Raw genomic sequence first — 72,089 nt, 5'->3', positions numbered from 1 at the left:
GAGACCTACCCGGAGACATGATTGATGAAATCTAGTCTAGAGTCGGTCAGAATTCTTCGGCACAACTATTTAAGGCGAGATCAGTTTGTAAGACATTCGAAGAACGTTCCAAGAATGCCTTGGTTTATAAAAGGATTTCGTTCGAAAGATGGGGGATATCACATTGGGAAATCCATAAGTTACGATGTGTTTACTTTGACGCATATATTGCGGGGAACCCAAATGCTATTTTACGCAATGGGTTAAGAAATTATTTTGACTCAATATATCCGAATATTGGACTTCGTGATTTAGAAAAAGCGGCTAACATGCAACATAAAGAAGCATGTTATGCTTACGGATTAGTAATGTTCGCTTCTCACCAAAGTGAGAACAAGAACATCGGGCTACAACTATTAAACAAAACGTTTCCACAAGTGACGGAGTCGGTAATTGGGGTAAGAAATGAGGTTTTTAGATTGTTACGGGACTGTTGGACATTACGTAACCCTCGTCCCTTTGACGATGTTACAACACGCTGTCTTATCAACGGCCATAACGGTTATGTTCCACAAGACCAAGGATGGGAAGTAATCCTAGTAAAACCAGAATGCATGACTTGTTTCTGCACGTATGAATTACGTGTCTTTATTGCCTTTGTTGAACGACTTGTGTACTAGCTAGAATTATCTTCACAACCATCTTGTATCAAATTTATTGTGTGCTATATTTCATGCTATATGTAAAATAAGCGGTATTGTAAGTTTGTAAAATATTGTGTAAAAGTTTGAACGCGAAATATTATTATAATCAGTTTTTCATATAGAATTGTAGTAGTTGAATTGTATATTAGCTACTAAGTATGAACTTAACGGGTAGGTACTACCCGAATTTAAACTTATAAAACGCTAATATGAAGAAAAACCTTTTATAAATGAGTTCATATTATGCTACGAAATACTATTAACTACTCTTAATATTCTGTATGATTAACTTGTTCTATTTGACTATTTTGAAGGAAATGGCACCGAGTACTCGACACACCGTGAATATGAATGAAGAGGAATTCCGTACTTTTCTAGCTTCAAACATAGCCGCAGTACAGGCAGCGCTACATACCAACAATAACCTTGGATCTAGCAGTACAGGAAATCGTGTAGGATGCACCTACAAAGAATTCACTGCCTGCAAACCTTTGGAATTTGATGGAACCGAAGGACTGATCGGATTGAAACGGTGGACCGAGAAGGTCGAATCGGTGTTTGCCATAAGTAAGTGTAGTGAAGAGGACAAAGTGAAGTACGCTACGCATACCTTCACAGGTTCTGCGTTAACATGGTGGAATACCTATCTAGAGCAAGTGGGACAAGACGATGCGTACGTACTACCGTGGTCAGCATTCAAGCACTTGATGAACGAGAAGTACCGTCCCAGAACCGAGGTCAATAAGCTCAAGACAGAACTTAGAGGGTTACGAACCCAAGGAATTGATATTACCACGTACGAAAGACGATTCACAGAATTGTGCCTATTGTGTCCGGGAGCATTCGAAGATGAGGAAGAGAAGATCGACGCGTTTGTGAAAGGATTACTGATGTCGTAGGGGGTGTATACAAAATAGTATTATTTTAGTGCGAAATACTATTAAATATGCTACAATTTTACACAAGTTATTTATTTATTTATCGAGTGGGATATACTTAAACCTTGCTACAACACTTATAGGCAGTGTACCTAATCGTATTATAGTATAGTTTTTAGTAAGTCCGGTTCGTTCCACAGGGAGCTCGTGAAGTTTAACGCTATATTTTTTACACACAATATTTGTAAAAATACAAAAATATATATGTACTAGTAGTATTATTATTATAAAAGGGGTTTTTACCGTTTAATGACCGGTTTGTCGATTTTAAAACTTTAGTCGCAGTTAAAACTAAATGTAAAATAATAACTAAATACAAGACTTAATTTTAAGCGTAAAGTAAATAACGATAATGAAATTGCGAATAATAAAAGTGCGATAAAATAAACTTGCGATAATTAAAAAGTACGATAATTAAAAGTGCAATTAAATACAATAACAAAAAATGCGATAATTAGAAGTGCAATTAAATATAAAATAAATTAAATTAAATATGAAATAAAAGAATTATGCTTATTTAAACTTCCGTAATCATGATGTTTGACGTGTTGATTTTAGTTTTATGCCCATGGGTTAATTGTCCTTTGTCCTGGATTATTTAATATGTCCGTCTGGTTTTTGTCCATAACAGTCCATCAGTCATAAATATAAAGTGCGAGTGTCCTCGTCAAATTATTCTTATACCCGAAGTTAAATATTCCAACTAATTGGGGACTTAAACTGTAACAAGATTTTAATACTTTGTTTAATAATTACACCAGGATGTCGACTGAGTGTAACCCAAGGTTTTAATATTTTGTTATCAATTATACCAAGTGTCCTTTGTACATAATTTCACCCCTGTTTTAATTATTCTAGTGACTATTAATCCATTCCCGTGTCCGGTTAGATGAACGATTATTCGTACATATAAATACCCCGCCCATCGTGTCAGATCGAGTGTATATGGTAATTTATAGGGACGCCCAATTGTAAATCTTTATATTAACATTAACAAATTATCATTTAGTTAAACAAATATAAAGCCCATTAATAGCCCATAGTCTAATTTCCACAAGTGTCGTTCTTTTGTCCAAACCCCAATTATGGTACAAAGCCCAATTACCCAATTTTAGTAATTAGCCCAACATCATGATTACTTCGGATTAAATAAGCATAATAATAACTTAGCTACGAGACATTAATGTAAAAAGGTTGAACATAACTTACAATGATTAAAAATAGCGTAGCGTTACACGGACAGAATTTCGACTTATACACTCAAAACATTCTCTATCATAATCTTATTATTATTATAATTTAAGATTAAAATTAAAATTATTATTATAATATTTATATTAATATTACGATAGAGAAAGATATAAGAAAAGAAAAAGATTTAAAAGGTGTCCATAAAATTGATCGAATACACTGCCTTTTATAGGCGAATTTTGAAATTGAATTTTCATTTACGACCCCTGAACTATGCTCAATTAACAACTTTTTATTATTTAATATTATTCTTATTATGAATTATTTAAATATTATATTTTATTCTTGTGCATAGTTGACTCGTAATTTTTACACCGTTGCGTCGAGCGTTGAGAGTTGACTCATGTCCTGGTTCCGGATTTTCGAACGTCCTTTCGTACAATTTTATATCGTGTACTTTGCGTTTTGTAACTTATACTCTTGTCATTTTTAGACGTTCTTCATCAATAATTTGAACCTTTTTGATTGTATCTTGTACTTTTGAGCTTTTTGGACCTTTGTGTCTTCAATTCGTCGTTTTCGCCTTTTGTCTTCGCACTTATTTAATATAAACGAATATTACTTGAAAATGGAACAATTGCAACTAAAATCTTGTCTTTCTTGGGGGATAATGCTATGAAATATATGTTCCTTTTTAGCCTTATCAATATTCCCACACTTAAGCGTTGCTTGTCCTCAAGCAATATAGTCTTGAAAAACACTTGAATCACTTCTTTATTCTTCACACTTTGTACATCAGTGACTTCAATACGGCGGTATAAACAATGGTAGTAACGATGTGGTTAAAGGTGGGTGTGTCATTCACAGTTGCCTTGGGTTTAGGTCAACGACACTTGCAATCAAATAGCCGATTTACTTTCGGTTTCCAAAGCAAAGTGCACATTTGAAAGGCGGTTTACAGTCCCACATGACTATAAAAATTTAGATCCTTTAGGAAATTGGATCTTTATGAAAACAAATGATCTTTTGAAAATTCAAGCTAGATTTTACCCTAGACAAGTTTTCTAATTTGATCCACCATCGGTGTTGCAAAATATGTGTGTGGATCAATATTTTGGCTAAAAACTTTTAGGTTCATGTAATCCACTGCTATCCCGGTATCGGAAAGCACACATCCAGTTTACTTGTTCCGTATATTACCTTTCGGTAAACTACCATCCGGTTGTAAAGGAAAGCGATGAACAAGAAACTGTTAAGGCAATGTCCCGTGACATGCAGATGATTATTGTCTTTTAACGTGTCGGATGCTAGAACTATCCTTGGTAGGAGCGATAGTAAAGATCATCCTATAATTTTTCGGTCTGGCACAAGGTCCTGTCTCCAACCATGCTATGCAACCACCGTTCTTACGGTTGACACCCGATTTTGTTCAGGTGACCTAATGAATTCCAGGTGAATTCCTAGGATTTTACGTTCAATGGTAATGAACGCATTGAAAATGGATTTTCAGAAAACAAATCGGTTTGTATTTTTGATCAAAATCTTTTCTCGTTCAAGCTCGAGTTTAGATATCATTGAATTCCATGAGTTTGAATTCTCAATCTTTAAGGTCAATCTCAAGGATTGAGTAATATCAGTCTTAAAAGCTGATTTTTAATCTTTAAGGAGATTATCCTTTCTGGGGATCTGATTCATTAGTCTTATCAAGCTAATTTGCACGGTGCCCCCCCCCCATTGTACGAGATAAATCCTTCTCATGGTTAGGATAAATCTGACCACTTGGCGACCCTGTTTGATGCTGAGGTCCGTGGATTTTCTGCTGATTTTAGTGATGACTTTTCTAGATTTTTCGTCAACCTACAGCTGGTCTGGACGACAACTTCATGACCTAAATCAAGAAGCGCGTGTCTTTTTCGGAAGACTTTACTTCCTTTTAATGATGGAATTGATTCATCGTGTAGATCCATCTATTCTTTTAAATATATTACAGTAAATTGGGTAAAACTGATTAGTATTGTCCAAAGCAAAAGTACCTGCAATAATCTTGTACAAAAATATGTGATATATGTTTTAAAGAACTTGGTAAATTCTTCCCACACTTGGCTTTTATTTATGTTTTTCTTTGCCTTTTTCTCCTCTATTCCATTCTTAAATGAATTCTAACATTTTGGTTGTTTCTCAATTTATGTCCTTTCCGAGGTAACGATAATTTCGGCTCAATGACCTAGTTTTAATCGTTCATAAATATATATAAACATGATTTTGAATTCATTTTGTTGAAAATTTTGAAAAATTTACTAGAAGTGGGTAGTCAGTATATAAGACTAGGGCTGTTCCTTGTTATCGGAGAGCACTAGATTCTAATACAACTACTGCGTTACTAGTATTTTTATTGGTAACCAAGTGTTTAAATCAAAAATTTTTTAAAATCCGAAAGAATTTAACCCCTTCCCACACTTAAGATCTTGCAATGCCCTCATTTGCAAGAAATCAGTAACAATTTAAATTATTGAGGGTGATTTGCGTAGAAAAATGATTAAATTTTACCAAAGTTTCCAAACATATTGGATTTTTTTTTTTTTTTAGAAATCTTTAACTTATAAAAAAAATATTAATTAATTTTAAAAATTTGTTTCTCTTGTTATTTAGGACGAGGTCGTTTCGGATCGATGTCCTAGTCCGTCCTTCGACAAAATTTTAAAATTTGTCTTTTTGTAGCGATTGTTTTAAAAGCTAAGATTTTTAGGGGTTTTTTTTTTTTTTTTTTATGTTTTTGGCATACTTTAATTCAATAAGATTAAAAATAATGATAATAAAAGTTCTCGTCCCTCCCTCGGGTAAAGCAATTTCGGTTCAATGACCTAGTCTTCAACTTACGACGAATTTTAAAAATCATATTTTTAACTTAATGAGATAAAGTAAATTTTTGTTTTTAAATTCACACAATTTAAATATAAAATTCAAAATTAATATTAAAAATTTACACCAAACTTAAAATTTAAAATGCATAAAATTAAAAAATTCATATTTTAAAAATTAAAAATTCACACCAAACTTAATTTAAAAATTCATATTATAAATTCACACCAAACTTATATTAATTTTTCAAATATTTACAATTTTAAATATATTGTTTTTACAAAGTTTACAATATTAATTTAAGATTTATATATTAATTTTAAAAATATGGTAAAAATAAAATTAAAAATCTTTTTGGCTTTTTATCCCACTTTAATCAATCAAATATTATCAAAAATATGCGCCCCTCTTTTCGGTAAAGTAATTTCGGTTCCAAGACCTAATTTAACTCATGACGAATTTTTGAAATATTTTGGGTTGATTGATTAAAGATATTTATACCTTAAGAATAAACGTTAAATTTCGCAGTGATGTAATAAATTTTTGAATGATATCAATAATTTCGGTCGCCAAACCTAATTTTATTCAATACCAATTTAATACTTTATAGCGAACAAATTAGCGTTTATTATCAAAAGGTTAAAAATAAAAAAAAATAAAAATAAAAACTGTACAGACATACCTGTGAAATAGATTTCTTAGTTATATGATCTATCCCATTCATAAGATAGTCGGTTTAATTGGTTTTCCATGGCTACATAGGCGTAACCTCGAGCATTCAGTGTCTTTTCTTCTAAACATATGAACGGTCCGTCTCTGCATAAAGTAACAAATTCGGTATTTGAATAGGTTTGATTATTTGAACATTTACCTCCATGTGACCATTTTCCGCATTTGTGACATCTTTCTAGGTGTCGTGCTCTTCTTTTTGCTGCGGATTTTGATTTTCCTTTACCAAATTGTAACTTATTATCTTCGCATCTGGATTCTTTTCTAACTCCGTCCATTCTTTCTCTGATTACTGATACTAATTCACTCGGGAGTATGTCATTATTACGTTTAGTGATCAAAGCGTGTAGCATTAGACCATGGTTTAGTTCACCGGCAGTCTTCATTTCGTAAAAACCTAAAAAAAAATAAAAATTCAGAATGAGGGGAGAAGACTAGTTCTTTAGGGTCTGCTAGGAAAAGACCATTCGGGTTCCATTTTCGAGAACTACAAGAAAACAGACAATCTAACTCTAACAGAAATACATATTATCCTTTAAAGACTTGATTCTCCCCACACTTAGTTAGCTGTGGTGTCGAAATTGTGATTAACTTCGTTGTCGACTTCCATCGGACCATGTATGTAATGTTTAACTCTGTGACCATTAACTTTAAATTCCATCCCATTTGAATTTATTAATTCTATCGTTCCGTATGGGAAAACTCTTTTGACTATGAATGGTCCAGACCATCTTGATTTCAATTTTCCAGGAAATAGCTTGAATCGTGAATTGAAAAGAAGAACTCTGTCTCCTTCTTTAAATTCTTTTGAACTTCTGATTCTTTTATCATGCCATTTCTTCGTTCTTTCTTTATAGATTAACGAATTTTCGTATGCTTCATGTCTTAATTCTTCTAATTCGTTTAGTTGAATTAATCGTAGACGTCCAGCTTCATGTAAATCAAGATTACATGTTTTCAAAGCCCAAAATGCTTTGTGTTTTCAATTTCTACGGGAAGATGACATGCTTTTCCATAAACAAGTCTAAAAGGTGTGGTTCCAATTGGAGTTTTGTAGGCTGTTCTAAAAGCCCAGAGTGCATCCTCCAATTTAATGGACCATTCCTTCGGATTTGATCCTACGGTTTTCTCTAGAATACGTTTTAAGGCTCGGTTGGTATTTTCAACTTGTCCACTTGTTTGTGGATGATATGCGGTGGAGATTTTATGAGTTACTCCAAATCTTTTAAGAACTTTCTCAAGTTGATTATTACAAAAATGAGTTCCCCGATCACTTATTAAAGCTTTCGGTGCTCCAAACCTTGCAAAAAGACGTTTTAAGAAGTTGACTACAACTCGTGCATCGTTAGTTGGGAGAGCTTGTGCTTCCGCCCATTTAGATACATAATCAATGGCTACGAGTATATATAGATTATTATGAGATTTTGGAAATGGACCCATAAAGTCAATACCCCAAATGTCAAATACTTCACATACTTGGATGACATTTTGTGGCATTTCATCACGTTGACTTATTTTTCCGGCCCTTTGACATGCATCACAGGATTTGCAAAGAAGGTGTGCGTCTTTGTAAATTGTAGGCCAATAGAATCCAGCATCATAAACTTTTCTTGCTGTTAGTTGAGGCCCATAATGCCCTCCTGTTGGTCCTGTGTGACAATGGTTTAATATTTTACTAGCTTCATCTCCAAATACACATCGGCGTATTATTCCATCTGGACAACTTTTAAACAAATGTGGATCTTCCCAGAAATAGTGTTTTATATCACTGAAGAATTTCTTTCGTTTTTGGTACGATAATCCCTTTTCAAGGAATTCACATACTAAATAATTTGCATAGTCTGCAAACCATGGGATTTTTTTACAATCTATCTTCAATAGATATTCATCAGGAAAGTTGTCTTGTATGGCTGATTCATTTAGAACTTCTAATTCGGGATTTTCAAGACGAGAAAGATGATCAGCGGCGAGATTTTCTGCTCCTCTTTTATCTCGGATTTCAATATCAAACTCTTGTAAGAGTAAGATCCAACGGATTAATCTTGGTTTAGCATCTTGTTTTGAAAATAGGTATCTAAGAGCAGAATGGTCGGTATAGACCACCGTTTTTGCTAGAACGAGATATGATCGAAATTTGTCAAAAGCAAAGACAATAGCAAGGAGTTCTTTTTCAGTAGTTGTATAGTTCGTTTGTGCTCCTTGTAATGTCTTACTAGCATAATATATAGGTTGAAATCGTTTTTCAATCCTTTGTCCTAAAACGGCTCCCATTGCAAAATCACTTGCATCGCACATTAGTTCAAATGGTAGATTCCAATTTGGTGTTATCATGATCGGCGCATTAGTGAGTTTCTCTTTAAGAATATTAAAAGATTTGATACACTCATCTGAAAAGATGAATGCCGCATCCTTTTCTAGGAGTTTATTCATAGGAGTGGCAATTTTAGAAAAATCTTTTATGAAACGTCGGTAAAAACCGGCATGCCCTAGAAAACTCCTAACTCCTCTAACATTGGTGGGATGTGGAAGTTTAGCAATTACATCTACTTTAGCTCTATCCACTTCAATTCCTTCTTTTGAAATTTTATGTCCAAGAACGATGCCTTCTTTAACCATGAAATGGCATTTCTCCCAATTTAGTACTAGATTGGATTGTTCGCATCTAAGAAGCATTCGTTCCAGATTAACTAGACATGATTCAAATGTATCACCGAAGACTGAAAAGTCATCCATAAAAACTTCCATGCATTCTTCTATCATGTCGTGAAAAATCGCCATCATGCACCTTTGAAAGGTTGCAGGGGCGTTGCAAAGTCCTAATGGCATGCGTTTGTAAGCAAAAGTACCATAAGGGCATGTGAACGTGGTTTTCTCTTGATCTTCGGGTGCTATTGGAATTTGAAAATATCCGGAAAATCCATCTAGAAAACAATAGTAACTATTTCCGGCTAATCTTTCCAACATTTGATCAATGAAAGGTAAGGGAAAGTGATCTTTTCTGGTGGCGTCATTTAATTTTCTATAATCAATACACACACGCTATCCTGTTACAGTCCTAGTAGGAATAAGCTCATTTTTCTCATTTGTAATGACAGTCATGCCACCCTTCTTAGGCACGCATTGAACTGGGCTTACCCATGGACTATCAGAAATTGGATAAATTAAACCTGCATCTAGCAGTTTAATAATCTCTTTCTTAACTACATCTTGCATATTAGGATTTAGTCTTCGTTGGCGTTGCACATACGTTTTATGACCTTCTTCCATAAGGATTTTATGTGTGCAATACGAAGGACTTATTCCTTTAATATCATGAATCTTCCATGCAATGGCTGGTTTATGAGCTTTCAACACAGAAATGAGTTGTGATTTCTCATTTTCAGTAAGAGAAGACGATATTATTACAGGTAATTCAGATTCACCATGTAAATAAGCGTATTCCAAATGGTTTGGAAGTGGCTTTAACTCTAATTTCGGAGGTTCTTTAATCGATGATTTGTATCGATATCTGTCTTCTTCTTTTAGCATTTGAATTTCTTCTGTTGTTGGTTCATATCCATTAGCTATTAGTGTATCTAACATTTCAGCTTCATCAATTGGTTCATTACCTTCTCCTAAAGAACATTCTCCTGTTCCTTGTAATTCTGGAAATTCTTCTAATAATTCTGCATGTGCATCTATAGTTTGAATATAATAACATGTATCATCTGCAGATTGTGGTTGTTGCATTGCTCTATCAACTGAAAAGGTAACACTCTCATCCTCTATACTTAGGGTCAGTTTCTTACCGAACACGTCTATCATTGCTTTAGCCGTGTTTAAGAATGGTCTTCCTAATATGAGAGGAACTTGAGAATCTTCTTCCATGTCCAAAACAACAAAATCTACTGGAAATACTAAAGTACCAACTTTAACTAGAATGTTCTCCATTATCCCTCTAGGATATTTTATTGATCTATCGGCTAGTTGTATGCTTATTCTGGTTGGTTTCAATTCTCCAAGGTCAAGTTTAGCGTATAGTGAATACGGCATTAGATTTATACTAGCACCTAAGTCTGCCAATGCTTCTATTGAACTAAGACTACCCAGAAAACATGGAATTGTGAAACTTCATGGATCAGATAGTTTTACTGGTATCTTATTCAACAGTACTGCTGAACAATTAGCATTCATAGTAACAGCCGAGAGTTCTTCCATTTTCTTTCTATTTGAGATTAGATCTTTCAAGAATTTAGTATATCTAGGCATTCCTGAAATCACATCAATGAAAGGAAGATTTACATTTATCTGTTTAAACATATCCAAGAATTTGGATTGCTCGGCTTCAAGTTTCTCTTTCTTCATTTTACTCGGGTAAGGAAGTGGTGGTTGGTATGGTTTAACATAAGGTTTATCCTTAACTTTGTTATCTTCATTAACCTTCTCAACTACCAGTTCTTTTTCCTTATCTTGATCAGGTTGTGGTTCTTGTGGAGTAGGAATAGCTTCATCAGAAATTACAGGTATTTCAGGTGGTTTAAGTGTTGTACCACTTCTTGTGGTAATGGCTTTAGCTGTTTCATTTCGGGGGTTAGCATTTGTATCACTAGGTAGACTTCCTGGTTTTCTTTCACCTATTAACCTTGCTAGGTTACTTACTTCTTGTTCCAGATTTTGAATAGAAGCTTGTTGATTTCTAAATGCTTGAGCATTTTGTTCATTGGTTTGTTTCTGAGATGTGAAAAACTGCGTTTGAGTTTCAACTAGCTTCGTCATCATATCTTCTAAATTTGGCTTTTTATCATCGGTTTGTTGTGGTGGTTTGTTTTGAAAATTAGGTCTTTGCTGGTTGTAAGTATTATTGGATACTTGTTGATTGCTAGGACCTTGTTGGTTGTTGTATGGAATATTTCTGTTATAGTTCTGATTTTGATTGTAAATAGGTCTTGGCGGTTGATAATTATTCTGATAATTATTTCCAGGCCTTTGGTTTATGTATGAAATATTCTCTCTTTGTTTCATTGTTAATTCAATACTGAGACAATCTTTTGTCAAATGTGGTCCTCCACACTGCTCACAACTAATTCGTATTGAGTGAATATCCTTAGTCATCTTTTCCATTCGTCTCTCCACAGCATCTATCTTTGCGGAAATGGAATCTAAGTCATGGCTAGAATCGGCTCTAGCTGCTTTAGATGATCTAATGATATCTTTTTCTTGGTGCCACTCATGTGAGTGGGAAGCAGTGTTATCAATAATTTTGTAAGCATCAGTTTCGGTTTTTTTCATAATCGAACCACCAGCTGCTATATCTATGTCTTTTCTTGTAGTGATGTCGCATCCTTGGTAGAATATTTGTACTATTTGACAGGTGTCTAAACCATGTTGCGGACATCCTCTTAACAACTTTCCATATCTAGTCCACGCCTCATATAGAGTTTCATTTGGTTTCTGTGTGAACGTAACAATTTCTGCTTGAAGTCTTACGGCTTTAGATGCAGGAAAGAATTGTTTAAGAAATTTGTCAACTAAAACGTCCCATGTATCGATCGCCCCTTCAGGTAACGATTCCAACCAATCTTTGGCTTCTCCCTTTAAAGTCCAGGGAAATAACATGAGATATATCTGTTCATCCTCCACTTCTCGGATTTTAAATAGTGTGCAGATCCTATTAAAGGTACGTAGATGTTCATTTGGATCTTCCTTCGGCGCACCACTAAATTGGCATTGATTAGTCACCATGTGTAGAATTTGTCCTTTGATTTCATAATCTGGCGCATTAATGTCTGGATGAGTAATTGCGTGACCTTGGCCAGTGCGTTTAGCTCTCATTTGGTCTTCCATACTTAAAGGTTCCAGATTCTCCATAATTGAATTTGTTGAATCGGTATCACTAGATGATTCTGATTTAATGGTTCGTTCCTCAACAATCTCTGTTTGAATAATTGGTGGCTCCGGAGGAAAGTTTAATGGTTCAGGATCTACGAACCGTTCCTGAATATTTTCCGGATTCTCAATTGTGAGGTCGGGTTCAAAAAATGGATTATCGGAAATTTGAACTGAAGTACTTGGTCTACTGGAAGACGATTCTAAAGAAAAATCAACGGCGGTTATATTTGCTAAATGTCTTGATCTAGTTACAGGTGGTGAACGTACAAAAGGTGGTGAACGTCTTGCTCGGTGCATTCACTGAATATCCTATTAGTTTTTAAAAAGGAAAGAAAAATTATATAAGTTATCCAATCAATAGACTTTTCTGATTTTGCCCACGTTTCGAATAGCCAAAAGATGCAGCAGAGGGGCAGGATTCGTTTGGTCTCAATATAATTGAGTACTGTTTGGCTCCAATAACCCGGTCCACGTACAAATCCAACTATTACTACGAACCAGAAAATTTTGATGTCTATCAATTTAACCACTTAAAATAAATTTTCGTAATTTTAAGAAATTTAGAGAAGAAGTAGAAAAAAATCTAAGTCCTAAAAACTAGAATGGCGAGAAATAAGAGAGAAAAAGAGTGCGCGTCGAAAAGTGTCGAAAAATGAAAAAGACGAAGAGTGGTTTGTAAATACGCGGTTAATCCAACCTTATAACTATCACTATCTTAAAATTAAAACTACAAATAGAGATCACTAATTGGAATTGTAATTGATACATAGGTAAACGGCGTCGAAAGATAAATAAAAATAAGAAAGTAGCACGAAAAATGGCGTCGCAAAATTCTAAAGCGCCTAAAACTTAGTTTAAGGAATAAGCACTTAAGGGATTTTACGGCAATCCTAAAAAAATCTAGAAATAAAAATAACTATGGCAAAACTAATCTTAATACTTAAAATTGTAACTAGAGTGTTATTAAAAAAAAATACTTTAATAATTAGGTAGCAAAATTACATATTTCATTGGTCATGTCGTTATAAATATAAATGTGCCCGTTTTTTTTTTACTACGAAATAACTTTGTGTAATTAGTAAATTTGAGTGTGGGAAGACTTATTTACAATAAATAAAATAACTTGTATAAGGTTATTAGTAAAAATAACGACATGGTCATAATTATAAATGCGTTTATCCACTTCCTTTATTAATTTAGCAAAATTACACTTGGCGGACTCATATCGTTTTTTTTTCTTTTAAAAAAAACACGATTTTTTTACACAATTTTTTTTTTTACGTTTTTGTTTTTTTTATTTTTTTTTACGTTTTTTTTTTTTACGCTTTTTTTTTACTAATATAAATTAAAAATATAGTGTTTCGCCGAGTCCCCGGCAGCGGCGCCAAAAATACTTGATGTCGTAGGGGGTGTATACAAAATAGTATTATTTTAGTGCGAAATACTATTAAATATGCTACAATTTTACACAAGTTATTTATTTATTTATCGAGTGGGATATACTTAAACCTTGCTACAACACTTATAGGCAGTGTACCTAATCGTATTATAGTATAGTTTTTAGTAAGTCCGGTTCGTTCCACAGGGAGCTCGTGAAGTTTAACGCTATATTTTTTACACACAATATTTGTAAAAATACAAAAATATATATGTACTAGTAGTATTATTATTATAAAAGGGGTTTTTACCGTTTAATGACCGGTTTGTCGATTTTAAAACTTTAGTCGCAGTTAAAACCAAATGTAAAATAATAACTAAATACAAGACTTAATTTTAAGCGTAAAGTAAATAACGATAATGAAATTGCGAATAATAAAAGTGCGATAAAATAAACTTGCGATAATTAAAAAGTACGATAATTAAAAGTGCAATTAAATACAATAACAAAAAATGCGATAATTAGAAGTGCAATTAAATATAAAATAAAGGAAATTAAATATGAAATAAAAGAATTATGCTTATTTAAACTTCCGTAATCATGATGTTTGACGTGTTGATTTTAATTTTATGCCCATGGGTTAATTGTCCTTTGTCCTGGATTATTTAATATGTCCGTCTGGTTTTTGTCCATAACAGTCCATCAGTCATAAATATAAAGTGCGAGTGTCCTCGTCAAATTATTCTTATACCCGAAGTTAAATATTCCAACTAATTGGGGACTTAAACTGTAACAAGATTTTAATACTTTGTTTAATAATTACACCAGGATGTCGACTGAGTGTAACCCAAGGTTTTAATATTTTGTTATCAATTATATCAAGTGTCCTTTGTACATAATTTCACCTCTGTTTTAATTATTCTAGTGACTATTAATCCATTCCCGTGTCCGGTTAGATGAACGATTATTTGTACATATAAATACCCCGCCCATCGTGTCCGATCGAGTGTATATGGTAATTTATAGGGACGCCCAATTGTAAATCTTTATATTAACATTAACAAACTATCATTTAGTTAAACAAATATAAAGCCCATTAATAGTCCATAGTCTAATTTCCACAAGTGTCGTTCTTTTGTCCAAACCCCAATTATGGTACAAAGCCCAATTACCCAATTTTAGTAATTAGCCCAACATCATGATTACTTCTGATTAAATAAGTATAATAATAACTTAGCTACGAGACATTAATGTAAAAAGGTTGAACATAACTTACAATGATTAAAAATAGCGTAGCGTTACACGGACAGAATTTCGACTTATACACTCAAAACATTCTCTATCATAATCTTATTATTATTATAATTTAAGATTAAAATTAAAATTATTATTATAATATTTATATTAATATTACGATAGAGAAAGATATAAGAAAAGAAAAAGATGTAAAAGGTGTCCATAAAATTGATCGAATACACTGCCTTTTAAAGGCGAATTTTGAAATTGAATTTTCATTTACGACCCCTGAACTATGCTCAATTAACAACTTTTTATTATTTAATATTATTCTTATTATGAATTATTTAAATATTATATTTTATTCTTGTACATAGTTGACTCGTAATTTTTACACCGTTGCGTCGAGCGTTGAGAGTTGACTCATGTCCTGGTTCCGGATTTTCGAACGTCCTTTCGTACAATTTTATATCGTGTACTTTGCGTTTTGTAACTTATACTCTTGTCATTTTTAGACGTTCTTCATCAATAATTTGAACCTTTTTGATTGTATCTTGTACTTTTGAGCTTTTTGGACCTTTGTGTCTTCAATTCGTCGTTTTCGCCTTTTGTCTTCGCATTTATTTAATATAAACGAATATTACTTGAAAATGGAACAATTGCAACTAAAATCTTGTCTTTCTTGGGGGATAATGCTATGATATATATGTTCCTTTTTAGCCTTATCAATTACCGGAAAGAATCCAAGAAGATATAAGTTCACACGAGCCCGCCTCCATACAACAGGCATGTAGAATGGCTCACAAACTAGTGAACCAGATTGAAGAAAGAATTAAAGAACAGACTGCTGAAGAGGCCAATGTGAAGCAAGTTAAAAGAAAGTGGGAGGAAAATGGTGATAAGAATCACCAATACAACAACAACAGCAATTACAACAATAATCGCAACAATTATCCCAACAATCGCAACATCACTCGCAACAACAACAACAACAACAACAACAACAACAACAACAACAACAACAACAACAACAACAACAACAACAACAACAACAACAACAACAACAACAACAACAACAACAACAACAACAACAACAACAACAACAACAACAACAACAACAACAACAACAACAACAACAACAACAACAACAACAACAACAACAACAACAACAACAACAACAACAACAACAACAACAACAACAACAACAACAACAACAACAACAACAACAACAACAACAACAACAACAACAACAACAACAACAACAACAACAACAACAACAACAACAACAACAACAACAATAATAACCGCAACAACAACAACAACAACAATCAGAAGCAGCTATGCCAAAGGTGTGAAAAGTATCACTCGGGGTTCTGCACCAAATTTTGCAACAAGTGTAAAATAAATGGTCATAGCGCGGCGAAGTGTGAGGTCTACGGACCAGGGGTTAATAGAACGAAAGGAACAAATGGTGTCGGAACGAGTAATGGCGGAGCAAGTAGTGTCGGAGCAAGTTATGCCAATGTATTTTGTTATAAATGTGGAAAACCGGGCCACATTATTAGAAATTGCCCGAACCAGGAGAACACGAATGGACAAGGCCGCGGAAGAGTTTTCAATATTAATGTGGCAGAGGCACAGGAAGACCCGGAGCTTGTTACGGGTACGTTTCTTATTGACAATAAATCTGCTTACGTTTTATTTGATTCGGGTGCGGATAGAAGCTATATGAGTAGAGATTTTTGTGCTAAATTAAGTTGTCCATTGACGCCTTTGGATAGTAAATTTTTACTCGAATTAGCAAATGGTAAATTAATTTCAGCAGATAATATATGTCGGAATCGAGAAATTAAACTGGTTAGCGAAACATTTAAGATTGATTTGATACCAGTAGAGTTAGGGAGTTTTGATATGATAATCGGTATGGACTGGTTGAAAGAAGTGAAAGCAGAGATCGTTTGTTACAAAAATGCAATTCGCATTATAAGTGAAAAAGGAAAACCCTTAATGGTGTACGGAGAAAAGGGCAACACGAAGCTACATCTTATTAGTAATTTGAAGGCACAAAAACTAATAAGAAAAGGTTGCTATGCTGTTCTAGCACACGCCGAGAAAGTACAAACTGAAGAATAGAGCATCAATGATGTTCCCATTGCAAAAGAATTTCCCGATGTATTTCCGAAAGAATTACCGGGATTACCCCCACATCGAACCGTTGAATTTCAAATAGATCTTGTACCAGGAGCTGCACCAATTGCTCGTGCTCCTTACAGACTCGCACCCAGCGAGATGAAAGAACTGCAAAGCCAATTACAAGAACTTTTAGAGTGTGGTTTCATTCGACCAAGCACATCACCGTGGGGAGCTCCTGTTTTGTTTGTCAAGAAGAAAGATGGTACATTCAGGTTGTGTATCGACTACCGAGAGTTGAACAAACTTACCATCAAGAACCGCTACCCACTACCGAGAATCGACGACTTATTTGATCAACTACAAGGCTCGTCTGTTTATTCAAAGATTGACTTACGTTCCGGGTATCATCAAATGCGGGTGAAAGAAGATGATATTCCAAAGACTGCTTTCAGAACACGTTACGGTCATTACGAGTTTATGGTCATGCCGTTTAGTTTAACTAATGCACCAGCTGTGTTCATGGACCTTATGAACCGAGTGTGTGGACCATACCTTGACAATTTTGTCATTGTTTTCATTGATGACATACTTATTTACTCAAAGAATGACCAAGAACACGGTGAACATTTGAGAAAGGTGTTAGAAGTATTGAGGAAGGAAGAATTGTACGCTAAGTTTTCAAAGTGTGCATTTTGGTTGGAAGAAGTTCAATTCCTCGGTCACATAGTGAACAAAGAAGGTATTAAGGTGGATCCGGCAAAGATAGAAACTGTTGAAAAGTGGGAAACCCCGAAAACTCCGAAACACATACGCCAGTTTTTAGGACTAGCTAGTTACTACAGAAGTTTCATCTAAGACTTTTCCATAATAGCAAAACCCTTGACTGCATTAACGCATAAAGGGAAGAAATTTAAATGGAATGATGAACAAGAGAAAGCGTTTCAGTTATTGAAGAAAAAGCTAACTACGGCACCTATATTGTCATTTCCTGAAGGGAATGATGATTTTGTGATTTATTGTGGCGCATCAAAGCAAGGTCTCGGTTGTGTATTAATGCAACGAACGAAGGTGATTGCTTATGCGTCTATACAATTGAAGATTCACGAACAAAATTATACGACGCATGATTTGGAATTAGGCGCGGTTGTTTTTGCATTAAAGACTTGGAGGCACTACTTATATGGGGTCAAAAGTATTATATATACCGACCACAAAAGTCTTCAACACATATTTAATCAGAAACAACTGAATATGAGGCAGCGTAGATGGATTGAATTATTGAATGATTATGACTTTGAGATTCGTTACCACCCGGGGAAGGCAAATGTGGTAGCCGATGCCTTGAGCAGGAAGGACAGAGAACCCATTCGAGTAAAATCTATGAATATAATGATTCATAATAACCTTACTACTCAAATAAAGGAGGCGCAACAAGGAGTTTTAAAAAAGGGAAATTTAAAGGATGAAATACCCAAAGGATCGGAGAAGCATCTTAATATTCGGGAAGACGGAACCCGGTATAGGGCTGAAAGGATTTGGGTACCAAAATTTGGAGATATGAGAGAAATGGTACTTAGAGAAGCTCATAAAACCAGATACTCAATACATCCTGGAACGGGGAAGATGTACAAGGATCTCAAGAAACATTTTTGGTGGCCGGGTATGAAAGCCGATGTTTCTAAATACGTAGGAGAATGTTTGACGTGTTCTAAGGTCAAAGCTGAGCATCAGAAACCATCAGGTCTACTTCAACAACCCGAAATCCCGGAATGGAAATGGGAAAACATTACCATGGATTTCATCACTAAATTGCCAAGGACTGCAAGTGGTTTTGATACTATTTGGGTAATAGTTGATCGTCTCACCAAATCAGCACACTTCCTACCAATAAGAGAAGATGACAAGATGGAGAAGTTAGCACGACTGTATTTGAAGGAAGTCGTCTCCAGACATGGAATACCAATCTCTATTATCTCTGATGGGGATGGCAGATTTATTTCAAGATTCTGGCAGACATTACAGCAAGCATTAGGAACTCGTCTAGACATGAGTACTGCCTATCATCCACAAACTGATGGGCAGAGCGAAAGGACGATACAAACGCTTGAAGACATGCTACGAGCATGTGTTATTGATTTCGGAAACAGTTGGGATCGACATCTACCGTTAGCAGAATTTTCCTACAACAACAGCTACCATTCAAGCATTGAGATAGCGCCGTTTGAAGCACTTTATGGTAGAAAGTGCAGGTCTCCGATTTGTTGGAGTGAAGTGGGGGATAGACAGATTACGGGTCCGGATATTATACAAGAAACTACCGAGAAGATCATCCAAATTCAACAACGGTTGAAAACCGCCCAAAGTCGACAAAAGAGCTACGCTGACATTAAAAGAAAAGATATAGAATTTGAAATTGGAGAGATGGTCATGCTTAAAGTTGCACCTTGGAAAGGCGTTGTTCGATTTGGTAAACGAGGGAAATTAAATCCAAGGTATATTGGACCATTCAAGATTATTGATCGTGTCGGACCAGTAGCTTACCGACTTGAGTTACCTCAACAACTCGCGGCTGTACATAACACCTTCCACGTCTCGAATTTGAAGAAATGTTTTGCTAAAGAAGATCTCACTATTCCGTTAGATGAAATCCAAATCAACAAAAAACTTCAATTCATCGAAGAACCCGTCGAAATAATGGATCGTGAGGTTAAAAGACTTAAGCAAAACAAGATACCAATTGTTAAGGTTCGATGGAATGCTCGTAGAGGACCCGAGTTCACCTGGGAGCGTGAAGATCAGATGAAGAAGAAATACCCGCATCTATTTCCAGAAGATTCGTCAACACCTTCAACAGCTTAAAATTTCGGGACGAAATTTATTTAACGGGTAGGTACTGTAGTGACCCGAAATTTTCCATGTTTATATATATTAATTGAGATTGATATTTACATGATTAAATGTTTCCAACATGTTAAGCAATCAAACTTGTTAAGACTTGATTAATTGAAATATGTTTCATATAGACAATTGACCACCCAAGTTGACCGGTGATTCACGAACGTTAAAACTTGTAAAAACTATATGATGACATATATATGGATATATATATATATATATATATAGTTAACATGATACTATGATAAGTAAACATATCATTAAGTATATTAACAATGAACTTCATATGTAAAAAAAGACTACTCACTTAATGATTTTTAAACGAGACATATATGTAACGATTATCGTTGTAAAGACATTTAATGTATATATATCATATTAAGAGATATTCATACATGATAATATCATGATAATATAATAATTTAAAATCTCATTTGATATTATAAACATTGGGTTAACAACATTTAACAAGATCGTTAACCTAAAGGGTTTCAAAACAACACTTACATGTAACGACTAACGATGACTTAACGACTCAGTTAAAATGTATATACATGTAGTGTTTTAATATGTATTTATACACTTTTGAAAGACTTCAATACACTTATCAAAATACTTCTACTTAACAAAAATGCTTAGAATTACATCCTCATTCAGTTTCATCAACAATTCTACTCGTATGCACCCGTATTCGTACTCGTACAATACACAGCTTTTAGATGTATGTACTATTGGTATATACACTCCAATGATTAGCTCTTAGCAGCCCATTTGAGTCACCTAACACATGTAGGAACCATCATTTGGCAACTAGCATGAAATATCTCATAAAATTATAAAAACATGAGTAATCATTCATGACTTATTTACATGAAAACAAAATTACATATCCTTTATATCTAATCCATACACCAATGACCAAAAACACCTACAAACACTTTCATTCTTCAATTTTATTCATCTAATTGATCTCTCTCAAGTTCTATCTTCAAGTTCTAAGTGTTCTTCATATATTCTACAAGTTCTAGTTACATAAAATCAAGAATACTTTCAAGTTTGCTAGCTCATTTCCAATCTTGTAAGGTGATCATCCAACCTCAAGAAATCTTTGTTTCTTACAGTAGGTTATCATTCTAATACAAGGTAATAATCATATTCAAACATTGGTTCAATTTCTATAACTATAACAATCTTATTTCAAGTGATTATCTTACTTGAACTTGTTTTCGTGTCATGATTCTGCTTCAAGAACTTCGAGCCATCCAAGGATCCGTTGAAGCTAGATCCATTTTTCTCTTTTCCAATAAGTTTATCCAAGGAACTTAAGGTAGTAATGATGTTCATAACATCATTCGATTCATACATATAAAGCTATCTTATTCGAAGGTTTAAACTTGTAATCACTAGAACATAGTTTAGTTAATTCTAAACTTGTTCGCAAACAAAAGTTAATCCTTCTAACTTGACTTTTAAAATCAACTAAACACATGTTCTATATCTATATGATATGCTAACTTAATGATTTAAAACATGGAAACACGAAAAACACCGTAAAACCGGATTTACGCCGTCGTAGTAACACCGCGGGCTGTTTTGGGTTAGTTAATTAAAAACTATGATAAACTTTGATTTAAAAATTGTTATTCTGGAAAAATGATTTTTATTATGAACATGAAACTATATCCAAAAATTATGGTTAAACTCAAAGTGGAAGTATGTTTTCTAAAATGGTCATCTAGACGTCGTTCTTTCGACTGAAATGACTACCTTTACAAAAACGGCTTGTAACTTATTTTTCTGACTATAAACCTATACTTTTTCTGTTTATATTCATAAAATAGAGTTCAATATGAAACCATAGCAATTTGATTCTCACAAAACGGATTTAAAATGAAGAAGTTATGGGTAAAACAAGATTGGATAATTTTTCTCATTTTAGCTACGTAAAAATTGGTAACAAATCTATTCCAACCATAACTTAATCAACTTGTATTGTATATTATGTAATCTTGAGATACCATAGACATGTATACAATGTTTCGACCTATCATGTCGACACATCTATATATATTTCGGAACAACCATAGACACTCTATATGTGAATGTTGGAGTTAGCTATACAGGGTTGAGGTTGATTCCAAAATATATATAGTTTGAGTTGTGATCAATACTGAGATATGTATACACTGGGTCGTGGATTGATTCAAGATAATATTTATCGATTTATTTCTGTACATCTAACTGTGGACAACTAGTTGTAGGTTACTAACGAGGACAGCTGACTTAATAAACTTAAAACATCAAAATATATTAAAAGTATTGTAAATATATTTTGAACATACTTTGATATATATGTATATATTGTTATAGGTTCGTGAATCAACCAGTGGCCAAGTCTTACTTCCCGACGAAGTAAAAATCTGTGAAAGTGAGTTATAGTCCCACTTTTAAAATCTAATATTTTTGGGATGAGAATACATGCAGGTTTTATAAATGATTTACAAAATAGACACAAGTATGTGAAACTACATTCTATGGTTGAATTATCGAAATCGAATATGCCCCTTTTTATTAAGTCTGGTAATCTAAGAATTAGGGAACAGACACCCTAATTGACGCGAATCCTAAAGATAGATCTATTGGGCCTAACAAACCCCATCCAAAGTACCAGATGCTTTAGTACTTCGAAATTTATATCATATCCGAAGGGTGTCCCTGAATGATGGGGATATTCTTATATATGCATCTTGTTAATGTCGGTTACCAGGTGTTCACCATATGAATGATTTTTATCTCTATGTATGGGATGTGTATTGAAATATGAAATCTTGTGGTCTATTATTATGATTTGATATATATAGGTTAAACCTATAACTCACCAACATTTTTATTGACGTTTTAAGCATGTTTATTCTCAGGTGATTATTAAGAGCTTCCGCTGTCGCATACTTAAATAAGGACGAGATTTGGAGTCCATGCTTGTATGATATTGTGTAAAAACTGCATTCAAGAAACTTATTTTGTTGTAACATATTTGTATTGTAAACCATTATGTAATGGTCGTGTGTAAACAGGATATTTTAGATTATCATTATTTGATAATCTACGTAAAGCTTTTTAAAACCTTTATCTATGAAATAAAGGTTATGGTTTGTTTTAAAAATGAATGCAGTCTTTGAAAAACGTCTCATATAGAGGTCAAAACCTCGCAACGAAATCAATTAATATGGAACGTTTTTAATCAATAAGAACGGGACATTTCACATACTCAAGATCTTGCTTAAATTCAACATGTTGCAGCGGAAGCTTTTAGTTATCACCTGAGAATAAACATGCTTAAAACGTCAACATAAAATTGGTGAGATATAGGTTTAATGCCGGCAGCGTTATGAATATAGACCACAAGATTTCATATATAAACGTTTTAATAAAAATATTCTAAGTTGTTGAGCACTTGATAACCATACTTAACATTTAATCAACGTCGCATATTCCCTTTATTATGAAATCTTACTACACCGTACCAAGTGTAGTCACCGAAACGAAGTACTGTGCAACCGTTGAATACTGGTCGTCCAGTCCGATTGGGGTTGTCAGGCCTGATAGATCTATCAACAGGATTCGCGTTTACAATACGTCATGTAAATAATAGTTACCAAGTTACAGGGAAGTATGCCAGTAGTACAACTCAACGTAGAATATATATTTTTAATCTCTTGTGTCCATAACGTAAATCATAAAATGCATGTATTCTCATCCCGAAATATTTAGAGTTTAAAAGTGGGACTATATACTCACTTTTGCCTTGAAGGTATTTATCACGACTTGGTCTCCGATAGATATCACGAACCTAACCATATATATAATATATCAACATATTTTCTTTTTAAGTAATCGTTATATATATATATATATATATATATATATATATATATATATATATATATATATATATATATATATATATATATATACTTTTAATACTTTTAATATTTTCTTAGTCCGTAGTTAGCAGTCCGATGTTAGTGGTCCACAATTAGTTGCTCAATAAAATAAATAAAGACCCCATCGTATTCGTATTGATCAGAATTAACCTTGACCCATGGTACCATGTTGTCAAATGACGTGTTGCGTACATAAAGTACCGTGTTGTCAAATGACGTGTTGCGTACAATCATGAGGTCTTATGATTAATCTTCTCGTGTTGTTTACGGGTGGTCCTGAAATATATAAAATCAAATCATAAGTAAATATATATGAAATATCATATTAATTAGAAATATATGATTAATTTAATTTTTCTCCAAATATTTTCGTAGCTAAACTAGCTTCGCATACCCGATCTTGTTTTAGTCGTAGTTTCTTCATTACAACTCCGTTTTTGTTGGTTCAACTTGCCACTTCCTTGGATCGAGTCAAATTTTAAGAATATGAACTGAAAATACCTTAGGTTGTATTCGAAATCATAGGTTATAGGTCAAACTTTGGTGAAACTTATGAAAGTGATCATTTTCCATCATAAAAACAACATTTAATGATCATTTTTCTAAAAATACTTACACTTTGAGTTAAACCATGAAATTTTTATGTGTTAACATATTCATAATAAATATCATTTTTCCAGAATATGAACTTCCAATTCAAAGCTTAAGATGGTTTTTAATTATCCAACTCAAAACAGCCCCCGGTTGCACTCTGACGACGTAGATTCAGTTTTTAAGGTGTTCTTTGTAAAACCAAGTTATATCTTGTTAAGTTATCATATCATTATGATATATTACAGGTCTTGAAGTATTTTAAAAGTCAAGTTAGAAGGATCTATTTAGTTTGCGAACAAGTTTGAAATCATTCAAACTATGTTCTTGTTGTTAAAATTTTATACCACAAAATAAGATAGCTATATGAATATGAATTGAATAAGATTATGAATAAGGTTACTACCTCAAGTTACTTGGACAAAGTTACTGTAAGAGATGAGAAAAATCCTAGAATCAAAAGAGTGGTGGAGTTGGATTGAAAGGTTGGAAGTAAACTTGTTTACTTGGAAGGATTTTTGAAGTGTTCTTGAATGAATTTTCTTATGATGATTAAGGGTTGTTTTTGAAGCTAGATCTTCATGGTTATTTGCTTAGATTGTGAAGAACACTTAAGGTTCCTAAGAGTGTGTTTTTGGTTAGAGAAAATGTGTAGTAAAAATGAAAATGGAATGGAGTATAAATGGTGGTGAAAAGATGTATAAATTTGTAATATTGTGCAAAAGTCTTGTAATATGCCAAATTGATTAATCATGCATGCTAAGATCCAAAATTGGCTGACTCATGGCTGCTAATAAAGTGATTGTGATGTGTATATACCAATAGTAAATATGTATAGAAGCTGGGTATGATACGGGTACATATACCCTAGATATACGTATAAAAATCTTGAGAAAACGGAACGAGGATTCAAATATAGCTATCTTTTGTAAATATACTTATATTGTTTTATGTATATAAATCCTTTAAAAGTGATAAAATACATATCTATACGATACATGTATAAGCATTATAAGTTTTAAGTATTTAAGTCGAAGAACGTCATATATAGTTATCGTTTTGAAAACTTAAGTTAGTAGTCTCAAAATATACTTATAACTCATTGTTATTAGTACACAATGAGATGTTAAAGCATTATTAGATCATGTTAAATATATAAAAATACATATATATACACAAACGTATAATTATCGTATGTTATATAGTTCGTGATATCATCGGTCAAATTGGACGGTCAAACGTTGTGTAAAACTCTTTTCAAAAACATAAGTCTCAACAATTTAGATTGCTTATCATGTTGGTAAGGTTTAATTTATGTAAATATTAATCTTATAAGTGTAAAACGATCAGAAAAATCCGGGTCGTTACAGTTTGATATTGGTTGATATTGGAATGATTAAAGAGTGATCGTTCCTTTAATTTGTAAGCTGCTCTGTCGGCATTAAGAATCAATCCAGGAAGGAAAATACAAAACTGGTGGAAAGTAGATAAAGACCCAAAACAGATTTTTGTAATCTACCTGGTGGATCGAATTTCACAGATAGTGAAAGAATAAAGTTTGACATAGTTGTGTAACTAATTAATTGCTTATTTTTCTGCCTATATGAATTTCGTATATATTTAATATTGAACTTGTGAAATGTTGATATTGATAATAAATATAAATATATTAGTAATACTAATTAATAATAATAATAATACTAATAATAACACTGTTATTATTGTTAAAGATACTAATAATATTAATTTATAATAATACTAATAATTTTTAATGATAATACTATCTAATAATACAAATGATAGGAAAGATTTAATAAGTTACATGTATTTTATTTTCATATTAGAATAATGATATTAATAATAATGATATTGATATTAATATTAATATTAATAATAAAAGTAATAATAATATTATACAAATATATTTTCAGCTTGTAATTTCATTTAATGTATTAAATTTACAATTTGCTAATTATATCATATTTACTATAATATATTATAAAATAACATATATGGAATATTTAATCTTTATAAATTTTATATATATTACAATACATATAATACTACTTATGTAAAAATTTATACATATATATATTTAGATTCCTTTTAGTAACAACTTAACTATTCTGCATGTTACTTTATATTTACACTTCATCTAATTAAATTGTATTCTATTAATTCAAATTAATATATATACTTATATTTATAGTCACATATTTATTTGCACACAGTTGTTCGTGAATCATCGGGAGCCGTCGAAGGTCAGTTGAATATATGAAACAGTTCAAAATATTTGTGACTCAGTATTACAGACTTTGCTTATCGTATCGAAATCATATAAAGATTAAGTTTAAATTTGGTCGGAAATTCCCGGGTCATCACAGCATGAAGGGTATCCAGTGCTTCAAATGTCAAGAGTGGGGTCACTACAAGAAGGATTGTCCACTCTGGAAGAATGGTGAAGATAAATCTGGGGGTTCATCGGCTGCGGTAGCAGTTAATGAATCGGTTAATTTGGGAGATGTTCTCACAGTCTCCAAAAGTTCTACTTCTGCTCAAGATGAATGGATTTTAGATTCTGGTTGTACGATGCATGTGTGTTCCAAGAAAGCTTATTTTGATAAGCTAATATTAAAGAAGGCGGGGGTGCTGACTTTAGGTGATGGTTCAACATGTGATGTTGAGGGTGTTGGCATGGTGAAAATAAAAATATTTCGCGGAGCTGCTTACACTCTTGGTGGCGTGGCGTACGCACCAAGGATGTGCAAAAATCTAATATCCTTAAGCCAGTTAGATTCTCAAGGATACGGCTATTCGGCCGTAGGTGGAGTTATGAAAATCACACGTGGCGTGAAGGTCCTGATGAAAGGAGAGAAGTATGAGGGTTTATATCGTCTGGTGGCGAGTACCAAATGTACTCGTGTCTCGAAGGTTTGGAAAGTGTGCACACGGGGAATTGATCAGGAACATGTGACGACATGTTTGATCGAGTTAGACGATCGTGAGAAGGAAAATTCTACTAAGGGAGAGGTAATTCGAGACTCCTCTCCAGTGTAAACTAGGTAAGTTGACAGGGTCAGCTGCACATGATTATTGGCCGTTTTATTTGAATCAGGGTTCAGGACCGAGGTGATTCAAGGTGTGTGCAGCGGAGATAACGAAGGCCAATGGTGAAAATACTAGGCAATAGTATTTTCGGTGACGAAGACAGTAAATGTTCGTCAAAGTGGAAATTGTTAAATGGTTGTCCATATTTGACAAACATTAAAGTTGGTATACACATGGAATAAACATGGGATTTAATTATGCATATTCACAAGTCAAAGTTGGCGATGGTTGTCATATTTGTTTTCATATAGGGTAGGTGTCATCAAGAGTTGTTAGCAAATATGTGCATGTATATGTTCAAGTATAAATATGTATTCATGCAGAAGGTGAAGAGCATTCAAGGGAGGATCAAGTATCACAAAAGTAGTAAACATAGTTGATCGATAATATCAACGGAGTGTGTTTCCTTGTGAGGTCGAGAGTTTTATTCTTATAAGGAGTGTAAAAGAGTGTACGAGAAACTTAGATTTTATACTAAAATCTAAGGGGATTGGGTTTGGGTTTAACTCATAGTGTACTTTTTCTTGTACCGGGTTCTTCTATATCATAAGAATAAAGGAGACTCTTGGGGTGGACGTAGGCAGGGTTTGCTGAACCACGTTAAATCGTCGTGTTATCAGTTACTTTATTTGCTTTCTATTATTTCTCGCAAATTTGTCTCAAACAAATTATATCCTAGCTTCCGCTAGTATGAGTGCGCTAGGCAAATTATCATAACACCAGTAGATTTCAACTTGGGCACTGGGTGAGGCTCGATGAATTTTTAACAACTTTGTAGCAAACATCAACTTTCCATTGTCATCAAACACTTCGGATGACTTGGGATAAATACCAATCTTCTTTAATGAGGGTGAACCTGCAAGTAATTTCTTTATCAGCCATATTTCATTCTTTGAACCTTTAAAAGATTGTAACACCACATTCCGTAGTTGTGTCAGCCCCATTTTGATGTGATTTAACTCCGAAGAAAGATGTGCGGGTGCAGTGGTACAATCATAATGTTCAGCCTACCAAAAATAAATAGTATTAAGATGCACACCTATGAGGCTGATTGATTAATAATATGATACATATATGTTCACTTACTGTGATGCAAAGGGTCTGCAAATTTGGCGAATTCCGAATCAGATCAAAAGCAAACAATAACTTCATCTTATTGTTAAAATTTATTTGGCGTATTGTAAGACTCTTGAGGCAGGGAAAGGAGATGGATACCCGCTTTCTATCAACTAAATATCTAAAAAACTATGATAATAAACGTTGTTCATTATATTAGAAGGCATCGATGCAGTTAAATATTAGTTAAATATTAGATATATTAAATATAAAGTAGATGATGATTCAAGATACCCAATTACCTAGCCTTACCATGCAGTTTTGAAAATCCAACAAGAGCACTTGAAGATTCTGAAGATAATCCCCAAGGTCAAGAATTGAAGAACCAGTGATTAGTGTTTGGTCATGCAAACACAATGGCAAGAACAAATTTTGGAGATTTTTAAGTTTGGCAATCTCAACTAGTGTAATAAGATCATGACGATTGAATTTCAGAATCTCAAGTAAAGTACTTTGAGTGAAAATTTCTCCAAAAGTTTTGTTTTCAAATGCTACCTGGTACAGTTCCAAGAACAAAAGATTTGGTAAACCACAAAAAGTGGGTGGGGAATACAACAGTTATGAAGTGTCAAACTTTCCAAGTCCTTGCAAGAGAAAATATGGGTATACAACTTAAGAGGTGTTTCATGTCCATTTTTAAGAGTCAACTCTTTCACTCCCTTTGTTGACGAGAACATGATCCAGTTATCTATAGTTTCTATTAAAATTCTATAATGATGATGTCATTATTAGGCTAATTCTTTTGTTAAGAAAAATTAAAAAGAAAAAATCTAAGCCACCAAGCTGATGTGATTAATCATAATTATACAATTAAAAAACTAATTATAATTAAAAGTGTGTAATTATACGGAGTATTTATTTATATTTATTTGACCAGCTCTAAACCCTAACTTCTTCTAAAATCAACTCAGGCGATTTATATCAATCTTAATCTTAATTCTTTGTATTTCTAATTTATATAAATTTTGCAATTATTCTCATGATTATTATATTTGCAGGAATATTCATGTGAAAATAAGCTTTATAATGATCGATTCAGGTTTCTCCTATTAGTTTTTAATTGATTTTGTTATTGAGATTACTCTGTATACTGTCTTCATCATTGGATTTTAAGCTTCTTCAAGAAGTTTAACCACATAGAGAAATTAGGGTTGTATTGTTACTTCTTTCTCAATAGTTTCTTTCGTTAATAATAATTGATTTGCAGTTGTTGAGGTTGGTGATGAAGTCTTTGAGGTGTTGTATACATCTGGAGATACACATCTTGGTGGTGATGATTTTGACAAGGTATGGTCGTTTTTTTATCCAATATTGAGGTGGATTTATTTTATTTTTAGTCTAACGTGATTAATAATTGAATTCATATTTGTAGAGAATTGTTGATTGGCTTGCTGCAAGCTTCAAGAAAGATGGAGGCATCGATCTATTAAAAGACAAGCAAACTTTGCATCGATTGACCGAGACGGCTGCGAAGGCTTAGATGGAAGTTTCAACTTTGGCTCAATCCAATAGTAGGTAATTGCAAATCACATACGTTACTGATTTCTACCGTAGTATTTTATTATAAGGATATAAGGAATGAGAAAATTATTTATATATCATTTGCTATAAGTTTAAGGTATGTTCATCAATTCATTAATAGATATTTTTTGAACATCGTGTTAGATGCGATTTAGTTGTATACTGTTTAATGTTTAATTTCCAGTTTGTTCTTTGGTTACGGTTTAATCGATGGTGAAGTGTCAATTAGTTATCATTGTGCTTAATCAGTTAACATCATTTTGGTTTTAACCTTCCCTATAGTGGCTACCATTTAGGATATCGGGTTTTCATCCCTTCTTAAGAGGTTTATAATTATTCTGGACATGTATGATTGTTAAAATACTTGCTTAAAGATTGTTAATTACTTTGCTTTCGAATTTATATGTGCATTTGAAGTAAAATTTGTTATTATATTAATAATACTTGCATGTGCAGTATAACATATAACGTTTTGTTTTGTATATATGCAATGTTCGCCTTCTGCTTCAATGGTGTTTCTTTCATAAGATCTTAGAAACTCAAATTAGCACTAGAGGTGGTGTTGTGGGCTGCTGAGTTTTTTATTCCAGTTTTTGAGTCACTCAAAGTCGTTTGAGTTTGAACATGGATGATACTCAAGACTTCACAATTCAAATCATTAAATTGTTATTTGTGTTTGAAGATTTTTTCCCATGGGTACTATGGTTTTCAACTCAAATTTGATGTTGAAGTTAAACAATGTAAATTGTTAATATATGTAGGGATAGAGAATTTATTATCCTCATCAATACTAATATGATCTTTATGCTTCATGTAGTTTTTGTTTACTGGTGGTACCAAAATGACAATCTTATGCATCCTACAAAATGAATCCTTTATGCATAATTCGTTAAATTTATATACATGTTCTCTTAACAAACTTGTGGTTTAATGGGTTGATATTTTTGTAATATACTTTGGGCTATACTTGAGTTTCTTTTGTCCAAACATTATTTGTTTGAAACTCATTGGTTTGTTATAGCGTATTAGTACTTCATACTAGAGTGCTTGATTATGATGATGAACTTTTACTGGTTGATAATTTCGATTTAGGTTTCTTATTAGTCATTTTACGAAGTCACTCTCAACACCAAGATATATTTACTATATAAGAATTTTCCAATGTATAATTTGTACATGTTTTAGTTATCTTTATTCAAATGTATGCCTAACTTTACACATTATTGTTAGCTGATATATATAACAATTTATCGAATTACTAATGTTAATACAATATCCTTCTGTGAGTTTTAGATCCCCACCTTTAAAAGATAATTGTGTTAAGATTGGATCATGAACCATGTGGTTTTTAACAAAACCCGTGATTTCACGGGTCATTAAACTAGTTTATATCCTCAACATCTAATGTCATGTCATTTGGTATATAAATGTGACGATCGCTCCAAATCCATCTGGACAAACACGTCATTCATCGATTTCATTGCGAGGTATTTGACTTTTATATGATACGTTTTGTAAACATTGCATTCTTTTGAGAAGACACACCATAAATGAATATTTAAATCAAATGTTTTCGACATCTGATGATTTCTACATATAGATAATCACTGTAAATAATAGTTTACAATAGTACTTCCGTTGACAATGCAGTCAAAATAAGATACATGGTGATGATTTGGTGAATGCAACGTTTCCTTGAAAAAAATATGCCATGTAAGATTCCATGCACATAGCTTGTCTAATATATAAACAAAAAGTGGAAGACTTCTAGGGAACCTGAGAATAAACATGCTAACAAGTGTCAACACAAAGGTTGGTGAGTTCATACTTTTAATGTATCGTATAATCTGTATATAAAGGTGGATCACAAGATTTCAGTTATTTCATCCAGAAACATTTATCAAAATATTCTACGAAATTGAGCACCCTGGTAACTAAGCTTTAACGTCTATATAATAAGTACCCCTATTTTAACATACATGCAACCAACATGTACAATACACGCAATCCAACGTATATTGAACTCAAATAGCATACGTCTATTTTATAGTTCAGGCTAGGGTTTCTATACCTGGAACAGATTGGGATGTCACGCCCTATGGATCCATACACAACTACTCGCGCCCACCAGTTCTTACAACCGGCAGTTACTAGTTACTAAAGCTAAGGGATTTTCGGTTCAAACTCAGTGTAGAATTTAGTATATACTTGTATCCATTGCGTTTAAAATAAAGTGCATGTATTCTCAGCCCAAAAATATAGATTGCAAAAGCAATTAAAAAGGGATCTATAAACTCACCTTAGCAGCATATAAAGTCATTCACCAAAATGTGACCGAAACTCGGATTACCAAATAACCGTAGATCTCAACCTAGAAAACATATGTTGGTCAATAAATGTCTATCAAGCTAGGTCAGGTCATAGTGTATCATAATCCTAATGCTCGAGATCGACATACAAAAGTTATCCAAAGTCGTTTCAAAAAGTCAACCTGACTCAATATGATCTTTTAAAATCTATACTATAGTTTGAATGATCATGGTAATCGGAAATAGTTTAACATTTCACATGGTTTCCCAATACTTGAATAATTAGACTATAGTTTTATAAAGCTTTAAAATATGATAAAACAGTCAATTTTGACAATTGTTCAACAAATCGAGACGTGCCTTATAAAGAAATGCATTTACTCGATTAGTAATATTTGAAAATCCAAATTATCAATCTTACAAACAAGTTGTTTAAATATTAATTATAGATTCAAAAGCAATTCCAATTAACGTTAATCATAATTCAATTGACCATATCATTTAATTCGTTCATCGAAATTACGCGATTTCTAAATGAAAAGTTACTGATTTTTCGCCAGCTTTTCAAAAACATGCATATCATATACCGTTTATCAGTAATATATGTATTTAATTCGTGATTCATCATAAACTGTTTAACGACAAAATTTAGCATACAAGCATGCATAAATATATATACTCGAGCACTAGTCAGGGATACACTATTAGTATGTAAAAATTAAATTATAAGTACTCACGTATCAATATTGAGATTCAATATTGCAGAAAAGGTACATAGACGCAACGGAGATGATAAACACTAAATTGACCTCATGAGCATACCCATGAACATTACCCATAATATCCATAGCTATAACCCATAATTTTCTTAGCTCTATCCTACTCGAAAAACCATTTTTTTTTAAATCATTTGGATATGACCTCGTCGTAGTATTTTATGTATACTACTAATACTAATAATACTAGTACTACTAATAACAATAAGATTAATAATAATATTAATCTTAATAATAATAATAATAATAATAATAATAATAATTATTATTATTATTATTATTATTATTATTATTATTATTTTTATAAATATATAAGTGAGAGATATCGAGTGGGAGATAGATGGATTACAAAAGCAAAAAATGAATGCATTTTATAGAATTGAGCTGCAGCCGACACTCATGCGATCGCATGAGTGTCATGAGAAGTTCCCATGCGCTCACATGGATGAAAAGAACTGGTACCATTCGATTATTTTTTTCAATGCCGACACTTTCATTTCATTATGTAATATAGATTTATATATTATTTAATATATAATATATTTAATCTTTAGAATTAATTAAATATTATATTATATTTACGTGCGTAGTAAAAATGTAATTTTTGTTCAAATGACTCGTACGTTGTCACTCGACTCATGTACCACTTTCGGTTTTTTGAGCGCACTTTCGTACGTTTAGAAAACTAGCCTTTTACGTTACGCGACGTGTACCCTTATTAATAATTTGACTTACTCATCAACAAATTATCTTATAAAAAATGTAACTTATAAAATTGAGCGTTGTGGTCATTTGCTTCTATAAATCAGTGGCTCGTTATTTATCAAAATATATTATTTTAAATCAGGACGTTTTATGACTAAGTTAAAATATATATATATTTTTATTTATAATTGTAAATTTGTACGTAATATATAGGTTTGAAATATTTATCTAATGATATAAAGATAAAGTTTAAATTTGTTCAGAAATTTTCGGGTCGTCACAGTACCTACCCGTTAAAGAAATTTCGTCAATTTGATTGGGATGGTCATGGCTGACAATAAGTATTTTTTATGACGCATACGAGCTGAAAATTAGAGTTTTATCATCAATGAGTAATATAGATAAAACAATTTGATTTTGTGAAGAGTACGAGTGAAGTTATCACAAAAGAGTGAAATGAATAAATGTAGATTCGTCATATCTTTTGACGTAGATAGGATTGATTTCCGGATTTCAAGAGATTTAGAGAAAATCTTCGTAATAAGATTTGATTCTTCGGTAATTAAGGAAATTAGATTCCTCTTTGGTTAAATGCGATAATCTGTCTCAATTGCTCTGTCTGATATTTCACTATAAATTAACTTCTTCCATTCCATTACTTTTACCACTCCTATTCTTAATTCTCAAAATCAAAAGATTGTGAAAATGCTTAATCTAGTTCTGATCCTTGTTCTTATCCTTACTATCGCAACAATCATTCTCCTTTTCCAATTTCCACCGGAAGAATCTGTTTTCTTCTACTTTGCTCTTGGGGTTGTAGTGTTTTTAATTCTCCCGTGTCTTTATGTTGCAATAAACATTGATATACATGGTTTGTAATTTTTGTGTTGTTATTGGGCTTTATATTCTCCCTTATATTTCAGAGTTCCATACTTTTGTTTTCTCTTCCCGATTTTAAGTCAAGCGAGTAATGGTCCAGAATTCGTAGGTACGAAGTTTCGAATGATCATAACTAATGTTTTAAGAAATTGTAATAACATGATCTTAATTGGTTAAATTACCAGAAGTTACGAGAAAAGATAGAACTATCAAGAATATATGTTCTTGATTTTTTTGGAGATTAGGTAAAATGTAAGAGTCGTGTAACATGGCATATGATGACGTTATGACCTGTGAATCATTCCGTTCCATTTAGAAACTCAGCATGACTTACTGTAATATAATCACGTTGATCAAGTGTCATTATATTATACTAACTCATGCTTCAGCTCCGAACACCACTTCAAAAATATTCATATTTTAAACTCGAAGGTTTCATAATTTAGAAACTAAAATAGTTTCTTTTATGATGTTACACAGATATCGCCATGAGAAAATTGATTTCCGATAAGAATGATTATGGAATTATCTCCAGAAATATGGAGGATATTTATAATGAAAGATACGATGATATCTTAGAATTTCTAATATCAGAGGATGATGAAGAATATTGTCCGCAAGGGTTTAGATTCGGATGCAAAGTATTAGTTAATGGCTTCAGCAGATACTAAATCATTTGGATTCTTTGAAGGCAGGTTTATTCTTTGTGATTTGTCCACGGCCTCCTTCATACTTTGCTCAATCCATTTTTCAGTACCAAACTTTCTCTTTTTCTGTGCTTTTCCAACACACTACTCTTTATCATCAAACTTTTTATTGTTAAGGTCGTTTACAGTTTTTGCTGCTTCATCAGCATTTTTCAAAATTTCGAGAAGCTAGTTCGCAGTTTAGGGTGTTTTTCAGAAACTTCACATTCGAAATATGTAAGTCCAGAAGATAGAAGTTATATGTACACATATAACTGTTGGCGTAGACATACTGTGAGATTTTAAAATACTGTTTTCTAATTCCCGATGAGTCGTATGGCAATTCTCGTTACAAGATGCGGATGAGTAAATGATAGGGTTCTAATAAATATAACAATTTTTCATAAAATCCTAGATCATTACGGTTGCTGATAAGTTTACTGCTAATGTGGTGGAACATGAAAGGTTCCCCAGTAACAAGAATGTATATGTCAAGGTTATAATAAGGCAAATCTGAAAAGTCGAAGTTGACTGGTTGGAAGTGTGGTAAAACTGGATACTTTGAAAAGGATTTGCAAGATTATTTTTGGTAATGACAACATTAAAGGATCTTGCACAGTTTTGAAGTCAAAGTATAGCTTTGAAAGATGTAGTGATCTAAGAATGATGTCACTGGTTTAGAGTTATGACTTGGATTCTGATCCGTCAATATCAGGATATGTAATTGAATTTGTATGAAAACTATTGTATATCGTTGTGAGCATGGTTAATAAATTTGTGAATCAAAGTTGAAGAATGTATAATGTAACATATTAGTTGTGAATTTATATATTTTCCGAATATTACCTACCCGTTAAAGATTTCACAAGTAATATTTTGTACAAAAGAAATTTCATTACAGTCTTTATGAAAATATATGTATGTATATTTTCTTCTGATGTAATACAGATTTAATGAGTTAATATCATATTAAGCTCATTTGATTTTCGGTTTGACTTAGAAATGATTAATCTTTAAAATATTAAAGATTACATAATCTTTGCGGAGTATTTCACTAATGAAATCAATACTTCATTATTTATTCTTATTCCTCGGTGAAAGATGTTGGTGCTCGTGGAATTTTTGTGAACCTTACAAGGCACAAATGATGTTTTCTGGAAAGTTTCGAGTATATCGAAAATGAAAATGTAAAATCAATTATGTAATTGAATAATACACTTGGTTTATTAGGAAATGGAATTCATTGAGTTGAAACAGAAATTTGTAGTTAACGATGGTTAAGTTGTTAACGAAGGATGTACATCATAGCATATTAGTAATATGAATTAACCGTGTAGTATCTACCCCTTAAAATTCACACGTAATAGCTTAGCACGAAAAGATTCAAGATGGTTTTAAAATTTATATATATAAGATATACATATAAATTCTTTAGATGAATTGAGTTATTACTTCATAACTCATTGATACAATGTACTCGTTGTTGACTCGTAATGATGTCCACGGTGCTTTCTTGAACTGATGGAGCTTGTGATGTTAGAGGTGCTGTTGATTCTGACGATGTTGACAACACTGACTGTGCTGGTGAGGCTAAGGGTACTGTTGATGTTGTTGGTAAAACAAGTCTAGCTTGTATCTTACACCATTCGGATAAGGGTTTCTACTCTATCTGATTTAGGATTAAGGCTAGAATAGATAATCTCTAAACTTTAGAAATTACATAATAACCGTAGAATATTTCTCCGATGAAGTTTTGAATCCATACTTCATCGTTTGTCGTTGCTGGTACTTCTTGGTACCTATGGTGCGTATGATGTTGATATCCGAGGTACAGATTGTGATGTTGAGGCGTGTGATGCGGATGTAGTTGTTGGTGGTGGTAATGATCATGTTGGTGTGGATGATGGTGGTACCGGTTATGTTGCTGGTGCTTCTGCTGTTGTTCGTAACCCTTGTACCATATTCTCCAAAGCCACTACCCGAGCACGAAGCTCGTTGACTTCTTCTATTATACCGGGATGATCGGTGGTTCGGACGATCGGATAAATAAGATTTATAATATGGGATAGTATATAATCATGATGAGATACTCTGGAAATGAGAGAGAAAATGGTGTCTCGAACAGGTTCACCGGTAAGTGCTTCAGGTTCTTCGCCAAGAGGGCAATGTGGTGGATGGAAGGGATCGCCTTCTTCTTGTCTCCAATAATTAAGTAGGCTACAAACACATCCCCAATTCATCCAGAATAGGTGATGGCTGATTGGTTGATCCATTCCGGTTACACTTTCTTCAGAGTTCAGGTGAATATCCATATCGGAATAGCTGTCGGAATTTAAGGAATTTGAACTAGATACGAGATGCATCTTGTATAATTAGAGAGATGATTTTTGATATGAAATAGATTATATAATTTAGATTGGTATTCTCCGATACATAATTTACATATGTATATATAATACCAAAATCCCGTAAATTACGGAGAAATTTTCGAAAGATGTCAGAAAAAGTTTACAGTAACAGATATGCTAAGATATGAATTTTTTCAGTACACTATCTATGCAGTAAATGCAGTAAGACGTGTCTAGACTTAGGAATGATAAGCAGGTAATTTCTGACAAGAATTGATAAGCAAAACTCAGTAAAAACATATACGGTCATAGTCCAGACTCACTAATGCATCCTAACAATTACCAGTTAAACACACTAATGCAAATTCTGGTTTCCTATGACCTCAAGCTCTGATACCAACTATGACGATCGCTTCAAATCCATCTGGATGAACACGTCATTCATCGATTTCATTGCGAGGTATTTGACCTCTATATGATACGTTTTGTAAACATTGCATTCTTTTGAGAAGGCACACCATAAATGAATATTTAAATCAAATGTTTTCTACATATGATGATTTCTACATATAGACAATCACCGTAAATAATAGTTTACAATAGTACTTCCGTTGACAATGCAGTCAAAATAAGATACATGGTGATGATTTGGTGAATGCAACGTTTTCTTGAAAAAAATATGCCATGTAAGATTCCATGCATATAGCTTGTCTAACATATAAGCAAACAGTGGAAGACTTCTAGGGAACCTGAGAATAAACATGCTAACAAGTGTCAACACAAAGGTTGGTGAGTTCATAGTTTTAATGTATCGTATAATCTGTATATAAAGGTGGATCACAAGATTTCAGTTGTTTCATCCAGAAACATTTATCAAAATATTCTACGAAATTGAGCACCCTCGTAACTAAGCTTTAACGTCTATATAATAAGTACCCATATTTTAACATACATGCAACCAACATGTACAATACACACAATTCAACGTATATTGAACTCAAATAGCATACGTCTATTTTATAGTTCAGGCTAGGGTTTCTATACCTGGAACAGACGGGGATGTCAAGCCCTATGGATCCATATACAACTACTCGCTCCCACCAATTCTTACAACTGGCAGTTACTAGTTACCAAAGCTAAGGGATTTTCGGTTCAAACTCAGTATAGAATTTAGTATATACTTGTATCTATTGCGTTTAAAATAAAGTGCATGTATTCTCAGCCCAAAAATATAGATTGCAAAAGCAATTAAAAAGGGATCTATAAACTCACCTTAGCAGCATATAAAGTCGTTCACCAAAATGTGACCGAAACTCGGATTACCAAATAACCGTAGATCTCAACCTAGAGAACATATGTTGGTCAATAAATGTCTATCAAGCTAGTTCAGGTCATAGTGTATCACAATCCTAATACTCGAGATTGACATACAAAAGTTATCCAAAGTCGTTTCAAAAAGTCAACCTGACCCAATATGATCTTTTAAAATCTATACTATAGTTTGAATGATCATGGTAATCGGAAATAGTTTAACATTTCACATGGTTTCCCAATACTTGAATAATTAGACTATAGTTTTATAAAGCTTTAAAATATGATAAAACAGTCAATTTTGACAATTGTTCAACAATTTGAGACGTGCCTTATATAGAAATGCATTTACTCGATTAGTAATATTTGAAAATCCAAATTATCAATCTTACAAACAAGTTGTTTAAATATTAATTGTAGATTCAAAAGCAATTCCAATTAACGTTAATCATAATTCAATTGACCATATCTTTTAATTCGTTCATCGAAATTACGCGATTTCTAAATGAAAAGTTATTGATTTTTCGCCAGCTTTCCAAAAACATGCATATCATATACCTTTTATCAGTAATATATGTATTTAATTCGTGATTCATCATAAACTGTTTAACGACGAAATTTAGCATACAAGCATGCATAAATATATATACTCGAGCACTAGTCAGGGATACACTATTAGTATATAAAAATTAAATTATAAGTACTCGCGTATCAATATTGAGATTCAATATTGCAGGAAAGGTACGTAGACGCAACGGAGATGATAAACACTAAATTGACCTAATGAGCATACCCATGAACATTACCCATAACATCCATAGCTATAACCCATAATTTCCTTAGCTCTATCCTACTCGAAAAACCATTTTTTTTAAATCATTTGGATATGACCTCGTCGTAGTATTTTATGTATACTACTAATACTAATAATACTAGTACTAATAACAATAAGATTAATAATAATATTAATCTTAATAATAATAATAATAATAATAATAAAAATAATTATTATCATTATTATAAATATATAAGTGAGAGATATCGAGTGGGAGATAGATGGATTACAAAAGCAGAAAATGAATGCATTTTATAGAGTTGAGCTGCAGCCGACCCTCATGCGATCGCATGAGTGTCATGAGAAGTTCCCATGCGCTCGCATGGATGAAAAGAACTGGTACCATTCGATTATTTTTTTCAATGCCGACACTTTCATTTCAATATGTAATATAGTTTTGTATATTATTTAATATATAATATATTTAATCTTTAGAATTAATTAAATATTATATTATATTTACGTGCGTAGTAAAAATGTAATTTTTGTTCAAATGACTCGTACGTTGTCACTCGACTCATGTACCACTTTCGGTTTTTCGAGCGCACTTTCGTACGTTTAGAAAACTAGCCTTTTACGTTACGCGACGTGTACCCTTATTAATAATTTGACTTACTCATCAATAAATTATCTTATAAAAATGTAACTTATAAAATTGAGCGTTGTGGTCATTTGCTTCTATAAATCAGTGGCTCGTTGTTTATCAAAATATATTATTTTAAATCAGGACGTTTTATGACTAAGTTAAAATATATATATATATATATATATATATATATATATATATATATATTTTTTTTTTTTATTTAGAATTGTAAATTTGTACGTAATATATAGGTTTGAAATATTTATCTAATGATATAAAGATAAAGTTTAAATTTGTTCAGAAATTTCCGAATCGTCACAATAAAAAACAAATTGTGTTATGGGACCTTTAAGATGAAGAAGAATTCTACTTATTATATTCCTCACATCATACCATTTCTCAATTCCTAGTCTTAGCAAATACTTATAGAACATCTCGTCAAATACGAGGTGAGTGAGCATAGTCCATTTATACCTCCACTTTCTTGACAAGATAGAAATCCTCACTGCATATTGAATGGGCAAACAATCCAAAATACTAGTAATCACGTTATCCGGCATGCTGTTAATAACATCTTCTAACGCAACTTTGGATGCTTTATGTGTCCCAGGAGCCAATTCCATATTATTCTAAACATAAGACAGAGTTGAGATATAAGAATAGACATATAAGAGGGTAGAATAACAAATCAATTAGTTATATACAACCATAACCAAGACGCATGTTGGGCAAAAGTTAAAATCGGCGAACCTAGCTCTAATTTATAAATGGCGATGGCGTTTAGTAAACAACCAAGACGCATGTTGGGCAAAAGTTATCTATGCAATACATGGTAAGAGCAACGGTGGAGATCTACCATGTGCCAAAAATGCTACTAGTACATGGGCGAACATTGTTAGATGTATAGACTTGATTCACGCAAGAAACTATATTTCATCAAATCGTCTACGTCTCAAATTGGGCGACGGCTCGAAAGCCCTATTTTGGCATGATCCATGGATTTTCGATTCATCTCTAGCTTCACGTTATCCTCGTTTATACTCCTTGGATATGAACCGCTCAAGTAATGTGGCTTCAAGATCTTCAAACGGTTCATGGTTATGGTTTTGGCGACGCCCCCCTAGAGGAGGTGTTGAAGAGAGCCAACACGCGGATCTAAGAGAGGCTCTTTCATCGATAAGCCTATCTGCATCCACAGACTACTGGACATGGGAAAATCCTCCAAACAACGTATTCGAAGTTGCTCAAGCTAGACGCGCTATCGAGAGTTCTATCATGCATAATTCCCCTTCTTTCTCCATGTGGTGCAAAACGGCTCCAATTAAAGTGAACATCTTCATTTGGCGCCTTAATCTTGACCGCCTTCCAACGATTCCGAATCTGGAGCATAGAGATGTCACAGTGGACAGAGATTGTTGTGCCCTTTGCGACGTCTCTGAAGAATCTCGGGATCATCTTTTTATAAGGTGCGATACAAGCTATCAGATTTGGTGCAGGATTCGTATTTGGCTAGACATCTCTTTCCCAATTTTGGATTCAATAGAAGATCTTTGGTCTTGGATCAATTCCCTCCCCCAGATTGGCAATAGACGGTTCATTGTTAAAGTGGCGGCTATTTCAACTCTTTGGCATATCTGGAGTCTCAGGAACGGCATCATTTTCAAGGATCACAACATCAGAAAATCTTACGTTTTTGATTATATTGTATTGTCCGCTTTTAATTGGATCTATTCGAGGTACCACAAGTCTACTTTAAATTGGACTACGTGGTTACACTCGCCTCTCTATTCCTTGTAATTTCCTTGTACTTTTCTTAGCTCCTTGCTAAGTTTTCTTTAATATATTTTGCCGTTCTAAAAAAAAATATACAACCATAACCATTAGATATAGAATTAAACATCATTCTAGTGTACAAACTAGTTAGTATTACACAAAAAATAGAAAAAGGAAACATAAGTCTTATAACCTCTTATTCGGATGAAATATGATTTTTAAAGATCATTTAGTGGGTGTTTGGGTTAGCTTTTAAGAACTTTTTAGCTTACTGTATATAGATATATAAATAATGTATACAGATAAGGCAAGACATAAGTTAATTCTGATTGTCAAACACGTTTGAACTTTTTAGCTCACTGATGATAGAAAAGCACATTTTGTATAGTTAAAATAGTTGGGGCTAGCTGATGAGGGCTTTTTAACCAGAAGCCATCCTTGATAAAGCGAGTCAAACATATCCCAAGTTTGAAATTGCTAAGAAAATACAGGTAATGGACCAAAATGATTTCTAAAAAGGGATTATTTTGCATACTATTAGCACTATTTTTACAATCATATGAAATATGCCCTAACCGCCAATCTCACCTCTCAGTAAAGAAATAAAAACAAATAATGTCCCAAACCCTAGCTTCATTAAGCTAACAAACTAGCATCAAGTTTAACAAAAAGAGGAGGATACAAATAAAATACTATTTTAACTACAATTGCATTACAATGGCAACAACATTAAACCAATAAAAAAGCATTAGCCTCGGCACTATCATCGAAATATTTGCATAATTTTAAAAAAAAAAATAACATAAGAAAAACGGAAAATCACACCTTAAAATCGTTTACATATGAATAATACTCCAACAAACATTTAAACAGACCGTAAACTTGATGAGGGTTGCCGTATTCTGCGAATGAGAGATTTCAAGTTGGGAGATGCTCCACCTCAAAGATTTACTGCAGAAATTAAATACTACTAGTAGTAATAATAATAATAATAATAATAATAATAATAATAATAATAATAATAATAATAATAATAATAATAATAATAATAATAATAATAATAATAATAATAATAATAATAAATACTGCAGATGTGTTACTTTATTCCTGGGATTGTGGTCGCGATGTTTGTGTTGACTTGACAGGGTCTTCTCCTTTGACACAGTCTGGGCTTTCTGACTTTGTCCCTGGACGTGCTGTGATTAATGCGGCTCGTCGGAAGCGGGTTAAGTACGAATCTAGTTGTCTGGAGATTGGTTATGGTTTCATTCCTTTCTCATTTTCTTCCCTTGGGGAATTAGAGAAGGAGGCTGTTTCTTTGCTAAAGCGGGTTCAGAAGAGTTCGATGGCGCAAGATATTGGTGCCGGTGCTGCTGCTCATATTTTTACTAGGATAGGTTTTGCTATTGCTAGAGGTGTGGGGGCCCAGATTGTCTCTAGGCTTCCCACTAATTTTTTGTAAGTTTTAAAACTTTTAAGTTTATTATAATAATAATAATAATAATAATAATAATAATAATAATAATAATAATAATAATAATAATAATAATAATAATAATAATAATAATAATAATAATAAAATTAATTAAAATGGGTTTTTATTGTTGAAAAAACATGTGTATCGGCAGGGAGATGTTAGTCATGTGTTGACTTTTTGTCAACCCATCCAGCGGTTCCGGTAGCCCACTGGAGCCTGGCGAAACACCATCACCAATTACCCCACAGCATGCCAGGCCCGAGATTCGAACCTGCATTGTTATTGTTGCAATCTTCGCATGCGTGGGACCAAGGGATCATTTGGGCCCGGTAAGAATGGTTTTTGATCCAATTATTTGGAAAATCCTCACTTAGTGGGAATCGAACTCTCACCTCCCCTAAGGGAGAATGAGTCATTCACCACTAGGCTATTAGCCCATTCTTAAATTGGTTTTTATTACATTGAACGTGCCTAAAAATAGGGCACAGTTAGAAATTTTTTATTTTTTTTTGTTACTAAAACAAAAACGAATTAAAATTAAAAAGTACAATGGGGGGTAGTTTGGGAAATTAGCTAGGGTTAGTAAGTTTATAATTAAAATTTTAGATTGGAGTTTGATTTTTCTGTTAGAGTGAAATTTTATATTTTTGATATTGGTGTTTGATAACTAGATGAAGATGAAAATTTAGAGTTGTAAATTGATTTAGAAAAACAACTTTTTTCTTCCATAAAACTGTGAACTTTATACCCGACAACGCTAGTTAACAGAAACAAACAAACAACACAACCACAAACCGAAACAAACTAGCAAAACAAAATAACTAAAGAAGGAGCCACGCTACAAGCCTACAACCAAGCAAAAACTACCAACAAAGCTAGTAAAAATCGCGACCAAAAAGAGAGCTAACATACAACCTCGCAATAAGAAGATTAAGAGTCATCTACCGCAACAACCAAGAAACAAACTTACAAACACAAAACCGCCAATAAATAGCTCACAAGCCATCCACGTTGAATTTCCTAAGTTCGGCATCATCCCTTTACCCTTGTTTGATTTGGGGATTGGCTTGGAATTAATAAGCTTACCCTCAACACAAGAGCCCTCGAACCCTTTAAGAACCGACTCAAAAAACCCTGTGATTTCCAACCCCACGGAAAGAATCCTTTGCCTCAAAACCACCCACATAACGCCATGTTTGATGTCATCTTCAAAATCCCGCAAGCCTAAAGCATCCTCAAAGTTAGAAGCTTTCCTTTCTTCTATTTATCAGCGCTAAATTTTGCCACAGTCCATTGATTCTACAAATGGCAATTCATTATTCTTGATATTAATCCACACAGCCCCGCACACGGATTCATATTTTTACCTTAATACGGGCAATTTTTTTCTAAGATCGCCCTTACTTCAACGGTCCAAGGACACGACCTCTCCACATGGACGATCAACTGAGTCAATCACAAGAGTAGATAAATTGGCCACAACTTCAACATTTCAACAATAACAGGATGGCCCGAACCATTAATCTGTAAGGGCGCAAATCAAAGTCCCACATCAGTCATGGGATAAAACAAATGTATGTATATAAGTCCAAGGGGGAGTCATTCTATCACCAATTGGTTTTAGAATAAGGATGAACTCTTGGGCTTGTATTGCAGGACATTGTGTTTAGGCTATCGATCCTTACAACTGGTATCAGAGCTAGGCTATAGCCCCGATGTGGTGAACGGCACAATGAGCGCACCCCGATCTCACGCAGCGACGTGGCGCACCCTCGGTTGTAGGCAGCAATGAGTGGACCCGGCTATCGTTCGAGGGGACCCTGGAACGATGAGTTGATCGCGGAAGCCTTGTATCGAAATCTCCCTGTCCTCCCACCAGGTTGAGAGTTCCGAGTTGGCGGCGGTAAAGGTTGGATCCGGACTATCGTTGGAGAGAAGGCCCAGATGGACTTGGGTTTGAGGGGAGGTTTGTAAGGGTGCAAACCAAAGTCCCACATCGGTCATGGAACAAAACTGTATGTATATAAGTCTAAGGGAAGTCATTATATCACCAATTGGTTTTAGAATAAGAATGGACTCTTGGGCTTGTATTGAAGGACATTGTGTTTGGACTATCAATCCTCACATAATCTTCAACCCACCTGAAAATAATGTTCACCACTTAAGTCATAAATTATAGACAAAACTGCCAAAATAGTCCTTGAGTTTTTCCCTTTCATCCTATTTCATCCCTGTGATTCAGATGCTGCAATAGTCATCCTTAATGCTTTAAATCTTTCCCATTTTCATCCCTCCCTAAACTGCTGTTAAATTTTTCGTTAGTTTTTGTAAGAAAGAGTTACGTAGGTCGGTCCCTGTGGTACAAAAAATTTCACACTGCATCTAGTTTCTCCTTCATCATCTCCACCTTCAAACTCTACACACCTAAATTAAAATAAACCAAATCAAAATCCAAATTCAAGTTCAAGTCTGAATTAAACCAAACCTATATTAAAACCTCAAATCCAAAAATAATTATACAAAAATCAATTTGAACCAACAATTGTACAAATTCGAGAGAATAAAGCTCACTAAACATAAACGCTAAAAACCCCATTTAACAAACCCAGTAATGGCAACAAGCTTTCACCGTCATTCATTTCCACCGCTGACCGATTACCACCACTACTTCATCGCCGTTTTCATATAGAACTGAGATCAATGTCGGCTGGAATCGAGACCACCATTTTCGACCGGAATCGAGTTGAGAAATCACCTACCGTCGCCATCTCCATTTATATTACAACGGTTACAGATCTACGAGTGGTTCGTATATTTCTTTAACAATTGCAGAACATAAAGAACCACTTCATTTATTTCATTCATTGAACCAATTTTAGATTTGAACACCATTGTTGAATTGATTTCATATCTGAATTGGTAATGGTTAGTAGGTGGCAGGTGATGGTGGGATAGCGAACGGCGGCAGTTATTGGTAATGGTGGGAACTAGCAGCAGTTGTTGGTGGTGAGTACCACCACTTATCGGAAACCAACACCTAAAAGGAATGGAGTTTGCGACATTGATGATGAAGGGAAGGCTCCTTTTTATTAACAAATTAATTACGCAGTCATGTGGAATATAAAACTGCTAATTAATTGAATCAGTTTGTATTGTTTCCTAAATTAATATAGAGATACCTTATTACCGGTTAAAGATCGAGTAGCAGGTGATGAAATAGAGTGATCGACTGAAACAACGTGATCACGTGAATATAGTCGTGTACGTGAATGTGGTTTTTACGTGAGATATGACGGCATATATAAAGATATTATGTAAATTAGGTCAAGGATACATCAGTAAAGAACTACAGACAGACAGGAAGTAGGGAGTAAAATTTTGATTTTGACTAAAAGTTATCTATTTCATCCGGTCAAAAAGAGTGAGGTAGGATTTAAAATATATTCCTTCTAGTATTTAATTGAACTGAAGTTTGGAGTTTTAGATTTAAACTAGATTTAAGAGCCCGTGCGTTGCACGGGTACTCTTCCGCAAACAATCTTGAATTTTAAAATGATATATCAATTAACGATATGATAGAGACAACATCACAAGTATTGTTGTGGGGTATTGTTGTGGGTGAACTATTTAACTGGATCAAAGGTGTTATATACTAATCTGTAATTCCAATTAATTCCAATTTAAGAGTTTGTGCGTTGCACGCCAACTCTATAAAATAGTATTCAGAAACGTTCATATTGGCACTGATCAGGTATATGATACAATTACATTGATGAATTCCTTCATCATTGATAGTATTTGTACTGAAACCAAATGTATTGAAAAATTAGTATCGTAAACGAAATGAATTTACAATGAAACAATCAATTGTTTATAAGCACTGTTACTAAGTTTCCCGTACTTGCTCCATGAGACTTAAAAAATGAATATAGTTTAATCAAAACAACTTCATGTCAATGAGATGTCAATGAGATTAATAAGCAGGTACCTATTTGAGTTCTAAACATTTAAACTACATCTACCAAAAACTCATAACGATTAAATGTAATCAAAAAACATTTATAATTGAATGTGATAAATATGTAAACAACGAATAAGGAAAATCACATAACTGGAAATCTAAATGATTCAAAGCTAAGAATGTTAATTATAACTCATGTTTGGGAGATGATACACAAAACTTATTAATCCTTAACACACTTACCGGAGAGCAATGTTATCATAATCTTGGTGGTTGAAGAACCTACAAATATGGAAGTAGTTTAGCATTCAAACACTTTTTGGGCGGCCTCTCACCAGTCTTGCCCTAGAGATCCACAATCTAACTATTGTCTCCTGTAATAAAGGAGACGATCTGCAAATACGAATTAGTGGACAGCTACAACGAATATAATGTATCGGACCTTTGCTCTAAACAACCATATTTGGCATTTTTTACCTAATATGACGAGTGGACATGGGCACCATCCAGATTGTCATACTTGCCCGCTGACTCATCAACAACCTGTTAAAAAGTGTGAAACATATGTTACTCGTATATTACATTAACCGGAATGCAAAGCATTAATGAAAACATGTCAATTTATATATCTATACATATTAAAACAGATATACCTCGTATAACCGTGCTCATCCTTAAATAGAGCTAAATGATACTAATCATCTTTAGCTTCCTTTAAAATGTAATGAGATAACAATTCCGCTTATTAAATTCAATAATTTAAATCTTAAACAAACGCATTAGCTCAAAATCTGATGCAGTTCACCCGAGATGGCTTCCTCCTCTACCATAGACTTTTGCAGGTCATATGCGGTTCTTTTAATAAACTTCTGCAAATCAGCTTCAAAACCAGACAAAGAGGCTGACGAAAATTCGCTGACCACTCGTATTCGGGCCTTGAACCTGATAACAGTAAGCGGAACAATATTACAAACTTATGACAAAATACTGGAGTTTTGAGCCAGGGCTACAAGATGGACAGAAGTACGCACGTCCTAAAATTCCATTCATATTTAGGGTTAGCTCATCGACATCATCTGTTGCAGTTGGCTTCAATGATACATTTACGACATGTTGTGTAGGACCAATTCTCATCCCGGATGATTGAATTTATGGTCACGTGGACAACATAATGACCAACCTTATTTTTCGAACAAAGAAGTATATAGAATTAGCCAACAAAATTGGTAGTAATAAAAGCAACAACGAATAATTATATGTACCATTGAGAGAGAGGTCGTCTAGACCAATATGTTGGCATCATTTATGCCATGAATTAGTAGTCAAATATGATGGAGCCAGCGTCAGTGCCAATCTGTCAAGTGGCGTATCATCGCCGCGGAGTTCAAGTAACCTATGGTAATATGTTTATCGTAAATTTCATATTTCAGTTCCCATTAGTAAATAACCTGACAATAGATGCAAACGGATGTAGTACAATATATTAGTTCACAGTATTTGATCTATGAACACCAGACTCTCAATTGAACAATAAATAAGAATTATAAGTACAAGAATTGAGAGAACACGATATGAAATATATGTTTGATAATATTGATCGTGCCAAAAGATGCATTGAATGAAAAGCACACGTCCCTATTTATACAGATCAAAAACCAAATCTGGAGATTTGGTTTCCAAAACTACTTTGCTACAAATAAGGAAAAGATAAACTAAAAACAAACCAAATTTGCTAATAACTAGGAAGTAAATTCTGGAGATAAAATCAAATCTTCAAAACAAATCTTCTTAAATAACAAGCATATCTCCAGATATATAGCTTTTGCTTCAAGAAATCTTCAAACGTTTACTCCAGCAATTCCAGAGTCTGTAACTTCAGACTCTAAATCTCCAGACTCTAAAATCTGCAAAATGCTTTTGACTCATCAGATTATTATTTTCATTTTTCCAACAATCTCCCCCTATCTGATGATGTCAAAACAACCTGTACTCCTAAACAAACATCTTTGCATACTCCCTTTCAATTAATTTGCACTTGCTCTTCATAGACTTGAAACTCTTCAACATAGAAAGCTTACTGTACAAGTGCTTCACCAATTTAACTCTGAAGGGATGAGTCTGCTCTGTCACACATCTAGTCAACAAGCCAAGCAACAATTCAATACCTGCTCCTTCAAATTGATCAACTCTTATCATCATTCTTTGATTACCAGTTGTTTTGAACATTAAAGCATCTAAATACTCGACATAACTATCATCAACAAACTCTAGATGCTCTGGAACAGAATACCTTTCTACATGACCTTTAACTCTCCTCTCCTTCATCTCTAACTCAAACATACCACAAAATACTTCATAATCTTTGAAACTTATAAACCCTTCTTCAAATACTAAGTGTACCAAACTAGATACCCTCTTCAATACTTCTTGCACTATAGCTTGATCATCTGCACACTCCTGGATACACACAGCTAACCCTTTCCATTCACAGAACCCTAAACGAACAATTCGGTTCAACTTAACTCTTAACCTCCTATCAGAAAAATGTGTCATAGTTAACAACAAAGTTACACCTTCAAATTCAGATTTATCAACCTCAACCTTGACAACATCAACTTCATATCTTCTGAATCTAAATCTCTTGTTCATCTGAGCCCTTAAATCACCATCTGCTCTTTGAGTAGCAGCAACCACAACAGCACTAGAACTCCCCTGAATATCACCAACACCACCAACAGCAACCATTTGAGTATCACCAACACCCCTATCAGTTATATTCTCCCCCTCAACCTGATGCTCCCCCTCAATTTGAGCTCTCTTTGATTGCTCCCCTTCAACACTTGCATAACCTGCATCTGCAGTACCTGTACCTGCATCATCTGACCTCTTTCTTTTCTCCCCCTTTTTGACATCATCTAAAGGCAGAGAAGATATGACCTTCCAAATTTTAGTCTGTTGATTCTTGAGGGAACAAATATCAGAAGCAAGCCCAGTAAAACATTGTCTCAGTTCATCAACACCAATTATCCTTTTCTCCAGCTCAGCCAACCTGTGATTAATTTCTGTTACAGACCCTGAACCACCTGTACTAGTCAACCCCTGCATATCCCCAACCAACCTCCTTACCTCCAACAGCTCATCTTTTGAAACAAAATTATTATTAAAGTTAAGATTATTAATCTTAGACTGCACACCAGAGAGCTTGTCATCAAAACTCCTTAGTCAACTTGGTCAAAGCCTGATGTAGGCCAACCATGGTGACTGGTGCCTCAGTCTGAGAAGTAGTGCCAGAAGATAAGGGTAGGGTTGGTATGTCCTCACAGCCTTCCTGTTGAAAAGTAGGGCGATCTTTGGACATAGAAGGATTTGAGGCCTGTATCACACCCTGTGACATGAGTGTAACATTGGCAGCCTGTGCAAGAATGTGTAAGGATGGAACATTTTGGATGGGTAGTGACAGACTTAAGTCTGGGGTAACAGTTGGCTTGGTCATTGCAGCTGGTTTTTGGATTTGGTTATTTGAGTCCAGGATTGGGACTTCTTCAAATAAGTCAACTGAGTGGGTTTCTTCAGTGACTATAATGAGGGTATCCAAGTTTAATATCCTATCAGGTTTAGGTTGGGTCAAAGCACTGCCTTCACCAACCTCTAGCAGAGGTGATGAAGTAGTACTAGAAGCACCTTGCCTAGTGAATTTTTGAGGTGAATTCACAAGTGCTGTAACATCTAGGGTTTTAAGTATGGGGGTATTCTCAATATGAACTGGTGAGTTCATAAGGTTGGTTAAATAGAGATTTTGTTCAGTAGCAGCGGGAGAAGATGGGTTAGAATGAGGTGGGATTTCCTCATTCATGTCCTCAGCCTGCTCTGTATGTGTAACATCATGGGGTGGAGTATACCGTTAATTCCAATGATACCAAAAAGGCTCTCGTTATTGGTTTTAGCCCCAATAAGGCTCTAGTGTACGGTTCATCCGCGGGTTACAAGCTTGTGTATTCAAAGTTGTTCCCTGTTTCGAAACAACCACACGTCGAGTAAAATTACCGAGCCAACTAAACCCGGTGTCGGTGTAGGGCGGAAAAGATACTCGAGAATGGCAATTTGTACAATCAATTCAATTCAATTCTGGGGTAACAACTCAGACTTCGATTGCTCAGAATCTGCAGGTTGATCTGCACGGCCAAGATTATCCCAATGCATCATAACAGAAAGTTATCAAAAAGATTGACACAATCATTATCAAATTAATACTCCTGACAAAAATTTTCAAAAAGTTACCATTAACTCCCTTCATTAATACCAAATTTGACCCTTTTATTTTAGGAAATAGAATAAAGAAAAAAAAAATTTAACCTAAAAACGAAATTTAAAAAAAAACTTTATTTGACTAAAGAATGAAACAAATTTATACACAAAAATACACTTGAGTAAACTTTCCCAGACTCTGAACAATATTACGTCACCCAGACTCTAAGAAAATAATTCAGACTCAAGAAATATCATCACTGGACAACATTTCAATAGATGGATTTAACATTCCAAGTTGTCCAAGAAGATAAAAATGCCTTTCTTCAGGAAGTGCCTTAGTGAAAATATCTGCCAATTGATCCTTAGTGCCAATATGCTTTAAAAACACTTTGCCCTTTTCAACACAATCCCTTATAAAATGATGTTTGATCTCTATATGCTTGGTTCTGGAGTGAAACAATGGATTCTCAGTAATAGCAATAGCACTCTCATTATCACACATTATTGGAGTTTTGGTCAATGTTAATCCAAAATTCAAAAGTTGATGTTGCATCCACAGTAATTGAGCACAACAGCTTCCTGCAGCAACATATTCAGCTTCTGCTGTGGACGTGGCCATAGAATTCTGCTTTTTGCTAGTCCAGCTGACCAATTTTCCACCTAGTAATTGACATCCACCAGAAGTGCTCTTCCTGTCTAATTTGCAACCTGCATAGTCTGCATCTGTGTAACCAATTAGATCAAACCCTGAGTCTTTGGAGTACCAAAGACCCAGGTTAGGGGTACCTTTTAAGTACCTAAAAATTCTTTTCACAGCTTTAAAATGAGACTCCCTAGGATCTGACTGGTAACGTGCACAAAGGCATGTAGCAAACATTATATCAGGTCTACTAGCAGTTAAGTATAACAAAGATCCAATCATACCTCTATAGGTTGATTGACAGGTGGGTTTTTCAGACTTATCTTTATCAAGTTTTTCAGAAACACCCATTGGAGTTCTTAAAGTAGAATAATTTTTAAAACCAAATTTAGTTAACATGTCAGAAATGTAGTTACTTTGGTTAATAAAAATGCCTTCAGAACTCTGTTTAATTTGCAACCTAAGAAAATAGTTTAAAGTACATAAATTTGAACAAGTAACACATCACCTTTGTCCTTTTTGATAAATAAAGTCTTATCAATGGCTCCTCTGGAAAAATTCTTTTCTAGAAGAAATGTTGACAAGGTATCATACCAGGCTCTGGGAGCTTGCTTCAGACCATACAATGCTTTCTTCAATCTGTAAACATGCTTAGGAAATTTCTTACTTACAAAACCAGGAGGTTGTTTCACATACACTTCTTCTTGCAATTTACCATTCAGGAAAGCACTCTTCACATCCATTTGAAACACCTTGAAATCTTTGTAAGCAGCATATGCCAGAAATAGTCTAATAGCTTCAATTCTAGCAACAGGAGCAAAAGTCTCATCATAATCTATTCCTTCTTCTTGTCTATACCCTTGAGCCACTAACCTTACTTTATTTCTAATCACAATACCATCTTTATCAACCTTGTTTCTGTAAACCCATTTAGTGCCAATTGCAGTTTTACCATCAGGTTTTGGAACCAACTCCCATACATCATTCCTTTCAAATTCTGTCAACTCTTCAGTCATAGCCTCAACCCAATCATTGTCAGCCAATGCTTCATATACATCTTTGGGCTCAATTAGTGAAAGAAAACAAGAAAAGAAGCAGTAGTTTGCAATAGCAAAGTCAGACACAGGTGTCTGAGAAGAAGAGCTAGGTTTAGGCAAACCAGTAGGATCCACAACATAATCCTCAAGATGCTTTGGAGGAACTATATTTCTAGATGATTTTCTAGTAGGAATAGCAGGATCCAAGGTGGTATTTGATGACTGATCACCCTCTTGAATAACAACAGACTCATCTTCTTGTGGAACTTCTTCTGTATGAGAATTATCTGCAGAATCATTTTTCAACCCAGAAAAATCAGGTTCATCTGACTCAGACTCTGAATCCAGAGTCTGAACACTGTTTCCAGAAATTAAATTTGACAATTCACCAAGTGCAGATTGCTCAGAGCTGGATGACTGATCCATTTCTATGGAACTTTCATCAAAAGAAACATTAATGGATTCTTCAATCTTCATTCTCCTCTGATTATATACTCTATAAGCTTTAGATACAGAAGAATATCCCATAAACACACCTTCATCAGATTTTGGCCTCATCTTTTCAAGCTGATCTCTTTGATTCAAAATATAGCACTTACATCCAAATACATGGAAGTAATGAATAGTAGGTATCTTTTTATAATATAGCTCATAGGGAGTTTTGCCATGTTTCTTCACAATCAAGGACCTGTTTTGAGTATAACAAGCTGTATTAACAGCTTCTGCCCAGAATCTGAGTGCAACAAATGATTGGCATAGCATAGTTCTGGCTGCTTCAATAAGTGTTCTATTTCTTCTTTCAGCAACTCCATTTTGTTGTGGAGTTCTAACAGCAGAGAAATTTTGACCAATTCCAGACTCTTCACAAAAGTTAATTAAAGTAACATTTTTGAACTCAGTGCCATGATCACTTCTCAATTGCTTAACAAGAACACCTTTTTGAACCTGTTCTCTCTTGATCAAATTAATGATTTCTTCAGGAGCATCACTTTTTGCAGCTAAGAAAATAACCCAGGTAAACCTAGAATACTCATCAACAATTACCAAAGTATATCTTTTCCCACCCAAACTACTAGTGTTCATTGAACCAAATAGATCCATGTGAAGCATATGAAGTGGATCACTAATAGTATCTAGGGTTTTTGAGGGAAACTTTGTTTTGGTTTGTTTACCTATAATGCAAGCAGAACAAGGTTTATCTTTCTTGAAAGGTTGTTGAGGCAACCCTCTAACAAGCTTCTTTTTGGAAAGCTCATTAATATTTTTGAAATTGATATGAGATAACCTTTTATGCCAAAGCCAATTAAGTTCAGGAACAGTCTGAGAATACAAACAAGTTTCAATTCCAGTATCAACAGAATCTAAATCCAGCATGTACACATTTTGAACTCTCCAAGCTACAAGTGTTGGCCTTCCTTTTGGATCATAAATAATACCAGCTTTCTTTCTTATTCTAATCTCACAATCTTCATCAGCAATCTGACTCACACTTAGCAGATTATGCTTCAACCCTTCAACTAAAGCAACTTTCTTAAATGAAACACTTCCAGCTTTAACAGTACCATAACCAATAGTCTTTGCAACTGAATTATCACCATATCTTACAGAAGGACCTTTTTCTTCTACAAACCTGATGTTATGCGAGGTGTATATGAAATAGTGTATATTTTACTAGGAAAAACTATTAAATACGATACAATTTTACACAAGATATTTATTTATTTATAGAATGGATATACCTAAACCTTGCTACAACACTTATAGGCAGTGTACCTAATCGTACAGTAGTGTAGTTTTTAGTAAGTCCGGTTCGTTCCACAGGGAAATCTTTTAAACAAAGCTTAAAGCTATATTAGTTTTAATTTATAAAAATACAAATATATATATAAGTAATATTATTATTATAAAGGGGGGTTTTTACCGTTTAATGACCGGTTTGTCAATTTTAAAACTTTAGTCGCAGTTAAAACCTAATGTAAAATATTAAAAATAAATACAACTTAATTTAAAGCGTAAAGTAAATAACGATAATAAAATTGCGATAAATAAAAGTGCGATAAAATAAAATTGCAATAATTAAAAAGTACAATAATTAGAAGTGCAATTAAATACGAAGACAATAAATAAAAGTGCAATAATTAAAAGTGCAATTAAATATGAAAATAAAAGAATTATGCTTATTTAAACTTCCGTAATCATGATGTTTGACGTGTTGATTTTAGTTTATTCTCATGGGTTAATTGTCCTTTGTCCTGGATTATTTAATATGTCCGTCTGGTTTTTGTCCATAACAGTCCATCAGTCATAAATATAAAGTGCGAGTGTCCTCGTCAAATTATCCTTATACCCGAAGTTAAATATTCTAACTAATTGGGGAATTAAACTGTAACAAGGTTTTATTACTTTGTTTAATAATTACACCAGGATATCGACTACGTGTAACCCAAGGTTTTAATACTTTGTTAACAATTATGCCAAGTGTCCTTGTACATAATTTCACCCCTGTTTTAATAATTCCATAGACTATTAATCCATTCCCGTGTCCGGTTAAATGAACGATTATTCGTACATATAAATACCCCGCCCATCGTGTCCGATCGAGTGTATATGGTTATTTATAGGGACGTACAATTGTAAATCTTTATATTAAAATTAACAAACTATCATTTAGTTAAACAAATATAAAGCCCATTAATAGCCCATAGTCTAATTTCCACAAGTGTCGTTCTTTTGTCCAAACCCCAATTATGGTACAAAGCCCAATTACCCAATTTTAATATTTTTAGCCCAACATCATGATTACTTCGTCTTAAATAAGCATAATAATAACTTAAGTGTGAGACATTAATTTAAAAAGGAGAACATAGCTTACATTGATTATTTATCGCGTAGTGTTACACGGACATAACTTCGACTTCAAAAACCCGTAAAATAACTTTTACATAACCCAAACTAATCTAATATAAAACTACCCTATACTATATATAAATATATATATTTATTATTATTAGAGGAGTATTATTATTATTATTGTGTTAAACTCGTCGACCAGGGCCTGCTTTTATAGATATGTGGCCAGCTACAGGCCTCCATGCGATCGCATGGATTTTGGTCATGCTGGCCATGCGATTGCATGGCCCAGTTTTCCAGCTCAGGATCCTTTGTCTCATAGCTTGTCGACATGATTATATATATATTTATAATATATAAATAATTTATATAATTATTTATATATTATATTTTATTCTTGTGCATAGTTGACTCATAATTTTTGGTCCATTGCATCGGGCGTTGATAGTTGGCTCAGGTCCCGGTTCTGGATTTTCGAACGTCCTTTCGTATAATTTAATATCTTGTACTTTGCGTTTCGCGATTTGTAATTTTGCACAAAAATTATTTTCCTTAACTTCCAAAATCCGTGCGAGTCTTTTACTCACTTTTTAGTGGCACTTTTGAGTGCACTATGGCTTTAGTGGCACTTTTTCTCTCCAATTCTTTAATCTTCGTGCTTTTCGTTTCGTAACTTGTACTCTTGTAATTTTAGACGTTTCTCATCATTAAATTGAACCACTTGGATTGTATCTTGTACATTTGAGCTTTTTGGACGTTTGCGTCTTCAATTCTTCGTTTTCGCCTTTTGTCTTTGCACTTATTTAATATAAACGAATATCACTTGTAAATAGAACAATTGCAACTGAAATCTTTACATATTGGAAGGATATTGCTACTAAATATATGTTCATTTGGAGCACTATCAAATATCCTCACACTTGAACGTTGCTTGTCCTCAAGCAATACATAACTTGAAATTAAATCTCACTTCACTCGAATCACTTTTTTATTCTCACACTTTATACATCAGTGATTTTGGTACAGCGGTATAAACAATGATAGTAACATTGTGGTTTACAGTCCCACATGACTATAAAAATTTAGATCCTTTAGGAAATTGGATCTTTATGAAAATATTTGATCTTTTGAAAATTCAATCTAGCTTTTACCCTAGATAAGTTTTCCGGAATAACCCTTCACCGGTGTTGCAAAATGTTTTTGTGGGTTTTGTGGGTTTCAGATTTTAAAATTTTAGCTCAAAACTTTATGGTTTTGTGTCACCCACTTGATAACCTTGTATTAGGAAAGCAACACATCCAGTATACTTGCTCCGTATATTACCTTTTGGTAAACTACCATCCGGTTATAAAGGAAAGCGTTGAACAAGCAACTGTTAAGGCAATGTCTAATGACATGCATTTGATTATGGTCTAAAAACGTGTCGGATGCAATTACTATCCTTGGTAGGAGCAATAGTAAAGCTCACCCTATAGTTTTTTGGTCTGGCACAAGGTCCTGTCTTTGACCATGCTATGCAACCACCGTTCTTACGGTTGACACCCGATTTGGTTCAGGTGACCTAATGAATTCCAGGTGAATTCCTAGGATTTTTCGTTCAATGGTAATGAACGCATTGAAAATGGGTTTTTAGAAAACAAATCGGTTTGTAATTTTGATCAAAATATTTTCTCGTTCAAGCTCGAGTTTAGATATCATTGAATTCCATGAGTTTGTAATTCTCAGTCTTTAAGGTCAATCTCAAGGATTGAGTAATATCAGGCTTAAAGCTGATTTTTAATCTTTAAGGAGATTATCCTTTCTGGGGGTCTGATTCATTAGTCTTATCAAGCTAATTTGCACGGCGCCCTCCCAATTTTACGAGACAGATCCTCTCATGGTTAGGATAAGTCTGACCACATGGCGACCCTGTTTGATGCTGAGGTCCGTGGATTTCCTGCTGATTTTAGAGATGACTTTTCTAGATTTTTCGTCAACCTACAGCTAGTCTGGACGACAACTTCTTGACCTAAATCAAGAAGCGCGTGTCTTTTTCAGAAGACTTTACTTCCTTTTAATGATGGAATTGATTCATCGTGTAGATCCATCTTTCTTTCAAATATATTACAATAAATCGGGTAAAACAGTTAATTTAGTCCAAAATAAAAGCACTTGCAATAACTTTACAGAAACATGTGATAGATAGTTTTTAATCGAATAACTTGGTACATTCTCCCCACACTTGGCTTTTTTCATGCGTCTTTTTATATCTTAATAAATAAATTCAAGCGATTTAGTTGTTTCTCAATTTATGTCCTTTTCGTGGTAACGATAATTTCGGTATTAACACCTAGTTTTCATCGTTCATAAATATGTATAAACATGATTTTGAATTCATTTAGTTGAAAATTTTTCAAATTGTCATAAAATTTAGAAAATAAGCAAAGTATAAACCCGAGAGAATTTATGAAAGGACCCGTTCATATACATTATAAACGATTCACAATAGTTGATTACATCGCGAGGTATTTGACCTCTATATGATACATTTTACAAATATTACATTCGTTTTTAAAAGACAAACTTTCTTTACAACGAAAGTTGACGGCATGCACACCATTTCATAATACATCCAACTATAATTGGCTTAATAATAATCTTGATGAACTCAATGACTCGAATGCAATGTCTTTCAAAATATGCCATGAATGACTCCAAGTAATGTCCTTAAAATGAGCTAATGCACAGCGGAATATTTCTTTAATACCTGAGAATAAACATGTTTTAAAGTGTCAACCAAAAGGTTGGTGAGTTCATAGGTTTATCATAACAATCATTTCAATATATTAATAGACCACAAGATTTCCGTTTATAAATATATGTACACTCGCAAGTGTATAAAAGTATTCTATAAGTTGTAGGCACCCCGTAACAAGCCTTAACATTCATGTTTTACCCTCTGAAGTACACCAGATCAGGTGTGTTAAAAATAACCTCGAAGTACTAAAGCATCCCATAGTCAGGATGGGGTTTGTCAGGCCCAATAGATCTATCTTTAGGATTCGCGCCTACTGTACATAGACAAGTAGTTTAATGTTACCAAGCTAAGGGTATATTTCTGGTTTAAACCCACGTAGAATTAGTTTTAGTACTTGTGCCTATTTTGTAAAACATTTATAAAAACAGCGCATGTATTCTCAGTCCCAAAATATATATAAAAGGGAGCAAATGAAACTCACCATACTGTATTTCGTAGTAAAAATACATATAACGTCATTTAACAAGTGCAAGGTTGGCCTCGGATTCACGAACGTATCAATATTGAGATTCAATATTGCAGGAAAGTACGTAGACGCAACGGAGATGATAAACATTAGATTGACCTCACGAGCATACCCATGAACCATACTCATCACCTCCATAGCTATAACCCATAATTTCCTTAGCTTCGACTCATTCAAAAAAAACTATTTTGAAATCACTCGGACAGCACTCCGTCGTAATATTTTATGTATACTAATAATATCTTGAAATAATACAGAGCAAAAATATATATATATATATATATATATATATATATATATATATATATATATATATATATATATATATATATATATATATATATATATATATATATATATATATAAATCGATTGAGAGAGTTTAGACAAATATATTTTTAAGTTTCTATGAAATAATGAAACCTATTGAATTCTATTTATAATAGATTTTTGAATTATTAAAGTGAATTATTAAAGTATAAATTATTAAAGTGAATTATTAAAGTATGAATTATTAAAGTAAATTATTAAAGTATGAATTATTAAAGTGAATTATTAAAGTATGAATTATTAAAGTGAATTATTAAAGTATGAATTATTAAAGTGAATTATTAAAGTATGAATTATTAAAGTGAATTATTAAAGTTAAAGTAAAGTAAAGGTAAAGTTAAAGTATAGTAAAAGTATAAAAACTATGTATGTACAATACGCGTATAAATATATATAATATTAATTTAAATCGTAATATATATTTAATGAAATAAAATATAAATATCGTTATATTTATTATACTGGTTAAGTAATGAGTTGTCAAAAGTGATTCTAGATATTTATAAAAGTTATATACGTTTTAATAATAAAGTTCTTTTTAAACTGAAAACGTCTTTGTACGTTTGAAAATAGATTAATAGAATATTATGGAAACCAATTCTCCACTAACTTTTGTTTAACTTTCGTAAATGACACTTTTTATTTTTATTTATAAATAGCTTTACAAATTATTCTAAATATCGTTAAGAGGAATAGATTTTCTCAAATCATAGTGGACCTCTCAACAGAGACTTGTAATCATAATTCAATGTTTCTGATAATTCAATCATTTAATATATATTTTTTTAATTTCGTCAAAAATCATATTGAAACAAATACGTTCGTGTAAAGTATTATACGTTTAATACTTTATTAATATTCTCAAGTTATAATATATATATACATATATATATCTATTTATATATAACGGTTCGTGAATCGTCGGAATTTGGTCGAGGTTATAATGAATGTATGAACACAGTTTAAAATTCTTGAGATTTAACTTAACAAACTTTGCTTATCGTGTCGGAATAATATAAAGATTAAAGTTTAAGTTTGGTCGGAAATTTCCGGGTCGTCACAGTACCTACCTGTTAAAGAAATTTCGTCCCCGAAATTTGATAGAGGTCGTCATGACTAACAATGAGAATGTTATTATAACGATTATAGAGTTTTATCATGTTCAAGAAGCATGGATAAAATAATTCGATTACTCGAAGCATGTGAGTGAAGTTATCGTAAATGAATGAAATAAGATAATCGTGATTTGTCGTATCTTTTGACGTTATCATGATTGATCTCCGAAAAGAAAATCTTTGTAATCTATATTGGATTTGATTATTCGGCGATTAAGGAAATTATGACCCTCTTCGAATTAATGCGATAATCCATTTTGATTTCTCTGTCGGATATTTCACTATAAATCCACCTCCTTTGTTTTCTTACAACTCACACCTTCTCAACTCATATTTTAAAGTATTTGTCAATATGCTTCATCCAGTGCTGATTCTTGATATACTCCTCACTTTCATATCTGTCGCTCTTCTTTTTCATCTGCATCCGGAAGAATCTATTTACTTCTACTATACTCTTGGTTTTATAGTATTTTTAGTTCTCCCGTGTCTTTATATTGCTATATGCATTGATATATACGGTTTGTGATTTCTGGGTTGTTGTTGGGTTTTATATCTTCCCTTATATTTCAAAGTCCTTGCTTCTTCTATAATCATTGTCATTCACAGTTAATGCTCTTTTCTATTTGCTATGATTTATACTCCCATTTCTAGTTCGGAGCTTTGTCCTTTCGTTTCTTCTTCTTGCGATTAAGCACCGCTTGTAATGGTCCAGAATTCGTAGATATAAATTTCGGAATGAACATTGTTAATGTTCTAGGAAGGAAATTGTAATGGCACGATCTTGACTTGTCAACTTACCAGAATACCTCGGAAAAGGCCGAATCATCAAGAAATATTTTCTTGATATTTAGAGATCAAAGAGAATACAAGAGTCGTGTAACATAGCACATGATGACGTTATGATCTGTGAATCATCATGTTCCATTTAGAAACTCAGCATGAATTACTGTAATATAATCACGTTGATCAAGTGTCATTATATTATACTAACTCATGCTTCAGCCCCCAACACTTCTTCAAGAATATTCCTATTTTAAACTCGAATGTTTCAGAATTTAGAAACTAAAATAGTTTCTTTTATGATATAATACAGATAGCGCGAAGAGGTAAATGATTTCAGATAAGAATAATTATAAAAATATCTTCAGAAGTATGGATGATATTTATAATGAAAGATACGATGATATCTTAGAATGTCTAATATCAGAGGATGATGAAGGATATTGTTCACAGGGGTTTAGAGTCAGGAGCTAGGTATTCGTTAATGACTTCAGCAAGTACTGAATCATTTGGATTCTTTGAAGGCAGGTTCAGCCTTTGTGATTTGTCCACAGCCTCCTTCATACTTTGCTCAATCCGTTTTCCAGTTCCAAAGCTTCTCTTTTTCTGAGCTTTTCCAATATACTATCCTTTATCATCCAACTTTTTACTGTTAAGGTCGTTTACAGTTTTTGCTGCTTCATCAGCATTTTTCAAAATTTTGAGAACTGGTTCGCAGTTTAGGGTATTTTTCAGAAATTTCTCATTCAAAGAATGTAAGTCTCGGAGGTAGACGTTGTGTGTATATGTAATTGTTGATGTAGACATGCTGCGAGGTTTCAAAATACTAATTGCTGATTCTCAATAATTGGTATGGCAATTCTTGTTATAAGGTACGAATGAGTATATGATAGGGTTTTGATAATTATAATGATTTTTTTTTTTGGGAAGTCAAAGATCAGTGAAGTTGTTGGTAAGTTTATTGCTAATGTGGTGAATATAAACGATTCCCCGGTAACGTTGGCGAAAGGGCAACGTATCTATCGAGGTTATAATAAGACTGTTTTGATTGAGAAGTCGAAGTTGACTTGCTGGAGCTGTGATAAAACTGTCTATTTTGAAACGGAATTGAAAAGTTATTTTAGCTAGTAAATGCCAAAGGGTCTAACACGGATATGTGTCGAACTATGACTTGGGTTTTGAGAGTTTTTCAGGTGTATAACTGTGGGTAACATGTGGTTGGATCATCATCTTGATTGTTCCTTAGTTGAAGTGTCTTCAGGAATTTCGAAGGGTTTGAGCACATATTGTAATCGTTAATACATATGATGTTCTAACACAGTTTTGAAGTCAAAGTATAGCTTTGAAAGATATAGGAATCTAAGAGTGATGATACTGGTTATATTTCAAATTGAATTATGCGATTTCAAAATCAGAATATGTAATTGAATTTGAATGAGTATGATTGTTTTGATTTATATGAAAGAATGGATATTGTTGTGAAAAGTAGGGAGTATAGTTGATGATTGCTGAATCAGTTTCGAAAAATGTAATATATTAATTGTGAATTTATATATCTCTCGGGTATTACCTACCCGTTAAAAAAAATTTCACAATTAATATTTTGTACAAAAGAAGTTTATTACAATCTTTATGAAAATATATGTGTATATTTTCTTTAGATGTAATATAGTTTTAATGAGTTAATATTAAATTAAACTCATTTGTTTTATGGTTGGAACTAGAATTGAGTAATCCCTAAAACTTTATAAATTGCATAAGTATTTCTTCAATAATATTGAAATTATGAATCATTACTTTGTTATTTGTTGGTTTTCGTGAAATTCTTGTGAACTTCGCAAGGTACGAATGATGTTATTTGAAAAGTTTCGAGTACATCGATGATAAAAGTGTAAAATCAAACATATATTCGAATAATACACTTGATTTATTATGAATTGGAATTTTATTGAATTGAGACAGAGATTGTAATTAATGATGGTTAAGTTGTGGACGAAGGACGTACATCATTGCATATTTGTAATATGAATTAACTGAGTAGTTAAGATTCACACATAATAGCTTAGTACGGGAAGATTTATTATGGTTTAAAAATTTATACATATAAAATATACATATAAATCTTTCGATTGGATATGAGTTAATACTTCATAACTCGTTGATACAATATATTTGTTGTTGATTCGTAATGATGTCCACAATGGTTCTTGAACTGACAGAGTTTGTGATGTTACAGGTGCTGTTGATTCTGACGATACTGACGGCACTGACTGTGTTGATGATGCTACGGTCCTGTTGATGCTGTTGGTAAAACAATTCTAGCTTGTAAATCGTATTTCTACTCTACCATCTCCGTTCACTCATCCGATTTATGGTCAGAACTAAATAATCTCTAAGATTTTGGAGATTACATAACTGCCACAGAGATATCTCGTCAATGAAGTTTATGAATTAATACTTCATCGTTTGTTGTTGTTGATATTCCTGGATATTTACAGGGCGTATGACATTGATGTTTGAGATACAGATTGTGATGTTGCGGTGTGAGATGTGGATGTTGTTGGTGGTGGTGGTGATGGTACTGTTGGTGTTGCTGATGGTGGTACTGTTTATGCTGTTGGTGCTGCTGCTGGTGTTTGTAACCTTTGCACCATATTCTCCAAAGCCACTATCCGAGCGCGAAGCTCGTTGACTTCTTCACACCGGGGTGATTGTCAGTTCGGACGAGCGGATAAATAAAATCTAGAATTTGGTGTAGTTTGTAATCGTGACGAGATACTCTAGAAATAAGAGAGAAAATGGTGTTTCGGATAGGTTCGCCGGTAAGTGCTTCAGGTTCTTCGCCAAGAGGGCAATGTGGTAGATGGAAGGGATCACCTTCTTCTTGTCTCCAATGATTAAGGAGGCTATGAAACCATCCCCAATTCATCCAGAATAGATGATGACTAATTGGTTGATCCATTCCGGTCACACTGCTTTCGGAACTTGAGTGGGATTCCATTTCGGAATCCGAGGGACTTGAACTAATGACGAATTCCATTTTGTACGATTGAATAAAGAATTTTTCGATATGAAATGATTTTCCGGCTATCGGGTGGTATTCTAATTATATAGAGCAAAAGGTTTCGTAGATTACGGAGGAATTTACTGAATATGTCTGGCAAAGTTTACAGTAACAGATACGCTAAGATATGAATTAGCAGATACGCTACGATATGAATTTTGTCTATACACTATTCATGCAATCAATGCAATAAGATGTGTCTAGACTAAGAATGATAAGCAGGTAATTTCCGACAAAAATGATGAGCAAAACTTTTGACATGCAGACACGGTAGAAGTCCAGACTCACTAATGCATCCTAACGACTATCAGTTAGACACACTAATGCAGACCTGGTTCGCTAAGACCACCGCTCTGATACCAACTGAAAGGACCCGTTCATATACATTATAAACGATTCACAATAGTTGATTATATCGCGAGGTATTTGACCTCTATATGATACATTTTACAAACATTGCATTCGTTTTTAAAAGACAAACTTTCTTTACAACGAAAGTTGACGGCATGCACACCATTTCATAATACATCCAACTATAATTGGCTTAATAATAATCTTGATGAACTCAATGACTCGAATGCAATGTCTTTCAAAATATGCCATGAATGACTCCAAGTAATGTCCTTAAAATGAGCTAATGCACAGCGGAAGATTTCTTTAATACCTGAGAATAAACATGTTTTAAAGTGTCAACCAAAAGGTTGGTGAGTTCATAGGTTTATCATGACAATTATTTCAATATATTAATAGACCACAAGATTTCCGTTTATAAATATATGTACACTCGCAAGTGTATAAAAGTATTCTATAAGTTGTAGGCACCCGGTAACAAGCCTTAACATTCATGTTTTACCCTCTGAAGTACACCAGATCAGGTGTGTTTAAAATAACCTCGAAGTACTAAAGCATCCCATAGTCAAGATGGGGTTTGTCAGGCCCAATAGATCTATCTTTAGGATTCGCGCCTACCGTACATAGACAAGTAGTTTAATGTTACCAAGCTAAGGGTATATTTCTGGTTTAAATCCACGTAGAATTAGTTTTAGTACTTATGCCTATTTCGTAAAACATTTTTAAAAACAGCGCATGTTTTCTCAGTCCCAAAATATATATAAAAGGGAGCAAATGAAACTCACCATACTGTATTTTGTAGTAAAAATACATATAACGTCATTTAACAAGTGCAAGGTTGGCCTCGGATTCACGAACGTATCAATATTGAGATTCAATATTGCAGGAAAGTACGTAGACGCAACAGAGATGATAAACACTAGATTGACCTCACGAGCATACCCATGAACCATACCCATCACCTCCATAGCTATAACCCATAATTTCCTTAGCTTCGACTCATTCAAAAAAAAAAATATTTTGAAATCACTCGGACAGCACTCCGTCGTAATATTTTATGTATACTAATAATATCTTGAAATAATACAGAGCAAATATATATATATATATATATATATATATATATATATATATATATATATATATATATATATATATATATATATATATATATATATATATATATATATACATATATATATACATATATATATATACATATATATATATGTATATAAATCGATTGAGAGAGTTTAGACAAATATATTTTTAGGTTTCTATGAAATAATGAAACCTATTGAATTCTATTTATAATAGATTTTTGAATTATTAAAGTGAATTATTAAAGTATGAATTTTTAAAGTGAATTATTAAAGTATGAATTATTAAAGTAAATTATTAAAGTATGAATTATTAAAGTGAATTATTAAAGTATGAATTATTAAAGTGAATTATTAAAGTATGAATTATTAAAGTGAATTACTAAAGTATGAATTATTAAATTGAATTATTAAAGTATGAATTATTAAAGTGAATTATTAAAATTAAAGTAAAGTAAAGGTAAAGTTAAAGTATAGTAAAAGTTTAAAAACTATGTATGTATAATACGCGTATAAATATATATAATATTAATTTAAATCGTTATATATATTTAATAAAATAAAATATAAATATCGTTATATTTATTATACTGGTTAAGTAATGAGTTGTCAAAAGTGATTCTAGATATTTATAAAAGTTATATACGTTTTAATAATAAAGTTCTTTTTAAACTGAAAACGTCTTTGTACGTTTGAAAATAGATTAATAGAATATTATGGAAACCAATTCTCCACTAACTTTTGTTTAACTTTCGTAAATGACACTTTTTGTTTTTATTTATAAATAGCTTTACAAATTATTCTAAATATCGTTAAGAGGAATAAATTTTCTCAAATCATAGTGGACCTCTCAATAGAGACTTGTAATCATAATTCAATGTTTCTGATAATTCAATCATTTAATATATTTTTTTTAATTTCGTCGAAAATCATATTGAAACAAATACGTTCGTGTAAAGTATTATACGTTTAATACTTTATTAATATTCTCAAGTTATAATATATATATACATATACATATCTATTTATATATAACGGTTCGTGAATCGTCGGAATTTGGTCGAGGTTATAATGAATGTATGAACACAGTTTAAAATTCTTGAGATTTAACTTAACAAACTTTGCTTATCGTGTCGGAATAATATAAAGATTAAAGTTTAAATTTGGTCGGAAATTTCCGGGTCGTCACAATTTATAACTCTTCCCCATACTTGAGATCATGCAATGCCCTCATTTGCATGAAATCAGACTATAATTATAAATTCATGAGGGTGATTAGTGTAGAAAAGTAGTTAAAGATACCATAGAATTGCAGGATGATAGATGGTGCACCTCATCGTTCATTCCTTCTTGTATTATCACACATTTTTTTTCTTCAAAAATGGTTGCTTTTCTGAACTGTTTGCTAATATTTGAAAATGCGTCTTTTACCCTTACTTATTATGCATATTTATTAACGAGTTATGCACTAATCCGAACCCCGAATTTAACTTTAAGTGAGGTTAGACTTCCCCACACTTAGCTGACGACATGTGAAGTCGGTAGAATAAGTTCCACGAATTAGAATAGTGAGCCAGCTATTTACATCTCGGGTGGTATATAATATATCAATGGGTTTAAAGTTTAGACTCACCCGATCATCACTACTTAATTCTTTTTTAAGTGTAGTTTTTAGTAAATGGATACGTCTCTTTTCTGGTTCTTGGTCAAATGGATCGATATACACCGACATACATACTATAGGGTGGAAAATTCCTAACATTTCCTTCCGTTTATTCTCGGGATCAAAGTTTTCACCTCTATTACCCAATTGGGTAAAATCCGAGGTGTCATTATTTATTACAGCTCGTAGTTCATCTTCGGTAGATGACTCGTCTATTGAGAACATTGGGTTGGAAGGTTGTGGCTGGATCGAAGCAAATTCTTCTTCATTAACGGTCCTTATCGGTTCCTCCACTTTGGTCTCGGGGGTAAAATTTTCAACGTTATCGTTTTCCCAAGAGTACCAATTTGTCACCCTTACTTTTTCTTCATTCCTTGATTGATCGATGATTTTGTCGGTAGAGGCTAATGTGTCGATATGTTGTGAAATTGGTAAAGCTGAATAAAAAGTATCATCGGAATAGTTGGTGATTTCGAAGCTCTCGAATTCATTAAAATTCGATGATATGAGATTTTCTTGCACAATACTCCTCAGATTAACAGGTGTGTAATCTGATAGAGTTTCAGATTGCCGATTTACAAACTCTCTCATTTGTTCATTTTGAGCATCGAGTTCTTCGAGTTTGATTTTCATATTGTATAAAAGATTTTCAGACACATAATTTTCCTCGTCTTCTGGTTGTTGAGTTTGGATATATTCTTGGGAATAATCCCAATTTGGCTTATATTCTTCATAATCATTCCATTCAGGTTCCGTGGGTGCGTAATTTTCCATAGGAACGTAATAATAACATTCCCATGATGAGTGATAATCTCCACAGATTTCACAACCAGTTATTGTTTCGTCATTCGTGATCCAAGATTGACCGAATGAATTTTCATCAACACTCGTTTGAGAGTATTGATTAAATTGATTTCGGATGTCATAAAGAGTTTCCAAAATATTCTCGAGATTTTCCATAATGCGCTTATTACCAAATTTTAGCTACAATGTGGTGCATTTACTAATTATCCTATTAGTTATAAAACTAAAAATTATATAAGTTATCAAATTAATAGACTTTTCTGATTTTGCCCACGTTTCGAATAGCCAATAGATGCAGCAGGGAGCCAGAACCCTTTAAATCGGAAGCTCACAACTCAGCCACTAACAAATCCAACTATTACTACGAACCAGAAAATTTGGATGTCTATCAATTTAACCGCTTAAAATAATTTTTCGTTTGGAATTTTTTTAGAGAAGAAATAGAAAATCTATGTCCTAAAAACTAGCGTGTCGAGAAATAAGAAAGAAAAAGATTACGCGTCGAAAAACGTCGAAAAATAAAAATAAGAAAGTAGCGCGTCGTAACTTAAAAGGTACTAAAAACTAAGAATTAAAAGTTGCGTAAAAAAATATAAAAGCTTAAAAGAAATACTATATCCCAAAATGGTAATAATTTAAAAAGGTACTAAAAACGGCGTCGCAAAACTCTAAAATACCTAAATCTTAGTCTAAAGAAAAAGTACTTAAGGGATTTTACGGCAAAGCCTAAAAATCTAGAAATAAAAATAACAATGCAAAAACTAAGTTTAAAACTAAGTACGAGCGATAAAATACAAATATTACGCTAAAACAAATAAAAAGATACAAAATATAAAAATAATCTTAAAGTTGTAAAAAGTACAATTTTTATAAAAATATTATTTTTATATTATTTATTTTATAAAAGTATTAATTTTATTATTTATTAAAACTAAATAAACTAAATATACAAATTAATTAATATCTAAAATTAATTAATATAATAACTAACCCTAATTAGGGTTTAATATTAATAATAATTAATAATAATCCGTAATTAATGCTGTCGGCAAGTTCAGTAGGGCGTGTCAGGTCAGGCCATGCGATCGCATGGTTTTACAACACCCGGCTCATGCGATCGCATGGGCTTGGGTTCCAGTTTTTTTTTTTAAGGAATTTTATATTGTTTTTATAAAAAATAATATACAAATATATTTATACAAATATATTTTAAAAATATAGCGTTTCGCCGGTTCCCCGGCAGCGGCGCCAAAAATACTTGATGTTATGCGAGGTGTATATGAAATAGTGTATATTTTACTAGGAAAAACTATTAAATACGATACAATTTTACACAAGATATTTATTTATTTATAGAATGGATATACCTAAACCTTGCTACAACACTTATAGGCAGTGTACCTAATCGTACAGTAGTGTAGTTTTTAGTAAGTTCGGTTCGTTCCACAGGGAAATCTTTTAAACAAAGCTTAACGCTATATTAGTTTTAATTTATAAAAATACAATATATATATATATATATATATATATATATATATATATATATATATATATATATATATATATATATATATATATATATATATATATATATAAGTAATATTATTATTATAAAGGGGGTTTTTACCGTTTAATGACCGGTTTGTCGATTTTAAAACTTTAGTCGCAGTTAAAACCTAATGTAAAATATTAAAAATAAATACAACTTAATTTAAAGCGTAAAGTAAATAACGATAATGAAATTACGATAAATAAAAGTGCGATAAAATAAAATTGCAATAATTAAAAAGCACAATAATTAGAAGTGCAATTAAATACGTAGACAATAAATAAAAGTGCAATAATTAAAAGTGCAATTAAATATGAAAATAAAGGAATTATGCTTATTTAAACTTTCGTAATCATGATGTTTGACGTGTTGATTTTAGTTTATTCTCATGGGTTAATTGTCCTTTGTCCTGGATTATTTAATATGTCCGTCTGGTTTTTATCCATAACAGTCCATCAGTCATAAATATAAAGTGCGAGTGTCCTCGTCAAATTATCCTTATACCCGAAGTTAAATATTCCAACTAATTGGGGACTTAAACTGTAACAAGGTTTTATTACTTTGTTTAATAATTACACCAGGATATCGACTGCGTGTAACCCAAGGTTTTAATACTTTGTTAACAATTACGCCAAGTGTCCTTGTACATAATTTCACCCCTGTTTTAATAATTCCATAGACTATTAATCCATTTCCGTGTCCGGTTAAATGAACGATTATTCGTACATATAAATACCCCGCTCATCGTGTCCGATCGAGTGTATATGGTTATTTATAGGGACGTCCAATTGTAAATCTTTATATTAAAATTAACAAACTATCATTTAGTTAAACAAATATAAAGCTCATTAATAGCCCATAGTCTAATTTCCACAAGTGTCGTTCTTTTGTCCAAACCCCAATTATGGTACAAAGCCCAATTACCCAATTTTAATATTTTTAGCCCAACATCATGATTACTTCGTCTTAAATAAGCATAATAATAACTTAAGTACGAGACATTAATTTAAAAAGGAGAACATAGCTTACATTGATTATTTATCGCGTAGTGTTACACGGACAGAACTTCGACTTCAAAAACCCGTAAAATAACTTTTACATAACCCAAACTAATCTAATATAAAACTACCATATACTATATATAAATATATATATTTATTATTATTAGAGGAGTATTATTATTATTATTATTGTGTTAAACTCGTCGACCAGGGCCTGCTTTTATAGATATGTGGCCAGCTACAGGCCTCCATGCGATCGCATGGATTTTGGTCATGCTGGCCATGCGATCGCATGGCCCAGTTTTCCAGCTCAGGATCCTTTGTCTCATAGCTTGTCGACATGATTATATATATATTTATAATATATAAATAATTTATATAATTATTTATATATTATATTTTATTCTTGTGCATAGTTGACTCATAATTTTTGGTCCATTGCGTCGGGCGTTGATAGTT

The 72,089-nt window shown here is 33.1% G+C and overlaps 1 protein-coding gene across 1 annotated transcript; it reads left to right on the top strand.

Annotated features, from left to right (window-relative positions):
• Window positions 1-41,675: 41,675 nt before the first annotated feature.
• On the top strand, window positions 41,676-45,667 carry LOC139890091 (uncharacterized). The gene is made up of 2 exons (XM_071872993.1): window positions 41,676-42,361; window positions 45,532-45,667. The coding sequence occupies exons 1-2, from the start codon at window positions 41,676-41,678 to the stop codon at window positions 45,665-45,667; spliced, it is 822 nt and encodes a 273-aa protein (XP_071729094.1).
• Window positions 45,668-72,089: the final 26,422 nt, after the last annotated feature.

The sequence above is a fragment of the Rutidosis leptorrhynchoides genome, chromosome 2, assembly GCF_046630445.1.
Source record: "Rutidosis leptorrhynchoides isolate AG116_Rl617_1_P2 chromosome 2, CSIRO_AGI_Rlap_v1, whole genome shotgun sequence".
Taxonomy (NCBI): domain Eukaryota; kingdom Viridiplantae; phylum Streptophyta; class Magnoliopsida; order Asterales; family Asteraceae; genus Rutidosis; species Rutidosis leptorrhynchoides.
This window is presented reverse-complemented; position numbering and strand designations above follow the sequence as displayed.

Coding starts and splice junctions, on each gene's coding strand:
- LOC139890091 (XM_071872993.1), top strand. CDS start 41,676: ATGAACCGCTCAAGTAATGTGGCTTCAAGATCTTCAAACGGTTCATGG. Junction 42,362..45,531: donor TTTAATTGGATCTATTCGAG/GTACCACAAGTC, acceptor CTTGTATTGCAG/GACATTGTGTTTAGGCTATC.